This window comes from Cololabis saira, chromosome 13, assembly GCF_033807715.1.
Source record: "Cololabis saira isolate AMF1-May2022 chromosome 13, fColSai1.1, whole genome shotgun sequence".
Lineage (NCBI taxonomy): Eukaryota > Metazoa > Chordata > Actinopteri > Beloniformes > Belonidae > Cololabis > Cololabis saira.
In genome coordinates, this window is record NC_084599.1 from 44,418,719 (window position 1) to 44,479,666 (window position 60,948).

General features: G+C 44.0%; 3 protein-coding genes, 1 long non-coding RNA gene and 1 pseudogene across 4 annotated transcripts; all 5 read left to right on the forward strand.

The window, feature by feature from the left end:
• Positions 1 to 8,460: 8,460 nt before the first annotated feature.
• LOC133458826 (interferon-induced protein with tetratricopeptide repeats 3-like) lies at positions 8,461 to 9,938 on the forward strand. Its single transcript, XM_061739025.1, has one exon. The coding sequence runs from the start codon at positions 8,461 to 8,463 to the stop codon at positions 9,808 to 9,810; it is 1,350 nt and encodes a 449-aa protein (XP_061595009.1). The 3' UTR covers positions 9,811 to 9,938.
• Positions 9,939 to 26,183: 16,245 nt separating this feature from the next.
• LOC133457931 (interferon-induced protein with tetratricopeptide repeats 2-like) lies at positions 26,184 to 30,905 on the forward strand (annotated as a pseudogene).
• A 7,496-nt stretch (positions 30,906 to 38,401) lies between these two features.
• Positions 38,402 to 39,754, forward strand: LOC133458827 (interferon-induced protein with tetratricopeptide repeats 5-like). The gene has a single exon (XM_061739026.1). The coding sequence runs from the start codon at positions 38,402 to 38,404 to the stop codon at positions 39,752 to 39,754; it is 1,353 nt and encodes a 450-aa protein (XP_061595010.1).
• Positions 39,755 to 53,780: 14,026 nt separating this feature from the next.
• Positions 53,781 to 55,139, forward strand: LOC133457934 (uncharacterized). The gene is made up of 3 exons (XR_009783911.1): positions 53,781 to 53,873; positions 53,964 to 54,050; positions 54,829 to 55,139. It is a non-coding gene; the product is annotated as an uncharacterized LOC133457934 (long non-coding RNA).
• A 1,520-nt stretch (positions 55,140 to 56,659) lies between these two features.
• On the forward strand, positions 56,660 to 58,957 carry LOC133458828 (interferon-induced protein with tetratricopeptide repeats 1-like). Its single transcript, XM_061739027.1, has 2 exons — positions 56,660 to 56,751; positions 57,574 to 58,957. The coding sequence occupies exons 1-2, from the start codon at positions 56,660 to 56,662 to the stop codon at positions 58,898 to 58,900; spliced, it is 1,419 nt and encodes a 472-aa protein (XP_061595011.1). The 3' UTR covers positions 58,901 to 58,957.
• The last annotated feature ends 1,991 nt before the right edge of the window (positions 58,958 to 60,948 follow it).

Sequence of the window (60,948 nt, forward strand, 5' to 3'; positions counted from 1 at the left end):
GGCTGCTGATTATCCGTTCCACAGGGACCAGAAGTTTATTGTTCGTTTATTGTTTATTGAGATCCTCATTAGCTGCAGCAGAAACTGAAACTATTCTTCCTGGGGTCTTAACAAAATAATGCAATACAAAGAAAACAAATAGAGAAAAGTACTTAAAAAAAACAAAAAAATACAGAACAAGAGCAAAAAAAAACATATTATATAATAGCCTATCATATCTAATATTCCAAGTAAATTCTATATTATATTCACACACACACACACTATTATGCAATAATACCATTATATCTCACGTACCAAAACAATCATATTACATACACAACTCTATTACATACCGAAACCATTACTTGCTGTTAAAACCGTGAGAAGGGGAGTGGGGGCCACGCGGGACAATGCCCCCCACGACCCGGACCCCCCGCCCCTGCCTATGGGCATATGAATCGTGTAGGGGGGGAAGGAGGGGGAGCGGAGGCCGAAGCCAGGAGGCAGGACCAGCAAAGCCGGCCCTGATAAGACACCCGCGCCCCCCCCCACCGGCGGGGATGCTGTTTAAGTAGTATTCTGAATTGATTATTGTTAACAGAGAGTTTTACATGATTGGGTAAATAATTCCATTATTTCATTCCTCTATACAGGACTGTACGTTTGATGGCATTAGATCTAACCTTAGGTATTGTAAAATTTCCAACAGTTGCATGTCTAGTGTTGTGACAGTGATTTTCTGCACTAAAAGAGAGGTTTTTAAACAAATCATATGGCTTTTTTAAAACAGATATGTTTCTTACCACAATCAACAGTGAGTATATGAGTCTGTCTTTGACCAATAACCAGTTGAGTTTCTTGTGCATTGAGATGATATTTTTCCTATTGTCGCACTTGAGAATAGTGCGGGTAGCTCTGTTTTGTATATAAGCATTCAACATTTCACCATTAGCACTGGACCAAACTGCTGGGCAATAGTCAAGGTTTGATAATATAAGTGATTGAATAGCTGTTTTTAAAATCCTATGATTCATATAGGATTCATGTCTTCTTACAATAAATATACCCCTCCCCATCTTTGCAATGATATTAGAAATATGTTTTTTCCATGAAAGTTTGTTGTCTACTGTTACTCCAGAAGTTTGCTTTCATGCACTTGTTTTATCGTGATGTCATTGACCTTGATATACAAAACCGGATTCTTATCAATATTATGATTTGACCCCATAATCATACAGTTGGACTTTGATAAATTTAGGGCTAGCTTGTTTGCAGATTGCTCAAAGCCATAACAAGCCAGTTTTTCTAGTAATATGTTATGATCTATAATGTCAAAAGCCGCTGAAAAGTCTAGAAATACAGCACCAATCATGTTTTTCATTTCAATTTCCCTAAGCCAATCATCAGACATGACCGTGGAGTGAGCCTTTCTATATGGATGTTGTGAAGTAGTGATTATTTCATTATCTGATAAATAGTTATTGATTTGTTCATACGCAATTGTTTCCATCATCTTTCCAAGTATCGGTAGCAGACTTATTGGACGACTATTTGAGCCAGAAAAAGGTAGTCTCTTGTTTTTTGGTAGTGGAACTATTTTTGCTTGCTTCCAGGCAAGAGGACATGTGCCGCATGTAAAACTTAAGTTTATGCTGTGAACCAACGCTGGAGCAATGTCATCAGCAACCACTCTCAGAAGCCTGCTGTCTAGGCCATCAAAACCAGGTGGTTGTTCTTTGCCCTTTTTCAATAGTTCAATTACCTTGTCCGTGTTAACATTTACCAGTTTGAACTTAGAATTTCTATTTTTCATAATTTTATTTCTTATTAATAGATGAGATATATCATTACCTAGATTAGTCATACTTTCTTTTAGATTCACTACTTTGCTTATAAAATAATCATTCCAATTTGGCAATGTCACTGGGCTTAGTAATGAACTCACCATCCTTTTCCAGAAAAGCTGGATTGTTTTTTTATCTTTCCTACCTGTCAGTTCATTTAATACCTTCCATAGTTTTTTACTATCATTTCCCACTTCCTTTACTCGATTCTCAAAATATAATTTCCTCTTTTTCCTGTTTAGTTTGGTAACACAGTTTCTTTTTTTCTTATATAGATCACAGTCAAATTTGCTACCTGTTATAATTGCAGTTTTTTTCATTAGATCTCTCATTTTCATAGCCTCTTTGAGTTCATTGTCTAACCAATGTGTGATTGTATTCCTGACAGTGAACCTTTTTAATGGTGCATGTTTTTCCACAAGTGGAAAAAATAATTTATTAAACTTAGTCAGGGCCATTTCTGGATTATTGGCTTCAAATACTTCCAACCAGCATACTTCTTTCACCTCTTTAACAAATACCTCTTGATAAAACATACTGTATGATCTTTTCAGCACCGTTTTGGGTCCAGGTTTACCTACTTTAATGTTTCTCACCATTATAACTAGATTATGGTCGCTATGGGCAGAGACAAAATACTACTGCATAGCTCTGGGGAATTTGTAAAGATATGATCTATGCATTTGGCTGTTTTAGAACCATCTTGTTTTACACATATTCTAGTAGGTTTATTCATGACTTGAGTTAGTCCACAAGTTGTAGAGGCAATTTGTAATGTTGAAAAATATTATCAAAACCAGTTCAGAAGTCCGCTGTGGTGTAGTGAGTTTTATTCAGTAAGCCAGTGGTGAGAAGACCTACACAGATCAGGGCAGGAATAAACAAGCCAAGTGAGAGACAAAAACAATTTACAGTCAGATGTGATCTGTGGCCAAATGCCGTAATCAGGCATTTGGCATGACTGTCACTAAGTTGTAAATTACCCCATAGGGTGTTCTTGTGATTCAAGTCTGTGGCCAAATGAGTTGGTATTAACATATCAGTCAGTCAGGAACTTCATCACATGGCATTCCCGTGGTTCAAGTCTGTGTTGAAGCTACTTCCAAGGTGTCGCCCCTGCAGGGGGTAGGAAGCTGGAGTTTCAGGTCAGCCACGGTGTCACAATGCCTCATCAATTCACAATTTGTTTTTTGAGTTACAGTGGAGTACATAATTTTAGTGGTAGTTTGAGTGATACATATTTTGCAAGTGAACCTGAGACATGTGATCAGAAGCCAAATAACAGTTAGGAATCCAAACCCAAGCAAAGCAAATCCTAACTGTTCTTTAAACCAGTCAAACAAACCAGTGGTGACAAGGGTATGTAATGTTTTGGCACACATTTTGATGTTCCTAAGTGAATGGTTAAGTTTATCACAGTATAATTGTCTCGTTTGTGGTATTTGTAGGTTTCTCTGTCTTGTTCCTGTGACAGATGTGTGTCTTGGCGTGTACAATGCGTCTGCTTCTGGGCCTCTGCGGCCTGCGCTACTCCTTTCAATGGCTCAGACGGTGGTGAGGACGAGGATCCACCGGAAGAAGAGGGAATCGGCTGATTTCTGGTGCATGGCGGAGGAGTTGTTTTCTTACAGTGGGATGCGTGGATCCAGGTTTGGCGCCCCTCATACTTGACTGCAGTGTTGGTGGTGAGCAGGACGTGTTGAGGTTTGGACCAGCGAGGTTTCAGGGCGTTTTTCTGTCAGAACTCTCTGACTCAGACCCAGTCCCCGGGTCGGATGTTATGGCATGGTTTGCCACTAGGACGAGACTGGACAGCTTTTACTTTTCTGTGGATTGACTGAACGGCAGAGGTTAGAGCAGAGCAAAATGATATCATGGATTCATCCATGGCATGGAGGTCCATCTTCTTCATACATAGAACTGAATTGCTTGGTATAGTCATAGGTCTACCTGTAATCCTTTCATGAGGTGTGAGTTTGTGCTTCCTAATGGGTGTTGACCTCATTGACATTAGGACCAAAGGCAACAACATTGTCAATTTAAGTCCAGTTTAAAAAAATTATCTACACATACAAGAACATTTTCATATCCCTCACATATTGGCATATGTATAAAGTCTATTTGTAGAGCTTCAAAAGGTCCCCGTGGGGGGGATGTGTTGACAATGTTCGCAATATTTTTTGCATAGGATGTAAATCTTGGAGCATACCAGTCTTTCAACACTATCTGACACATTCCCCCTTTGCTCACATGTGACAAACTATGTGACATGCGTGCTAGTCACGGGAATAAGGATGTGGGTGTCACAATGCAGCCGTCATTGCTGACCCACAAATTATTCACATTTTTACAACCATGGGAAAGCCCCAATCTGTGCTTCTTCACATCAGTAGTCTCTTGTAAGAGGGCTACATCATTAGGAAAAGCCAGGTCGTTAGAAGGTTAGAGCTTTACATGGACAGGTAAGCCAAATTTGGCGGCTTCTGTGAAACAGGATCTTTGGATTTGGTGTGGGCTTCACATTTAAAACAGCAATAGATGAAGGTAGTTGACATGCTTCTAACAGTTCACCAATCAATTTACCACGTTTAACGGGTGTCCCCGAGGATGTGATAAATCCTCGGTTCGCCCACAATATATATATACAAAGTCGTGTACACAACCAAAAGCATATCTGGAATCTGTATCGATTGTAACAGTTTTACCTTTTCCTAGTTGACAGGCTCTCATCAGTGCATACAATTCAGCTACTTGGGCAGAGCTGGAGGAGGGCAAGGCGGCGCTTTCAACAATTAAGAATTATCACAAATTGCATAACCTGCGTATGGTATTCCATTTTCTCTATAAGCAAAGCCGTCAGTGAAAAAACAAGATCAGAGTTAGGGAGAGGAGTTTCAGAAAGGGTTAAGGATTAGTTTGACATGCTTTCAGTAAAGGGCCTATAAACCCTATAGTAGGCTCAGAGACAGGTAAACACATGTTTGTTGGATTTCCATGTGCTTACATGATGGGGTTACCGTAGGCAGGATAAGATTAGGTTGGGATGCTCTGATTTGGCTCACCACAATAGGAGCAGTTCCCATTGTCTTTGATTGAGAAGTGTGACGTGTCGCCTTTGTTGTGGTATGAATGATTCATTGGCCGGCGTCTTTGGTTGGTTCCTCTATCTCTGCGTCCTCCTCTCTCCGCTCAACCTGTGTAGTGAGACACTAATTCTAGTGCGCTATTTTTTCTGTAATTAATTAATCGAAATTAAGGTGCTAAAGTCCCAGCCTTATTATTTATTTAATTTTAGTTGTTAAATTTCTGGAAAAGAAAAAAAGTCAAATCATACATGAGAGAAACTATTCAGTTTGAGGCAAAATATTTGTACTTGTCTGAAACTGAAGATGCATAATGCAAACCTGACATTTACTTTTAGTTCAGTTAGTGGAAAATGGTTGGCCTGGCTTGCTCTTTAAAACTTAAACAGTTATAAAGCATTACAAACTGTAACACTAGGGCAAACGCACAGTATTGTTTTGTACTTAGTGTCTTTCAAATAAAAGACAATTTTTTCCAGTCATATGTTCTTCATTTAAGGTTGTTAAAAAATACTGCTATAATATTGTATCGTATCGTTATCGTGACCTCAAGATCGTGTATCGTATCGTATCGAGGAGAGATTTAAGGATCAGATCTCTGTCACAAAGGCAGAATTGTCATACACTGCAACATAGGGTCTAATAAGAACTTTATCACTCTATATTTTTGAAAATATGAAATCATAACCGTTGATCATATTTCTGTTATACTTTGTCCAATCAACATCAAAAACATCACAAATAGTGTCAACTCTGAGCTTATACAATCCAGGGAGTTTACTTCCGATCAAACAGTGACATTTTAGATTTTTGGACACTAAACATATTTTTCCATCCATCCATCCATTTTCTATACCCACTTTATCCTTGGCAGAGTCATGGGGAGAGGTGGAAAACTGGCGCGATCTCTCACCACTGGTACTTTTATGGTTCCCTTGTTTCCCACTCAGGAGCGAGTGTGAGGAACAAAAGCCACTACACTTGCTTTAAGTTTTTGACGGGGAAACAGGAGCACGAACCACTTCGGTAATGAGTTCGGTAGGCCACAAGCCTTTTACTTTGAGATGCCCTGGAGGTAGTCGGCGGTGTCCTGGTGGTTCCTGAACTCGTGGTCCTGGTCCCGGTCCACAGGTTGCTGATTTTTTACGCTGTGCCGGTTGTTCAGCTGTGAGCGGCTCCCTTGTCCTCTCTCTCTCTCCCTGTGTCTCTCGGAGACGGAGAAAGCAGCGTCACTGGCAGCCGGGCTGTCCCCTTTTTCCTGGTCGTCGTAGCCTAGGCACTTCGTCTCGTTGCGCATGGGTCCCCGTTCCGCTCATCCAAACGTCGGAGCTTTTGCAGGTATATCCATTGTAACGCGGGTGTTGACTGGTTTTTGGTAACCAGTGGGCTTTCACAAGTGCAGGTTGCAGGATGGATCCTCGGCTGATGCTAGTCACACTGATCGGAGATGAAGTGTCATCCTTACAAAACGTAAAGACCATGGACGTTTCTCTTGTAGTGAAGAAAGTCGGAGAGAGTGAGATTTGTTGCAGACCAGCGTTCCTTGGTGAACAGCTGGATAGTTACGCTCCACAGGGGGTCCTGGTGAAAAGCGTCTCTTTTCCCTGTTCTCCTTGTCTCTGTGATGACGAGCATGTAGCATTTGGAGCTCACAGAGAGGTCCGTGGAAGGCCTTGGAAGGTTGGAAGATAAGAGAGCGAGGTTCAGGAAGCCCCTGTTATTTAACCACCAGCAGTTCACGTAGGACTGTGGCCCAACACAGAGGAGCCAATGGCTGCTGAGTATCAGTTTCACATGGACCAGAAATTAGATCTGAACTCATGTGTTTCCATCCATCCATCCATCCATCCATCCATCCATCCATCCATCCATCCATCCATCCATCCATCCATCCATCCATCCATCCATCCATCCATCTTCTTCCGCTTATCCGTTCCCGGGTCGCGGGGGCAGCAGCCTTATTAGGGATGCCCTGACTTCCTTCACCCCAGACACTTCCTCCAGCTCTTCCTCCAGCTCCTCCGGGGGGAGTCAGAGACGTTCCCAGGCCAGCCGAGAGACATAGTCTCTCCAGCGTGTCCTGGGTCTTCCCCGGGGTCTCCTCCCGGTGGGACATGCCTGGAACACCTCCCTTGGGAGGCGTCCAGGAGGATCCGGTACAGATGCCCAAGCCACCTCAGCTGACTCCTCTCAATGTGAAGGAGCAGCGGTTCGACTCTGAGCTCCTCCGGGGTGTTCAAACTCCTCACCCTATCTCTAAGGGAGCGTCCAGCCACCCTGCGGAGGAAACTCATCTCGGCCGCTTGTATCCACCTGAGGCAGGACTTCTCCACCCACCCGGAGAAGGCATGCCACCCTTTTCCGGTGGAGAACCATGGCCTCGGTTTTGGAGGTGCTGATTCTCACCCATGCCGCGTCGCACTCGGCCTCAAACGGCCCCAGCACATGCTGGAGGTTCCGGTCTGATGAAGCCAACAGGACAACATCATCTGCAAAAAGCAGAGATAAAATCCTGTGGTTCCCAAACCGGATCCCCTCCGGCCCCTGGCTGCGCCTAGAAATCCTGTCCATAAAAATGATGAACAGGACCAAAGGGCAGCCCTGCCGGAGTCCAACATGCACCGGGAACAAGTCTGATCTACTGCCGGCAATGCGAACCAAACTCCTGCTCCGATCATACAGAGACCGGACAGCCCTTAATAGAGGGCCCCGGACTCCATACTCATTGAACCCCCACAGAATGGCACGAGGGACACGGTCAAATGCCTTCTCCAGATCCACAAAACACATGTAGACTGGTTGGGCAAATTCCCATGAACCCTCGAGCACTCTGCGGAGGGTATAGAGCTGGTCCAGTGTTCCACGACCGGGACGAAAAAAACGCATTGTTCCTCCTGAATCCGAGGTTCAACTATCGTCCGTATTCTCCTCTCCAGTACCCTGGCGTAGACTTTCCCGGGGAGGCTGAGAAGTGTGATCCCCCTGTAGTTGGAACACACTCTCCGGTCCCCCTTTTTAAACAGAGGGACCACCACCCCGGTTTGCCACTCCAGCGGTACTGTCCCCTTCCTCCATGCAATGTCGCAGAGGCGTGTCAACCAAGACAGCCCTATGACATCCAGAGACTTGAGGTACTCAGGGCGAATCTCATCCACCCCTGGTGCCACTGAGGAGCTTATGAACCACCTCAGTGACCTCGGCTTGTGTTTGCATGTGTGTGCATGTGTTTCCAGATGAAACTAATTAAATTACATGGATGTAATCTTCTCCTTTTGTGCATGAACAGTGTTGATCCTGGATGTTGCTTTCTGTTGTCATGACGACAGTAAGATGCCGCTTCTGTAAACCCTCACCTCCAAACATTCAGTCACCACTGTAAATCTGTACACAACACTGGTGGTGCCCTGGTCAGCACCCACCCGTTCATTCATCCCTCCTTACTTCACTGTTTCCTCCATGCATCCTTATTTCACCCCTGCCTTGCTTCTCTTTTAAGCTCCTTCTTCCATTCTTCTCTCGAGGTTTCAGAACAGATTGTGTGACTCTGCCTGATGTTTGACATTTTTAAATGTCTACCCTTCAGTGCTGCTCAGGACCCGTCCACGTTGGAGTCCAGACTGAAGGATCTGGAGTGCCACTTCACCTGGGACCTGGACTCCAACCGTTCCAGACTGATCACTAAAAGGGACATGCTGGAGGACATCGGCACCGAGGAGGGAAACCTCTGGCTGGGTCATATTTACAACCTGCAGGGTTTCATCTGGTATAAGCTTGGTGATGAAGAAAAGGCCCAGCGTTTCCTCACCAGGGCCACCGGGACCTTCCGACAGCTGAAGAACGTGGATGAAGGTCTCTGGTTGGTGGTGAACTTTGGGAATCTGGCCTGGCTGCACCACCTTCTGGGAGAAGACGAACAGAGTCAGGATTACCTGTCAAAAGTTGATGCTCTGCTGAGGGAACAACCGTCTCCATCCCAGGACGAGCTCCACCCGGAGATCTGTGCAGAGAAGGCCTGGACCCTGATGAAGTTTGACAAGCAGCAGGCTGCAAATTACTTCCAGAGGGCATTGGAGATGCAGCCGAACATGGTGCACTGGAGGACCAGCTGTGTTATTGGGAGGGTGAACGCTCACAAGTACAGCAACATGGACCTGGATCAGGACATCTGGGAGGAGATGAGGGAGGCCAGGGAGCTGGATCCAGATAACACGTACCTCGCTGCCCTAGAGCTTCTCACTAGAGCCAAAAGAGGAGACCAAGTCAACGATGAAGCTCACAAGCTGGAGGAAAAGATCTTACTGAACCCTGTCAGCAGAAACAGCGGCATCAATGTTCTGCTCAAGGTGTACAGACAGCTGGGCGACCTTGACCAGGCCATCGATTTGGCAGAGAGGGTCCTGAGGAATCATCCTGATAATCGACACCTGAAAGTGTGTGCCGCACACTGCTACAGATGGAGAATCCTTTCCTTCATGGAGAGTCGTCCAAACCCATCTAGAAGCATGATGGAAAGAGCTATAAGCCTGCATGAGCAGGCGATCGCTCTTTATCCTGATGGCCGTTCCCTCGAGAAGAAGCTCGACCTTGCAAACATATGTGCAAAAATAAGCGGGGATCCACCGAGAGCATATCAGATTTACCAGGAGCTGCTAACTCTGGACCTGGAACCTGCAGATAAGCAGCTGGTCTACAACCGCTATGCCAGTTACTTACACTTTAACCGGCGGGAGCCGAACAAGTCCATCGACTACCACATGAAGACAGCAGAGATCCCTGTGGAATCCTCCATCAGGCAGAGCAGCATCAGTAAGCTGAAGAGGATCAGCAAGCAAGGCAACAACTGGAGGTGTGGTGAAATACGGAAGTTCCTGGAAACACTGCAGGGGGATCAGCCTGAGTGAGCTTTCAACAACAGCTGGAAAACAATAACGTGTGTTTCTCATAATTGCAAATACTCGTTAAAAGATGAGTTTAATTAATGTTCAGATTAGAGAAGAGATATTTGGCTTTTTAATTCACCTGCTACCAGAAAATGCATTTGTTGCATAAAAGTATGTTTCAGTGATTTAAACATGTTTGAATAAAGTTTTTAAACTCACAAGTAAGAGCTCATTTCTTTGATAATTCGATCGATCGATAAATAGTACATAAATGTTACTGCCATGTCCAAATAATCACCACACAGAATGGTGCATTTGAGCCACAACTAAACACATTAAATAAAAGAAAATATTACTCTTTATTTGTCAGTATATGTCTCACGAAACACACTGAAATTAGTTCTCTGCTTTTAAGCCATCATGAATTATGCTACGCTAGTTACATGAGTTACCCTACACTAGTTACATTAGTTATACAAAGTACACTACACTAGTTACACGAGTTATGCTATGCTAGTTACATTAGTTACACAAGTTATGCTACCACCAGTGGGCTGCACCCGAGGAGCAGTTTAGGGGCCCATGGTGGTTCACCTGTTGTCATGCCGGGGGCTTGAACCTGGTGCCCGCCAGCCCAAGCCCACCTCTGTAACCACTTGGTGACCTCTCCCACCAGATGATCGTCTGGTTACCGTTGGTTACCATTAAATCCATCATTAAGAAATACCACTTCAGAACTCCAGAGGTGGATGGATTTACCATTGTCATTAATTGGAAGAGTCAGTACAATCAAAATGAGCGTACTACCTAAATTAATTTATTTATTTCATTGTATTCCTTTCAAAATCCCCATAGATTTTTTCAAACATATTAACAAAGCTATATCCTCATATCTATGGAAAAAGAAAACCCCAAGGGTTAAACTTCTTACCCTTCAGTCTCCATATGCTAAAGGTGGATTAAATCTTCCAAATTTTAGACTGTACTACCTAGCATCTCAGGCTCGTCCACTGTGGATTTGGCTGCACTCAAACAACAGTGATTTGAGATGGGTCTCAATAGAGAAAAATGAAATGAAAACTATCCCATTAACGTCTATCCCCTACTTGGGCTCCATGAAGAAACTGGCTAAGATCACAACAAATTAAATTATTTCTAGCACATTTGGCGCATGGCAGGACTCTCACACATTATTGAACTTAAATACATGTTTACTTTTGAATACTCCTCTTATCAACAATCCTAACATTTCAAGTCATATTGCTGACAGAACTCTACAAAGTTGGACTGAAAAAGGTATCAAAACAATTGATGATTTATATATTAATGATTTATTCGCCAGCTTTTCTCAACTATCTGAATTATTTGACTTATCAACACATAATTTGTTTAAGTATTTTCAAATAAGAGACTGGATCAAAAATCAATCGCTTGACACATTCCCCAATAAACCTGTAACATCTCCATTGGAAAAGCAATTGCTTGATAACAAAATCACATCTATAAAAGGAATAACATCTGTAATCTATAATATTCTTATCAATAACCTACCACTATATCACAGACCTCCAATGAAACAAAAATGGGAAACAGACCTGGAATGTTCATATGAGGACAAGGATTGGTATACTCTTTTAGAAAAAACACACACTATGTTAATATCCACCAAACACAGACAAATTCAATTCAATATTTTACATCAAATTTACTACACTCCCTACAAATTAAATAAATTTAATAGTGCGGTCTCTGCCATGTGCCAAAGATGCAAAATAAATACTGGAAATCTGCTCCATATGCTCTGGAACTGTCCGATTATAGATGCTTTCTGGAAATACGTCATCAAAACAATTTCTGACATTTTAAAATCCCATATTCTTGATCCTAAAGTTTGGATACTGGGAGATATTAGTTCATTAAATATAACCTATCATAAAAAGTATTTCATTCTGCTTGCAGGCACCGCAGCAAAAAATTGTATTTTAAAAAACTGGAAATCGGAAAACCCCCCAGGACCCAAACAGTGGATCAATGAACTTGGATCATACTGTACTCCAGAGAAAATATTGTATTCTGTTAGAAAAAAAACTAGAGACTTTGACCTTATTTGAGGACCTTTTTTGGATTTTTTGCTTTTAATGGACTAATGATCTGAATCATCTACTATGTTAATGAATTTGTTTACACAGGACTTGATTATTAGGGCCCGAGCACCTTCAGTGCGAAGGCCCTATTGTATCTGTAGGAATTATTTGTATTTTTTTTATTATTAGGGCCCGAGCACCTTCAGTGCGAAGGCCCTATTGTATCTGTAGGAATTCTTCGCGTTATTAGGGCCCGAGCACCTTCAGTGCGAAGGCCCTATTGTATCTGTAGGAATTTTTTTTTTTCTTTTTCTTTTTCTTTTTCTTTTTCTTCTGACGAAAGGAGGGCCTTTTTGTCCCCCTAAACGTGCCCAAAAAGTCACCAAATTTTGCATGCAAGTCAGGCCTGGCGAAAAATTTGATATTTAATGGTTTACATTAATGGGCGTGGCAAAATGGCTCAACAGCGCCCCCCGGAAAACTTTGTGACTCAAGCCCCACAATACGGTTTGATGTACATGCACGAAAATCGATACACACCTGTATCAGTACACAACTTAAAGAAAAGTCTCTTGGCGGCATGGCCGAAACCGAACAGGAAGTCAGCCATTTTGAATTAATCGTGTCACTTTGGCGCAATTTATGCCATTCCTTCGGCAGTTAATACGGCCCGAACCGTAACGTGCCCCCAAGTGTGTTATACATCAAAATGTGCGTCTCCATCCTGCGACAACACGCATTACTTTTCTCTTTCAAAAGCGTTACCGTGGTGACGCTAGACGCCAAAAAGCGCGCCCACCCTTCATCTGGTTGGTTCAGACAGAAGAAACTTTGCGCCTCAAGCCCCACAATACGGTTTGATGTACATGAACGAAAATCGGTACACACCTGTATCATGTCGCAACTTAAAGAAAAGTCTCTTGGCGCCATGGCCGAAACCGAACAGGAAGTTGGCCATTTTAAACATTCTGAATTAATCGCGTAATTTTGGAGAAATATGAGCCATTTCTTTGAGAATTAATACGGCCCGAACCGTAACGTGCACCCAGGTGTGTTATACATCAAAATGTGCGTCTCCATCCTGCGACTACGCGCATTACTTTTCTCTTTCAAAAGTGTTACCGTGGCGACGCTAGACGCCAAAAAGCGCGCCACCCTTCATCTGATTGGTCCATATTTGATAGTTCCCCAAAAGTCACCAAATTTTGCATGCAAGGCAGGCCTGGCGATAAATTTTATATTTCATCGTTTGTATTAATGGTCGTGGCAAAATGGCTCAACAGCGCCCCCCGGAAAACTTTGTGCCTCAAGCCCCATACTACGGTTTGACGTACATGCACAAAAATTGGTACACACCTGTATCATGTCGCAACTTGAAGAAAAGTCTCTTGGCGCCATGGCCGAAACCGAACAGGAAGTCAGCCATTTTGAATTAATTGTGTAATTTTGGCGCAATTTATGCCATTCCTTCGGCAATTAATACGGCCCGAACCGTAACGTGCACCCAGGTGTGTTATACATCAAAATGTGCGTCTCCATCTTGCGACTATGCGCATTACTTTTCTCTTTCAAAAGTGTTACCGTGGCGACGCTAGACACCAAAAAGCACACACCCCTTCATCTGATTGGTCCATATTTGATAGTTCTCCAAAAGTCACCAAATTTTGCATGCAAGCCAGGCCTGGCGATAAATGTGATATTTCATGGTTTGCATTAATGGGCGTGGCCTAACGGCTCAACAGCGCCCCCTAGAATACTTTTCTCTGCCATAACTTTTGAATGGTTTGACATAAAGCGTCGTGAGTGGTGTCATGAGACTCGGTATGGAGTCCTTGACCATAATTGGTGAAAATTAGCTCCGCCCCTTCTTCTGATTGGTTGTCCCGATTTTCTGCTATAACTTTTGAATGGTTTGACATAGAGAGTCGTGGGTGGTGTCATGGGACTCTTTATGAAGTCCTCGACCTTCATTGTCCTGAATTAGCCCCGCCCCTTCTTCTGATTGGTTGTCCCTTTTTTCTGCTATAACTTTTGAATGGTTTGACATAGGAAGTCGTGGGTTGTGTCATAGGACTCGGTATTAAGCTATTAAGCTTCGTTGGCCTTAATTAGCCCCGCCCCTTCTTCTGATTGGTTGTCCCGATTTTCTGCTATAACTTTTGAATGGTTTGACATAGAGAGTCGTGGGTGGTGTCATGGGAATCTGTAATGAGTCCTTGAGCTTCGTTGGCCTTAATTAGTCCCGCCCCTTCTTCTGATTGGTTGTCCCGATTTTCTGCTATAACTTTTGAATGGTTTGACATAGGAAGTCGTGGGTGGTGTCGTTTCTGATATGCTTATGGGGGGCGGTGGCCGTGAGTGCGAGGGCCCGTTCATCGCTGCTTGCAGCTTTAATTATTATTATTATTATTTTTCTGACGAAAGGAGGGCCTTTTTGCCCCCCTAAACGTGCCCAAAAAGTCACCAAATTTTGCACGCAAACCAGGCCTGGCGAAAAATTTGATATTTTATGGTTTGCATTAATGGGCGTGGCAAAATGGCTCAACAGCGCCCCCCGGAAAACTTTGTGCCTCAAGCCCCACGATACGGTTTGACCTACATGCACGAAAATCAGTACACACCTGTATCATTGCACAACTTAAAGAAAAGTCTCTTGGAGTCATGCCCGAAACCGAACAGGATGTCGCCCATTTTGAATTAATCGTGTCATTTTGGCGAAATTTATGCCATTCCTTCGGCAGTTAATACGGCCCGAACCGTAACGAGCCCCCATGTGTGTTATACATCAAAATGTGCGTCTCCATCCTCCGACACCACGCATTACTTTTCTCTCTCAAAAGCGTTACCGTGGCGACGCTAGACGCCAAAAAGCGCGCCGACCCATCATCTGATTGGTTCAGACAGAAAAAACTTTGCGCCTCAAGCCCCAGAATACGGTTTGACGTACATGAACGAAAATCGGTACACATCTTTATCATGTCGCTACTTAAAGAAAAGTCTCTTGGCGCCATGGCCTAAACCGAACAGGAAGTCGGCCATTTTGAACATTCTTAATTAATCACGTAATTTTGGAGCAATATATGCCATTCCTTCGAGAATGAATACGGCCCGAACCGCATCGTGAACCCAGATGTGTTATACATCAAAATGTGCGTCTCCATCCTGCGACTATGCGCATTACTTTTCTCTTTCAAAAGTGTTACCGTGGCGACGCTAGACGCCAAAAAGCGCGCCCCCCCTTCATCTGATTGGTCCATATTTGATAGTTCTCCAAAAGTCACCAAATTTTGCATGCAAGCCAGACTTGGCGATAAATTTGATATTTCATGGTTTGCATTAATGAGCGTGGCCTAACGGCTCAACAGCGCCCCCTAGAAAACTTTTCTCTGCCATAACTTTTGAATGGTTTGACATAGGAAGTCGTGGGTGGTGTCATCAGATTCTTTATGGAGTCCTTGACCTTCATTGGCCTGAATTAGCCCCGCCCCTTCTTCTGATTGGTTGTCCCTTTTTTCTGCTATAACTTTTTAATGGTTTGACATAGGAAGTCGTGGGTGGTGTCATGGGACTCTTTAATGAGTTCTTAAGCTTCGTTGGCCTGAATTAGCCCCGCCCCTTCTTCTGATTGGTTGTCCATATTTTCTGACTATAACTTTTGAATGGTTTGACATATTTGAAATATGCTGGTAATGTGTCAGCCAACCACAAAAATCTCTGGAATTTTGGTGGAATCATTTATTTTTTGTCCTAATGACATAAATAAAGTGCGGGGTTTGGTTGTGAAAAAATAAAAGTAATGTTACGTGAACAATAAATCAAACGCTCCCTTCCATGCAGTGTGTGTGTCTAGGAAGTAAAGACTGGAACATGCTATTCACAAAAGAACAAATAGTGGGGTTTTACTAATATTTATATCTTACAAATATTTTAAAAATTACGAAAAAACAATTCGGGACTCAGATTACATCACTATGTTGGTATCTCCTAAGTCAGTCAGTCAGAAAATGGCCAAGCTGATTCGTGGCTCAGCGGTAATGTCACCGTCTTTCGTGTGGGAGATCGTGGGATCGATCCCAGCTCAATGCAAAGTTTATTGTCAGCAATTTGTGTGTTTTTTTTTTTACATCAACATGTGCGTCTCCTTCCTGCGACGACGCGCATTACTTTTCTCATTCAAAAGCGTTAACGTGGCAACACTCGACGCCAAAAAGTGCGCCCCCTTCATCTGATTGGTCCATATTTGATAGTTCTCCAAAAGTCACCAAATTTTGCACCAAGCCAGGCCTGGCGATAAATTTGATATTTCATGGTTTGCATGAATGGGCGTGGCCTAATGGCTTAACAGCGCCCCCTAGAATACTTTTTTCTGCTATAACTTTTGAATGGTTTGACGTAGAGAGTCGTGGGTGGTGTCATCGGACTCGGTATTGAGTCCTTGATCATAATTGGTGCAAATTAGCCCCGCCCCTTCTTCTGATTGGTTGTCCCGATTTTCTGCTATAACTTTGGAATGGTTTGACATAGAGAGTCGTGGGTGGTGTCATCAGATTCTGTATGGAGTCCTTGACCTTCATTGGCCTGAATTAGCCGCACCCCTTCTTCTGATTGGTTGTCCCTTTTTTCTGCTATAACTTTTGAATGGTTTGACATAGGAAGTCGTGGGTGGTGTCGTTTCTGATATGCTTATGGGGGGCGGTGGCCGTGAGTGCGAGGGCCCGTTCATCGCTGCTTGCAGCTTTAATTATTCTTATTATTTTTCTGACAAAAGGAAGGCCTTTTTGCCCCCCTAAACGTGCCCAAAAAGTCACCAAATTTTGCACCCAAGCCAGGCCTGGCGAAAAATTTGATATTTAATGGTTTGCATTAATGGGCGTGGCAAAATGGCTCAACAGCGCCCCCTTGAAAACTTTGTGCCTCAAGCCCCACGATACGGTTTGACGTACATACACGAAAATCGGTACACGCCTGTATCATGACGTAACTTAAAGAAAAGTCTCTTGGCGTCATGCCTGAAACCGAACAGGATGTCGGCCATTTTGAATTAATTGTGTCATTTTGGCGAAATTTATGCCATTCCTTCGGCAGTTAATACGGCCCGAACCGTAACGAGCACCCAGGTGTGTTATACATCAAAATGTGCGTCTCCCTCCTCCGACACCACGCATTACTTTTCTCTCTCAAAAGCGTTACCGTGGCGACGCTAGACGCCAAAAAGCGCGCCCACCCTTCATCTGATTGGTTCAGACCGAAAAAACTTTGCGCCTCAAGCCCCATAATACGGTTTGACGTACATGAACGAAAGTCGGTACACACCTGTATCATGTTGCAACTTACAGAAAAGTCTCTTGGCACCATGGTCGAAACCGAACAGGAAGTCGGCCATTTTGAACATTCTGAATGAATCACGTAATTTTGGAGCAATATATGCCATTCCTTCGAGAATTAATACGGCCCGAACCGTAACATGAACCCAGATGTGTTATACATCAAAATGTGCGTCTCTATCCTGCGACTACACGCATTACTTTTCTCTTTCAAAAGTGTTACCGTGGCGACGCTAGACGCCAAAAAGCGCGCCACCCTTCATCTGATTGGTCCATATTTGATAGTTCCCCAAAAGTCACCAAATTTTGCATGCATGGCAGGCCTGGCGATACATTTGATATTTCATGGTTTGCATTAATGGGCGTGGCAAAATGGCTCAACAGCGCCCCCTGGAAAACTTTGTGCCTCAAGCCCCACAATACGGTTCGACGTACATGCACGAAAATCGGTACACACCTGTATCATGGCACAACTTAAAGAAAAGTCTCTTGGAGCCATGGCCGAAACCGAACAGGAAGTCGGCCATTTTGAAATCTGATTGGTCCATATTTAATAGTTCTCCAAAAGTCACCAAATTTTGCATGCAAGCCAGACTTGGCGATAAATGTGATATTTCATGGTTTGCATTAATGGGCGTGGCCTAACGGCTCAACAGCGCCCCCTAGAATACTTATCTCTGCCATAACTTTTGAATGGTTTGACATAGGAAGTTGTGGGTGGTGTCATGGGACTCTGTAATAAGTCCTTAAGCTTCGTTGGCCTTAATTAGCCCCGCCCCTTCTTCTGATTGGTTGTCCCGATTTTCTGCTATAACTTTGGAATGGTTTTACATAGAGAGTCGTGGGTGGTGTCATCAGATTCTTTATGGAGTCCTTGATCTTCATTGGCCTAAATTAGCCCCGCCCCTTCTTCTGATTGGTTGTCCCTTTTTTCTGCTATAACTTTTTAATGGTTTGACATAGGAAGTCGTGGGTGGTGTCATTTCTGATATGCTTGTGGGGGGCGGTGGCCGTGAGTGCGAGGGCCCGTTCATCGCTGCTTGCAGCTTTAATTTAATTTATTATTCATTTTTGTTCTAGTATTGATAGACATATGTTAAATAATTTTGAATGATGTAATCTATTGACCATATGAGGGAGGGAAGGGGAGAGGGGTGTGTTGTTGTTTTTTATTTACATTTTTTATTTTTTTTATTTTTTATTTTTTTTATTAGGGCCCGAGCACCTTCAGTGCGAAGGCCCTATTGTATCTGTAGGAATTTTTCTTTCTTTCTTTCTTTCTTTCTTTCTTTCTTTCTTCTGACGAAAGGAGGGCCTTTTTGCCCCCCTAAACGTGCCCAAAAAGTCACCAAATTTTGCATGCAAGTCAGGCCTGGCGAAAAATTTGATATTTAATGGTTTACATTAATGGGCGTGCCAAAATGGCTCAACAGCGCCCCCTTGAAAACTTTGTGCCTCAAGCCCCACAATACGGTTTGACGTACATGCACGAAAATCGCTACACACCTGTATCAGTACACAACTTAAAGAAAAGTCTCTTGGCGACATGGCTGAAACCGAACAGGAAGTCGGACATTTTGAATTAATCGTGTCACTTTGGCGCAATTTATGCCATTCCTTCGGCAGTTAATACGGCCCGAACCGTAACGTGCCCCCAAGTGTGTTATACATCAAAATGTGCATCTCCATCCTGCGACAACACGCATTACTTTTCTCTTTCAAAAGCGTTACCGTGGCGACGCTAGACGCCAAAAAGCGCGCCCACCCTTCATCTGATTCGTTCAGACAGAAAAAACTTTGCGCCTCAAGCCCCATAATACGGTTTGACGTACATGAACGAAAATCGGTACACACCTGTATCATGTCGCAACTTAAAGAAAAGTCTCTTGGCGCTATGGCCGAAACCGAACAGGAAGTCGGCCATTTTGAACATTCTGAATTAATCACGTAATTTTGGAGCAATATATGCCATTCCTTCGAGAATTAATACGGCCCGAACCGTAACGTGCACCCAGGTGTGTTATACATCAAAATATGCGTCTCAATCCTGCGACTACGCGCATTACTTTTCTCTTTCAAAAGTGTTACCGTGGCGACGCTAGACGCCAAAAAGCGCGCCCCCCTTTCATCTGATTGGTCCATATTTGATAGTTCCCCAAAAGGCACCAAATTTGGCATGCAAGCCAGGCCTGGCGATAAATTTGATATTTAATGGTTTGCATTAATGGGCGTGGCAAAATGGCTCAACAGCGCCACCTGGAAAACTTTGTGCCTCAAGCCCCACAATACGGTTTGACGTACATGCACGAAAATCGGTACACACCTGTATCATGTCGCAACTTAAAGAAAAGTCTCTTGGCGCCATGGCCGAAACCGAACAGGATGTCGGCCATTTTGACATAATTGTGTAATTTTGGCGCAATTTATGCCATTCCTTCGGCAATTAATACCGCCCAAACCGTAACGTGCACCCAGGTGTGTTAGACATCAAAATGTGCGTCTCCACCCAGCGACTACACGCATTACTTTTCTCTTTCAAAAGTGTTACCGTGGCGACGCTAGACGCCAAAAAGCGCGCCCCCCCTTCATCTGATTGTTCCATATTTGATAGTTCTCCAAAAGTCATCAAATTTTGCATGCAAGCCAGGCCTGGCGATAAATTTGATATTTCATGGTTTGCATTAATGGGCGTGGCAAAATGGCTCAACAGCGCCACCTGGAAAACTTTTCTCTGCCATAACTTTTGAATGGTATGACATAAAGAGTCTTGGGTGGTGTCATGGGACTCGGTATTGAGTCCTTGACCATAATTAGTGAAAATTAGCCCCACCCCTTCTTTTGATTGGTTGTCCCTATTTCCTGCTATAACTTTTGAATGGTTTGACATAGAGAGTTGTGGGTGGTGTCATCAGACTCTGTATGGAGTCCTTGACCTTCATTGGCTTGAATTAGCCCCGCCCCTTCTTCTGATTGGTTGTCCCTTTTTTCTGCTATAACTTTTGAATGGTTTGACATAGGAAGTCGTGGGTGGTGTCATTTCTGATATGCTTATGGGGGGCGGTGGCTGTGAGTGCGAGGGCCCGTTCATCGCTGCTTGCAGCTTTAATTATTATTATTATTTATTTATTTTGGTTTAATTAATGTTATGAAAAGTAAAAAAAAAGGGAGAGAAATATTGATAATTATATTGTTATTGTAAATATTATTTCTTTTTTTTTATGCCCTCAATAAAGATATCTATACAAAAAAGAAATACCACTTCCGTAGTTCCAGTTTGTTAGTCAGAATCAAACCCGGAAATCAAGAATCATTTCAGTTCCTCTGCCGACCTCCAGTGCTGGTTCAGTTATTACAATAGTTATTAATAATCAATAAAGAAAATGGCTTATAAAAATGAATCAATCAAAATGGGGCACCAACTGACTTTATCAGGAAATAATAACTAAACAGCAAAATCACTTTCAAAGTAGCTGTTCTTCCATACGTGCCAGCCTCTTGCCAGGGGTGGCGTTACAGTGAAGGAAGGAGTCCGAGCACAGACCTTAGCAACCGGCAGCTGTGACAAATATGTATAAAATAAACACAAAAAACTTCTCGCATTCAAATGAATCAGAATTTATTTACACAAGTGTTAAAAGATAATGAAACATAACTTGGGATAAATTCCAGTGCGTAAACTACACATAAACAACAACTAAGTAACATTAAACACAAATTCAGTGTGTGTCAGTGTGTATGTGTGTGTGTGTGTGTGTGTGTGTGTCAAGACAACATCACGTAACATGGACCAAAACGAAAATGGCGGACAACGGCGCATCACCTAAGACCTCAAAGATAGATAGTGGATGCACACTCTTCAAAACTGCGGGGGGGAAGTTTCCTCCAACCATCAGTAAATGAAAGTATTGGAGGCTTGATGGCCGGGATACTAACTTGTCCGTGTGGGTTAGTAAGGAGGGAAGGAAATTGGCATGATCTCTGACCACCGGTACCTTTATTGTTCTGTCTTTGTCTTTATTGTTTCCTACTCAGGAGCCAATGTGAGGAGCAAAATCCACAACACTCGCGCTAAGCTTTTGACGGGGAAACAGGAGCACGAACCGCTTCGGTAGTGAGGAAACATGTTATATTGGTCCACTTACAAGGGCCCGTAACAACATAATAATAAAAACGTAACAACCGTCTGTGCGCTTCAGAGACCTTCGGTGCATTACACAGTAATAAGCAAACAAAACAACAGCAAACACACTCAACGCTAATCACTTAAAACTAACTATGCCCAGACACAAGCCTTTTACGTTGAGATGCCCTGGAGGTAGTCGGCGGCATCCTGGTGGTTGTGGAACTCGTGGTTCTGGCCGCGGCCCACAGGTTGCTGATTTTTACGCTCCACCGGTGGTTCAGCTGTGAGCGGCTCCCTTGTCCTCTCACTGTCACGGCTCAAAAGACAGAGAACCCAAAAGCACAACACCAAACAGAGTATCAGAGTCCAAAAGGCTTTAATCAGGTCAAACGTTGGCAGGAGTCAAAAACCGGGCAGACAGGCAGATCAGGCAGACAAATCCAAAGGGGGCAGGCAAAAATCCAAAAACCGGGAATCAGGCAAAGTAGCAGGCAGGCAGAAACAGACAGACTCAGGTACGCTGGAAAGCTAGGCATGAACACTAGACAATCTGGCAGCCGGCATGTGGAAGTGGGCCGGTATATAAAGGGAACTGATGACCATGGAAACCGTGTGTGGAGATGGGCGGGGTAGCACAGGTGAGGGGAATGAGTAAATTGTCTGGCTTATGAGGGTGGCAGGATCTGGAATGACAGGACAGTCAGTGATCATGTAAAAAACATATCCCCAACTGAGAAACCATGACACTCTCTCTCCCTGTGTCTCACAGAGATGGAGAAAGCAGAGTCGCTGGCAATCGGACTGTGCCCCATTTCCTGGGGTAGTTGCCTGGTCACGTCGTCTCGTTGCGCACAGGTCCCCGTTCCGCTCGTCGAAGCGTTGGAACTTTTGCAGGTCAATCTGTTGTAACGCAGGAAAACGTAAGGACCGTGGATGTTTCCCTTGCGGTGAAGAAAGTCAGAGAGAGTGAGATTTGTTGCAGACCGGCGTTCCTTGGTGAACAGCTGGATGGTTACACTCCGCAGGGGGTCCTGGTGAAGAGCGGCTCTTTTCCCTGCTCTTCTTGTGTACGTGTTGATGAGCATGTAGCATTTGTAGCTCACAGAGAGCTCCGTGGAAGAGCTTGGAAGCTTGGTAGAAATGAGCGTGAGGTTCGGGAGGCCACTGCTATTTAACCACCAGCGGAGCTGACCAATGCACTGTCCTCGCGTCACTTTCATACTACCCCTTTTATTGCCCCGAAGTGCAATAACCCCCAAAGCCCAGCAAGCAAGTCATTCTTTATATTCCTTTGTTTTAAGACCATGCAGTCAACAATTGAGACAATGCGGTCTTAAAATTGAGACTGGTCTCAGAGTTAGGCCTCAAAGTTGAAACTGAGGTCTCCCATGTTCACAGAGGACTGTGGCCCAACACTCTGATGGGGGTTGGCTCTGTAATACAGGTTGATTTTTTGACGAAAACATTTGTGGATACCAACACCACCTTTAGTGCATATTTCTCTCTCCTCCTGTGCCAACTGAATTGGCTTTTCCACAGTGTCAGCACTTGTGACTCCATCATCCACATAAAAGTCCTTTGCAACGAATTGGGTTCCTACTGGATGTGAGTGGTCGTGTTCTCTGGCTAGATATTTTAGTCCATAGTTTGCATACCCAGGGTACGACACAGCACCGAAAAGGTGTACTTTCATACGGTATCAAATAGAAGAGCATTGGGATGTTGTCTGAAGTTTATGAGAATGCCTGTTAGGTTAGTGATCATGTCTGGCTCTGGAAACAGGTGTTCATTTAGGCTTGTGCCGCAGTATTTTGCAGAGCAGTCGAACACGACAAGCAGTTTGTTGGCGTCTGAGGGTGATAGATGCTATGATGTGGAATATACCATTGTTCACCTCTAGCTCCATCTGTAGGCATCTCTTCCACGTCAGCCCTCTTTATGATTTAATTTATGTACTTTGTGTAGTCCCCTTTGTATTTCTCATCCCTGCTGAACTTCCGCCGTAGATGACTGAGCCTGATTTCAGCGAGCCTTTAGTTGTCAGGTAGGGATGGTCTTTTTTTAAATGGGAAGAGGCATCTCATAATTTCCCTGAGCATTTTTCTGTAAAGCATCTCTGAGTTTGTCCAAGAAGATAAGATCCTCCTGTGAGACAGTTTTGCCATCTCCTTTGGTGTCATTAAAGTCTGACTCCAGGATGCTTATCACATTCATTGGTGTTACTGAAAGGGAGTTCCTTTACTGTAACTTTGTGATACTGGCTGGATTGTCTTTCATTAGGACAAGGGGTTGAGTAGCCCACAATGGTCCACCCTAAATCTGTAACAACAGCGTTGGACTTATTGTCTGTTCCATCAATTATTTGTCTGGGTTTTACAGCTCAGGGACAGTTAAACCAAATGAGGAGTCCTACATCACAGTTATATATATCACATAGAAGAGCAATGGGATGTTGTCTGAACCTTATGAGAATGCCTGTTAGGTTATTGATCATGTCTGGCCCTGGAAACAGGTGTTCATTTATGCTTGTGCCTTGTGACTGATTTCAACTAGCCTTTAGTTGTCAGGTAAATCTCTAACCACGTTGTTGGGCCAATTGTCCGTTCCATCAATCACTTTATGGGTTTTATAGCTCTGGGACAATTAAACCCAATTAGGAGTCCTACATCACAGCTCAGAAGAGTTGGCATCTGGTATGCGATTGCTGCTAGGTGAGGCCATTGCTGTGCTGTTTGATGGGTAGGTATGTGATCAGGGTTCGAAGGTATGCAGTTTTTTGTTTATGAGGGAAGAAGGTCAATACAAACACCTGAATTATAGCCTCTGACACGGAGTCCATCTACTCTTTAACTTTTCATTATCACGCTCTCTCCCATCACAGTCGTGAGTTTCAGTTGTACAGGGAAAGTGTTTAGTTGTAATTCATCACTTACTTCTCACTCAATGAAGTGCTGTCACTCTGGGTGATGTCATCTTTTCCATTTTCAATGGTGTCTGCCATTTTAGCCAGTTCCATATCTGATGCGTTTTTCTTCTCAAGTTTCCCTTGATTGATCCAATTTGAACTTTCCATTGTTCATAAACACTAAGCAGTCTCTTTTCCTTTTTACTCTGTTCTTACCTTTGATGGACATGACATTTCTCTCTGGGTACACCTTTGCATTCTGAATGATGTAATGTCTTTAATTCCTCAGTGTCATCCATTTTGTGTTGAAGCTCAACTAGTTCTTTTCTTTTGGTTTCAGTTAGCTCCTTTAATTCCTGACTTGACGAGCCTTCTTCAGCTCCTTGTTTTAGCGAGCCTCTATTTTCTTCAATTTCTGCCTGTAGGTTATTTATTTGATCCCTTAAGGTATCCATTTTGACTGTAGTTGTGTTCTTTACCGTACCTTGACCATCACTTTACCATACATACGATGCTGCAGCGCCGTTGTGTGCCTCGCCGTGCCCTTAGATTGTGGAGTTCACAGGCAGAGTGATGTTCCATGTGGTAAAGTTGTCAATGGTACCTTGCTGGGCGAAATTCTCACTGTAGCATACTGTAGCAGGGTGAGTGCTACGGGGGCCCGACCGACAGGATAGAGGAGGACACGGAGTTTAGTGCAGAAACTGTTTATTCTCACCAAACACTCTCGCACGTGCAAGCACCTTCTCCCAGCAGCAGACCAGCAGTATCAGCAGCAGCTTCCCCTTCGCAGCAGCTGTGCAGCCCTGCCTTATCAAGGCAGGCAGGGTGGAGAGGTTGATGGGACACACCTGTGACCTGTGTGATTGCTGCTCCTCCACCCTGCCACACATACTCCCCGAAAGATGGTGAGAAACTCAACTGATGATTTTAATATTTATTGCTGTTCCAGAAAAATCAGCTCCATAAACCAATGTGAAAACTTGTAAAATAAAGAAAACAAAAACAATCATATTCATGTTTCCATTTTACAAATCAATAAACAGATGGGCAACAGTTAACTCCATAAGCGTACAACACACACCAACCTTGTTTCTCCACGGGGGGATCGCCAAAATATACTACTCTTTGTTGCTGTTACCATTTTATTTCCCTTTTTATGGTAAACCTTTACCGTCTCTACCACTAGCTCATTCATACCATGGCGGCCTTTTCCCCCCGCAATGCAACACAGGAAGGAAGGAACAAATTGTGCCTGTCAAAATAAAATCTCACGATAAATGGAATCACTTGCTCCAAAATGGGCACAAATATACACACAGAAGCAGGTGAAATTACGTTGTCGTATAATAGGGAAATCTTGTCAAATGTGTATAAATTGGACATAAGCTTAACCCGTAAAACAAAACAGCAAGCAAAAAAACAAATGAGTTGGCTACAAAATTAGTCACACTATTTAAAAGGCAAATTTTTATTTTCATTCCAATGTATATACTGTTTATATTTCGTAATTATATATTTTTTACTTTTTTAACCCCTCCCGTGAAATGAGTGTGTTAAGTGAACTGCTGCTGCACAAAGTTTTTTTTTTCCCCATTGAGGGAGAAATAAAGGATAATCTAATATCTAATCTAATCTCTAACAATGGCAATAAATCATTGTTAACTGACAGCCCGAAACAAACCAAAAATTCCAGCAATTGTAGCAGGGTATTACGTAAAGGCTTGGTAAAAGAGAAACTTAGCTCTGACTTGTTATTCATGATTTAAATTTTCATTCCTGTGAACTGGAAGTGGAGTTTGGCTGACACTTCAGTGCGCAAAAATAGAAGCAAGAGATCCAGGCACTCGAGACGAGGTGGATTAAAAAGATAAAAAAGCCTTTATCAGAAGACGGCTGCCAACATGTTTCGGCCTATCTGGCCTTCATCAGGGCAAAAAAGGTGCGCACCTTTAAAAGCCTGTGTGAACGCACGGAGAGGAGAGTTTCCAGCTGTGATCCCAGAGGGGACATCGAATAAAACCTTACAAGAGACTTCTGATTTGAGGAAAACATTCAGATCATGAGGCGAGTATCCGGATTTTCTCCGTTCTCTACCTTTCAACCCTTTTATCATCCTTAGGTCCTTCCTCAGGATTTATTCCCTTCTTGTCTCATTTATTAACTCTCCATCTTCTTTCTTGTTTCTCTTCTCTTTTACTATATTGCTTATTAGGGCCAGAGCACGATGGTGCGAGGACCCTATTGTATCGGTAATGTTTAGTGAGGGTGGCAATGTAAATTGGCACTACTGCATACTACTGACCATAAATAACCCTAAAAACAAAAGGGTTGGCAAGCCCCCCGATTGCTATTACTCAGATTTATGAAGGGGTGCCGATGTAAATACAGTACAGTCTACGGTCTTTGAGATATTTTAGGTTATTGTTTACCTGACTTGTTTTGGTGGAAAACTTGCGCCTAAAAAACACCTAAAAACCTTGTCTGAGATATAAGAAACAGCAAAGTTAATTATAAACCAAGACAAAATTAACTTAAGTGAATTATAATTTATGTTGGTTGAATGGAAGGTGTGGATGATACAGAAATTTGTTTCAGAATGTTAAAGTTTATTGGTCAACCCCAGAACGTCAGAGTGGATGACATCATCGCCTAGAGCGGAGAGGTATGAGAAAAAAAATCATAAAACTTAAGCCGCAATATCTCAAAGACCGTAAACTGTACTGAATTTACATTGGCCACCCTTAACATCATGCTTACATGTACATTTTCTACCATAATTTGGATATTGCTGATAAACCTAAAATGCTAATCTTGCATCACCCTAGCATGAACTTATATAGTTGCATGCTCATTTGCCTGATGCTAACAGGTTAATATAATGATTTTGGGGGATCATTATGCTGGCTGTTACAGTATTTGAGAAATTGAACTATACATTCACGATCATTTTAAAACTAACAACTGAGATGCTGATGAAAAACATGCATACTAGTTTATAATGAGCTGGGATAGGCTCCAGCAGACCCCAGTGACCCTGCAAAAGGATAAAACAGGTATAGAAAATGGATGGATTGACATGCTGATTTCTGAGGCTTGTTTCTCTACAACATGTTATCATAGAGACATCATACAAACGTTCAAAGACTTGGGACGCTTTGGACCACAACATAGGCTATTTAAGCCTCATAATGCTAGTTATTACAGTTTTTGAGCAATCGAAATTCTACTTCATGATATTTATGATGCTAACTAATGGACATCTTTTGTCATAAACTGCAAACTTTATCATAAAGACATCATTCTAACGTTGAAAGATTAAAAGTGCTTTGGACTACAATACATTTAAGCCTCCGTATGCTAGGTAATACTGTCTTCAAGATTTTGAACTTGACTTCACACACACTAACTTTAACTCTACATTAAAATTTTGAGCAAACTTTCAGTCCGACTGCCTTTCTGCTGACGGTCAGCCGCGGGCTTGGTGAGTCCCGGCCTTAAGACCTAGAAAACAGTCTCTTGGATCCATGCTCTTACTCATACAGGAAGTCCGCCATTTTGAGTAGAATACGTTATTTTCATGTATTTTGGTCATTACTAGGCCTGATCGGGTCCAAAACGGATGTGTATGATTGTGGTCTGAGCCTGAACACGTCTACAGTGGAATATTCTGGAACGGTTGTAACACCACCTGTTGGCAACAGGAAATGTCATGTTTTGTACTATGCATACCTGCTCCAAGCAAGATAAGCCAATACATGTCAAACCTGGTCTACCAGTAGTTAAGACACTGAAGATAGCTGACAGTGATACCTGCAACTTTCTATCAGAGTGTGTTGCTGTGAAATTTGTGCATTTAATGAAGCTTACATTTTTGAACAAGTGGATATGAAAATCTTGGATGAATAGCACCACCTTCTGATGAAAATATAATGGTTTTTGCCACATTATGTCCTGTAATTATGCTGTCCTTTATCAGATCAGCCTAAGACGTTTACTGGATATAGACAAAACTGTTGTCACACACCAGATAAGATTTTGTGGATGGACGTCTAACAGGGCCTGTGTCATTGGCCGTGAAACCGGAAGTGGATGGTTTTTGCCACACACATTCATTGAAATAAAATTAATTAAAAATCCCCTGTTTGTCCCAGGGAGGAGAGATTCAAGGATCAGATCTCTGTCACAAATGCAGAATTGTCATACACTGCAACATAGGGTCTAATAAGAACTTCATCACTCTATATTTTTGAAAATATGAAATCATAATCGTTGATCATATGTCGGTCATACTTTTTCCAATCAACATCAAACTAATCACAAATAGTGTCAACTCTGACCTCAATAAATCCAGGGAGTTTACTTCAGATCAGTCAAACAGTGACATTTTAGATTTTTGGACACTAAACATATTTTTTCCATCTCTCCATTCATTTTCTGTACCCACTTTATCCTCGTCAGGGTCACGGGGAGGGGAGGAAGACTCGTGTGATCTAGAGGGCTGCATTGGGATTGGGTTCTGCTGGGTCCCGCGGGACCCAATGCAAATCTCGCGGGAGCGGGCGGTTTGAACTCTCCTGCGGGCGGCTAAAAAAACAGTGCGGGATCGGGATGTAGTAGAGCGACAAGAGGGCAATCAATGACGTGGAAAAGAACCTCAAACAAGGGGGTCCTGGTGAAAAGCGGCTTTTTTCCCTGTTCTCCTCGTGTCCGTGATGACGAGCATGTAGCTTTTGTGGCTCACAGAGTGCTCTGTGGAAGGAAATTTGGAAGATAAGAGAGCGAGGTTCAGGAAGCCACTATTATTTAACCACCAGCAGTTCACGTAGGGCCATAGCCCAAAACAGAGGAGCCAATGGCTGCTGAGTATCAGTTTCCCAGGGACCAGAAGTTAGATCTGAAGTCCTGTCTTTTCATATGAAACTAATCAAAGTAAGTGAATGTAGTCTTCTCCTGAGGTGCATGAACAGTGTTGATCCTGGATGTTGCCATCTGTCATCATGACGACAGTAAGATGCTGCTTCTGTAAACCCTCACCTCCAAACATCCAGTCACCACTGTAAATCTGTAACAACACTGGTGGTGTCCTGGTCAGCACCCACTCGTTCATTCATCTTCCTTCCTTCGTCCCTGCCTTTCTTCTCTTTTAAGCTCCTTCTTCCATTCTTCTCTCGAGGTTTCAGAACAGATTGTGCGACTCTGCCCGATGTTTGACATTTTTAAACATCTACCCTTCAGTGCTGCTCAAGACCCGTCCACGTTGAAGTCCAGACTGAAGGACCTGGAGTGCCACTTCACCTGGGGCCTGGATTTCAGCCATTCCAGTCTGATCCGGAGCAGAGACATGCTGGACGACATCGGCACTGAGGAGGGAAACCTCTGGCTGGGTCATATTTACAACCTGCAAGGTTTCATCTGGTATCAGCTCGGTGATAAAGAAGAGGCCCGGCGTTTCCTCAGAAAGGCCACCCAGACCTTGCGACAGCTGAAGAACATGGATGAAGGTCCCTGGTTGGTGGTGAACTTTGGGAATCTGGCCTGGCTGCACCACCTTCAGGGAGAAGACGAACAGAGTCAGGATTACCTGTCAAAGGTTGACACCCTGCTGAGGGAACACCCGTCTCCCGAGCTCCACCCGGAGATCTGCGCAGAGAAGGCCTGGACCCTGATGAAGTTTGACAAAGACAAGAGGCGGAAGGCTGCACGTTACTTCCAGAGGGCAGTGGAGATGCACCCGGACATGGTGCACTGGAGGACCAGCCGTGTGATTGGGAGGGTGAGCGCTCAAAAGTACAGCAATACGGACCTGCATCAGGGCATCTGGAAGGAGATGAGGGAGGCCAGGGAGCTGGATCCAGATGACACGTACCTCGCTGCCCTGGAGCTGCTCATAAGAGCCAAGAGAGGAGACCAAGTCAAGGATGAAGTTCGCGAGCTGGAGGAAAAGATCGTACTGAAACCTGTCAGCAGTTACAGTGGCATCAATGTTCTGCTCAATTTCTACAGACAGCTGGGCGACATCGACCAGGCCATCGATTTGGTAGAGAGGGTCCTGAAGAATCATCCTGATAATCGATACCTGAAAGAGTGCGCCGCTCTCTGCTACAGCTGGAGAATATTTTCCTTCAGGGACAGTCGTCCAAACCCATCTGATCTGATGGAACGAGCCATCAGCCTGCATGAGCAGGCGATCGCTCTTTACCCTGATCGCCGTTCCGTCCGGAAGAAGCTTGACCTTGCAGACATATGTGCAAAAATAAGCAGGGATCCGCCGAGAGCATATCAGATTTACCAAGCTGCTAACTCTGGACCTGGAACCTGCAGACAAGCAGTTGGTCTACTACCGCTATGCTAATTACTTACACCTTAACCGGCAGGAGCCAAACAAGTCCATTGACTACCACATGAAGACAGCAGAGGTCCCTCTGGAGTCCTCCTCCAGGCAGAACAGCATCAGAGAGCTGAGGAAGATCAGCAAGCGACATGGTTTCTGGAGGTCGGAAGAAATCCAGAAGTTCCTGGAAACACTGCAGGGGGACCAGCCTGAGTGAGATTTCAACAACAGCTGGAAAACAATAAAGTGTGTTCCTCATAAATGCAAATACTCGAGTTTAAGCAATGTTTAGATGATAGAAGAGAGATTTGGCTTTTTAATTCACCTGCTACCAGAAAATGTATGTTCAACACTTTAAATAAAAGAAAATATTACTCTTTATCTGTCAATGTATATCTATTAAATTCAATTCAATTCAATTTTATTTATATAGCGTCTATTACAACAGAAGTTGTCTCTAGGATTTTTCCAGAGAAACATGACCCCCGAGAAATTATTACATAACCATAACATAAACAATGGCAGGTAAAAAATCCCCTAGTGGGAGGAAAACCTTAAGCCAAACAGTAGCAAGAAAAACTCCCCTTTAGGAGGGAAGAAACCTGGACCAGGACCTGGATCATAAGGTGGGACCCTCCTGCTGGAGGCCAGCTGGGCAGAGCAGGAAAAGAGAAAACAGACAGAGGGAATGAAGAACAGAGAAAGGAGAGACACAGACACAATGGCTAGCTAGTGCACTGCAGGGATAACTATATAAACAGATGTAGACAGCAGACACTGAGGGGTCAGAAGGGGAGCGGGGGTTGGTCAGGATGTCAGCAGGCATCCACATAGACAGGTGGAAGCAGCAGTGGGATGATCAGAGGGGGGACTGTAGGTCAACATGCAGCTCCTGAAGCTCTGGCCTGCAAACATGCACAAAAGAGAAAAGGGGAGGGCAGGCCAGCACAACAAACTGCAAGATCGATGCACAAAAATTATGGTTATGAGATACTTATAATTAATAAATGAAAATGGAAGAGAAGAAGAGGAGAGCAGGAGGGGTGATGGGCACCTCTCAGTGGATCATGTTGGTGCTCCCCTGCAGTATAGCTCTATAGCTGCAGCTATGATTACTGACTCTAACACACTAGAGTTTACACCAACTAGAGGTTTACTTAACACTAACTATAGGCTTTACTGAACAGAGACGTTTTAAGTTTGCTTTTAAAGGTGGAGGTGGTGTCAGCCTCCTTAACCTAGATTGGAAATTGGTTCAATAGTAAGGGTTCCCGATAGCAGAACGCTCGCCCTCCAAATCTACATTTAGATACTCTAGGAACTACGAGTAAACCTGCACTCTGAGAGCGGAGAGCTCTGTTAGGAACATAAGTTACTATCAGGTATTGGAGGAACTAAGCCGTTTTGGGCTTTTTAAGCAAGTAATACAATTTTGAATTGGATTCTGAATTTCACAGCGTGCCAAGGAAGTGAGGCTAACACTGGAGAGACGTGATCTCTCTTGCTGATTCGTGTCAGCACTCGTGCTGCTGCAATTTGGATCAGCTCGAGCTCGAGAATAACTTGGACATCCTGCTCAAAACACTTTTTACAATAATCTAGCCTAGTAGATACAAATGTGTGAAATAGTTTTGCCGCATCACTCTAGGAGAGGATTCTCCTAATCTTTGCAATATTACGAAGATGGAAAAACCACAAATCCTGATCTAAAACAACACCAAGGTTTCTCACAGTTGTCACTAGAAGCCATCGCAACACCATCTAATCCCTTCCTAAAATGCTTTGGACCTAAAATGATAACCTCTGTTTTATCTGAATTTTGAAGCAAAACATTTCCAGACATCCAGTCCTTGATGTCCATAAGCCATGCCTGAAGTTTAGCGAACGGTTCTGTTTCAGCTTCATAGACAAATAGAACTGTGTATCATCAGCATAGCAATGAACATTGATGCCATGATTCTGGATTATACTTCCCAAGGGGTGCATGCATAAACTGAACAAGGTTGGCCAACACTGAACCCTGCAGAACACCGTAGCAGACCCTTGACTGTTCTGAAGAAACTTCGTGTACATGAACAAAATGGAATCTGTCAAGGGCAATAATAATAATAATGTCAATAATACAATACACATGAACAAGCACACACTGAAATAAATAAATAAACGATATTCTTCGAAAATAAACATCCATCCATCCATCCATCATCTATACCCGCTTTATCCTCTGCAGGGTCACGGGGGTCTGCTGGAACCTATCCCAGCTCATTTCAGGTGAGAGGCAGGGGTTACACCCTGGACAGGTCACCAGTCCATCACAGGGCCACATATAAACACACAAACCATGCACACTCACCCTCACACCTACGGGCAATTTAGAATCACCAATTAACCTAATATGCATGTTTTTGGACTGTGGGAGGAAACCGGAGTACCCGGAGGGAACCCACGCAAGCACGGGGAGAACATGCAAACTCCACACAGAAAGACCCTGCTGGGCCTGGGAGTCGAACTGGGAACCTTCTTGCTGTGAGGCAACAGTGCTAACCACCAAGCCACCGTGCTGCCCATGAAAATAAACAAATGAATGAAAATTAATAACATTTGTCATTCGGGGAATTTTCGACATCTCGATTAAAAGAGACTTGATCAGCGAAGAGGACACCTCTAAGGGGGCGAATATACTTGCTGTTCAGAACGCATAGGCGACCGCATCATTTCCGACACAACCGTATCCTGCGATTGTTTCACTTGTCCACATGAACGTTCTCCCAAAAAACAAAAACGCGTATGCAACCTGCAGTTCTCGTTTTGCCTGCGAGTGGCACTGGTCCAGGTTAGAGCACCAGCTGACCACAAGTTACTCTACGCGGAAGTCGGACAATTGCGGAATGTTTTGGCATAAGAGAGGCTGGCTGAGCAGGAGCTGTTATCCTCATGTTTATGATGTGACATCACTGCTGCACAGTGCAGATATGGAGACATGCAAAGAGAAGTGGGAACAACTGCATGACCGTTATGTCCATGCTCGTTGGAGGATGCAGGGCAAACACAGCGGTGATGGTGCTGGTGGGGTGTTTTGCCCATCGATGATCAAAGGTCTGAGCTGGATAGAGAGGTTCGTCAGTCATCGCTGGGCCGACACCAACTTTGCTCCAGACATGTCGGTAAATTAATCTCCTGACGACATGCGCGTGCACTGAAGGCCTGGATGCTTCAGAAACTAGTGATCCTCGGAACAAGAGAGCAAAAGGTTTGGGACAAGAAACTCAACAAGATGTGGCAGAAATCGCAGGATCAGGGATTCATCGGCAAGACGCCAAATGGCCCTCTACCAAGTCCCCAAGACATCACCAGTATTGTTATAGTAGCGAAAGGGGAATATAGAGAAGCAAAAACAGTTTGGGACGATGTTGAGTTGGCATTTTTGGGGTCCATTGAAGAAGGCAATGGAGAAAGAAACGGCTAAGGCTGAACTGAACATGTCTATCTGCATCCTCATGACAAAAGTAAAGAAAGCTCCTTCCAAAGCAGCAAGGTCTACCGCCTACAAGAATCTGAAAAACCAAAGGGTGAAGATACCTTTCACATCGAGGCAGAAAAACCACAAACCCCACCTCATGCATCAGGGTCGGAAAAAAGGAACTATGGGAGGCTGAGGCTCCTGGACTGAGAGCCCAATGCCATCTGCTCAAGAAACCCACACCAGCAACTTACAAGGACTAGACACCAGTTTTGGTGAACCCAGGAAGTCCACCATCCACATCTTTTTTGGATTGTGGCCTTCATGGTGTTTTTAAAGGACATTTCCAGCCTTCTCCCAAACAAAATCCTTCAGGTGATGATGGCCCGGCTAGACCACCAAGGCACCACCTTGTGGAACTGACCTGTGAGCTAGAGGCAGATTTCCTCTAAGAACAACTGGAAATGGAGACAAAATGTATGTCCCCTTTGGATATCGAGACATAGGAAGACTGGTAGAGCGTTTACCGCCACTGACTGTACATCTGGAGCCGACTTTTGGACATCTGCATTTGAAGATTCCACTGCAGGGCAGGTAAAGCACTTTGAATTACCTTGTGTTGAATTGTGCTATACAAATGAAATTGCCTTGTCTTGCCTTGCCTTTGTGTCTTGGAGACATTTGAGCATTGCTGTCCAGAGCCAAAGGGCGCAGACTGACGAAAAGGATCCTGAGCAACGTTGGAATTTCTGAGGCTCAATCAGACACTGAAGAGGAAGATAGCCGAGATCTGCTACGAAAACAAGAATCTCACCTGGCTGGATGCCCTACCATTGGCACTGATGGAATGTCAATTAGGAATTCCACTAGTGACAAACCTAACTTGATTGGGACTGGATATGCAGATAAAAATACCTGGTCAAGAGTGTAATAACATCAGCTTTGTCTAAGGGAAAGCAGGGTCCCCCTCCCTATCAACTGCCTTTCTTAGGTGCTGATGGGATAAGAAACGGGGCAGGAATCGAGGAGGGATGAGAAGGAGACGTGTTCAATCTGCGACCATAGCATATCCTTTAAGATTGGTTTTCACACCTTTTAGGGCGTGAAAGGAAGAAGAAATATTAATCGTTCTAATAGTTCTAAATTGGTTTAAATTACGTTAATTACTAACTGATTGATATTGTTTTATTTCCTTGTGGTAGCCGGTTAGTATATAAAGGTTTGGGCAAGGCTGGTTAAAGTGATACTTAGCTCTGAGTTGTTGATGTGGATTACAGCAGTGAAGTTAGTTCTAGGTTGGGTATTTAATGGACGTTCACTACGGAGCCGACGGTCTCTCTGAGGGACTATCAATAAATTACCCACTGAATGAATAAAACACTAGTTACATTAGTTAAGCTAGTTACACTAGTCACAGTAGTTAAACTAGTTACAGTAGTTACATTAGTTACACTATTCAGCTAGGCTAACAATGACAATCAGCCATAGTTAGCAGACAGCCAGAAACCAAACCAGAAATTCCAGCAATTATAGCAGGTTATTACGTAAAGGCTTGGTAAAATTGAAACTTAGCACTGAGTTGTTAATCAGGATTTTAGTTTTCATTCCCGTGAACTGGAAGTGGACCTGGACTGACACTAAGGTGTGCCCCTTTAAAAGCCTGTGTGAACACGCGGAGAGGAGTTTCCAGCTGTGATTCCAGAGGTGATAGAGGAACGAAACAACAAATCATTAGTAACATTAGTTACACTAGTTAAGAGCGACAATAGTTACACTAATTGCACTAGTAAAGTGAGTTACAATAGTTACATTAGTAATGATATTTGCATTAGTTACACTAGTTAAGCAAGTCACAATGGTTACAATAGTTGCAATAGTTACGCTAGTTACATTGGTTACAATAGTTATATTAGTTATACTATTTAGCTAACAATTTAGGCTAACAATGGCTGATTGCCATTGTTAGCTGACAACCCAAAACCAAACCAGAGATGATATGATGGTATATTTTAAGATGTAGCTTTGTTGTTTTAAAGGGACTGTTGTGTTGGGCTGGAAGGAAACACAAAAAAATAAAAAATTCTATCACTGGCATCGCAGCACCTGTATCCAACTGGACTCTCAGCAGTCTGACCAAAACGTATCCAGCTGGACCCTCCTATGTGCTTCTTGCTTGTGTTTGTTCTCTCAGATGTAAGTTGCTTTGAATAAAAGCAACTGCTAAATGACAGTAGTAGTAGTAGTAGTTACACAAGTTCCATTAGTTACAGTAGTTAAGCTAGTTACAGTAGTTAGACTAGTTATATTAGTTACGCTAATTACATGAGTTACAGTAGTTACAGTAGTTACACTATTTAGCAAGGCTAACAATGACAATCAGCCATTGTTAGCCCGAAACCAAAACACAAGTTCCAGCAATTGTTGTGGGTTATTACGTAAAGGCTTGGTAAATTGAAACTTAGCTCTGACTTGTTAATCAGGATTTAAGTTTTCATTCCTGTGAACTGGAAGTGGAGTTGGGCTGACACTACGGTGCGCACCTTTAAAAGCGTGTGTGAACGCGCAAAGAAGAGAGTTTCCAGAGGTGATGGGGGAACCAAACAACAAAGCAAACCTTACAAGAGACTTCTGATTTGCGGAAAACATTCAGATCATGAGGTGAGTAGTCTATCTGGATTTTCTCAGTTCTCTACCTTTCAACCCTTTTATCATCCTTCAGGTCCTTCCTCAGGATTTATTCCCTTTTTGTCTCATTTATTTACTCCCCATCCTCTTTCTTGTGTCTCTTCTCTTTTACTACATTGCTTATTAGGGCCCAAGCACAAGGGTGTGAGGACCATATTGTATCTGTAATGTTTAGTGAGGGTGGCAATGTAAATTGGCACAGCCTTACTGCTATCACTCGGATGTAGGAAGGGGTGGAAGTGTGAAAAACATGGCCCAAGGGGTAAAACATTAACATGACCCTGACCCTAAATAAAACTAAAAAAAGGTTGTCAAGTCCCTTATTGCTATTACTCAGAATTATTAAGGGGTGCCAATTTAAATACAGTACAGTCTATGGTCTTTGAGATATCGGGGCTTCAGTTTTATGATTTTTTTTCTCACCTGTATAATTTGACAGGTGAGTCATGCTTCGCATTGTTCAGCAAACATCAGCTGATAAATGACGAATCACATACCATCATTCTATAGGAAGTAAAAACACTGACTGATGACAGTGTTCAGAACTCTAGACTAGAGCGATCCGTCATTCCGGTTGTTCTTTCCTTTTCTTTCTGGGCGACATCACAGATTAGCCACGGTCATAGGGACATATTACGCCTCACCTACGCGCAGAACGTACGCTCCAACCGACGTTGGGTTGGTGTGTTCAGGAGTATTTTTTTGACCGCCTCGGGGCGACGAGAGCCGACTTTAAGTCCGACTGCCTTTCAGTCCGACTGCCTTTCTGCCAATGGTCAGCCGTCGGGTTGGTGAGTCCCAGCCTTAAGACCTAGAAAACAGTCTCTTGGACCCATGCTCTTACTCATACAGGAAGTGTCACATTTTGAGTAGAATATGTTATTTTCATGTATTTTGGTCATTTCCAGGCCTGATCTGGTCCAAAACTGACGTGTATGATTGTAGTCTGACTCTGAACACATCTACAGTGGAATATTCAGGAACAGTTGTAGAGCCACCTGTGAGTGGGTGTCAAAGTTTGATGCCTCGCCATGAATATAAAAGTTGTTCTAATTTGCATGTGCTTTGTCCAATCTGACCCAAAATGTGTGCATTTAATGAAGCTTCCATTTTTGAACAAGTGGATATGACAATCTTGGATGAACTCCATGGAGTTCCAAAAGATGGTGATTTATTACTCCAAAAACAAACCAAAAGCGCTGCTGAACAGGGTTAACAAAACACAAGAGCAAAAATCCAAAAACCTTGACAGGACTCACGGAGAAAGGAAACAGTACGGACCAGCAGGGAACAGGGAAAGACAGGACCAGATATACGCAGAAGGGTTGACCAGACACAGGTGCGGACAATCAGGGCAGATGGGAACCAGGGAAGTCAATACAAAACTGAAACACAAAGACACAGGTTTCAAAATAACCAGGAACAGGAACCTAAACAAACCATGACACTGTGGTGCATGAACAGTGTTGATCCTGGATGTTGCTTTCTGTTGTCATGATGACAGTAATACAGTAATTCACCACTGTAAATCTGTACGTAGCACTGGTGCCCTGGTCAGCACCCACCCGTTCATTCATCCCTCCTTGCTTCACTGTTTCCTCCATCCTTCCTTCCTTCGCCCCTGCCTTGCTTCTCTTTTAAGCTCCTTCCTCCATTTTTCTCTCGAGGTTTCAGAACAGATTGTGTGATTCTGCCTGATGTTTAACATTTTTAAACATCTACGCTTCAGTGCTGCTCAGGACCCGTCCACGTTGGAGTCCAGGCTGAACCTGGAGTGCCACTTCACCTGGGGCCTGGATTCCAGCCGTGTCAGACTGATCCGCAGCAGGGACATGCTGGAGGACATCGGCACCGAGGAGGGAAACCTCTGGCTGGGTCATATTTACAACCTGCAGGGTTTCATCTGGTATCAGCTCGGTGATGAACAAAAGGCCCTGGATTTCCTCACCAGTGCCACTGGGACCTTCCGACAGCTGAAGAACGTGGATGAAGGTCCCTGGTTGGTGGTGAACTTTGGGAATCTGGCCTGGCTGCACCACCTTCTGGAAGAAGATGAACAGAGTCAGGATTACTTGTCAAAGGTTGACACCCTGCTGAGGGAACACCCGTCTCCATCCCACGACCAGCTCCACCCAGAGATCTGTGCAGAGAAGGCCTGGACCCTGATGATGTTTGACAAAGACAAGAAGCAGGCTGCAGATTACTTCCAGAAGGCAGTGGAGATGCAGCCGGACATGGTGCACTGGAGGACCAGCCGTGTTATTGGGAGGGTGAGCGCTCACAAGTACAGCAACAAAAACCTGGATCAGGACATCTGGAAGGAGATGAGGGAGGCCAGGGAGCTGGATCCAGATAACACGTACCTTGCCGCCCTGGAGCTGCTCATAAGAGCCAAGAGAGGAGACCAAGTCAAGGATGAAGCTCACGAGCTGGAGGAAAAGATTTTACTGAATCCTGTCAGCAGTTACAGCGGCATCAGTGTCCTACTCAAGGTGTACACACAGCTGGGCGACATCGACCAGGCCATCGACTTGGCAGAGAGGGTCCTGAAGAATCATCCTGATAATCGATACCTGAAAGTGTGTGCCGCACACTGCTACAGATGGAGAATCTTTTCTTTCAGACACAGTTGTCCAAACCCATCTAGAAGCATGATGGAACGAGCCATTAGTCTGCATGAGCAGGCGATCGATCTTTACCCCAATCACTGTTCCCTCAGGAAGAAGATCGACCTTGCAGACATATGTGCAGAAACAGGCAGGGATAAAAAGAGAGCATATCAGATTTACCAGGAGCTGCTAACTCTGGACCTGGAAACTGCAGACATGCAGCCGGTCTACTACCGCTACGCCAAATACTTACACTTCCAACGGCAGGAGTCGGACAAGTCCATCGAGTACCACATGAAGACAGCAGAGATCCCTGTGGAGTCCTCCATCAGGCAGAAGAGCATCAGACAGCTGAAGAGGATCCGCAAACGAGGCAGGAGCAGCAGGCGTGGAGAAATCCAGAAGTTCCTGGAAACACTGCAGGGGGACCAGCCTGAGTGAACTTTCAACAACAGCTGGAAAACAATAACGTGTGTTCCTCATAACTGCAAATACTCGTGAACAGATGAGTTAAGTAATGTTTACATAAGAGAAGATAGATTTGGCTTTTTAATTCACTTGCTACCAGAAAATGTATGTTCAACACGTTAAATAAAGAAAATAATCATGTTTATTGATCAGTATATCTCATGAAACACACTGAAATTAGTTCTTTGATTTTAAACCATCAAGAATTATGCTACCCTATTAAAATTTGAAACACTAGTTTCACCAATTACGTCACGCTAGTTACATTAGTCACGCTAGTTACACGAATTATGCTACGCTGGTTACAGTAGTTACACAACTTATGCTATGTTAGTTACATTAGTAATAATAGTGTTAAAATATACTCATGTAAAGGCCTCACTTTATTTATTATACTTTTACTTCATTTTACTATGTCATGTGAACTTTGCCCCAGAGCTACTCCTCAGCCATTGTCCTTTATGTTATCAGACGGCCCGGTACAGTTCTGATACAGGTCCACAGATGTCCTTAGGGGAAGGGGAGGGCTAGTGGGAGCAGAGCGTCTTGTTTTTATTCCTCCAGGGAGATTGTGACTGGAGCGGCCTGCCAGGCCGCTCTGTCAAGCTCAGATTATAAAATCAACAATTGCATTTAGGAAAGGCAGACACCAGTAGATTTCAATCTGCCTTAACATTTATTAAGCAACTATGTGCTTGTAATATGATACTGAATGATGCTGTGGTCCACACCACACCCACACCACACCTACTTCCTGATTGTACAAACTATAATCCTACACCCACTTTCTACTGTAATTCTACAGCCACTTTCTGTGTCTTTAAATAAATTCTGCTGGGTGCAGACAGGTTGTAGTTCACAACTAGTGTGCTACCCTTGCAAGAAATAAGTTAAGTCTCAGCCTCTTTATTCAGATCACTGAGTGTTTTTTCTCTCTAACAACTAGTTACATGAGTTACATTAGTTACCTTATGCTAGTTACACAGGTTACGCTAGTTCCATGAGTGACGCTATGCTAGTTACACTAGTTACATTAGTTACACGAGTTATGCTACCACCAGTGGGCTGCACCCAGGGAGCAGTAGGAATACCACTTCTGTATGGGCAAAAAACACATTTGGCACATTTTGGCACAGTATAGGTATCCAAGTGCCCAAATGGAGAGTCCGACTGGTAATATCCACACTAACACCTTTATAAAATCTATGTGCTTGAAGCTATTCTCATGTAACTTGGTACACTTGTAGTCAAGGAGTTTCTGAATCCAAGCCGTGGTGTCACACTCACTCACTCATCTTCCGCTTCATCCATTCCCGGGTCGCGGGGGCAGCAGCCTCAGCAGGGATGCCCAGACTTCCTTCACCCCAGACACTTCCTCCAGCTCTTCCTCCAGCTCTTCCGAGGGAAGTCTGAGGCGTTCCCAGGCCAGCCGAGAGACATAGTCTCTCCAGCGTGTCCTGGGTCTGCCCCGGGGTCTCCTCCCAGTGGGACATGCCTGGAACACCTCCCTAGGGAGGCGTCCAGGAGGCATCCGGTACAGATGCCCAAGCCACCTCAGCTGACTCCTCTCAATGTGAAGGAGCAGCGGCTCGACTCCGAGCTCCTCCCGGGTGAACAAACTCCCTATCTCTAAGGGAGCGTCCAGCCACCCTGCGGGGGAAACTCATCTCGGCCGCTTGTATCCGCGATCTTGTCCTTTCGGTCATCGGCCGCATAACTGCGGACGCTGCACCGATCCGTCTGTCAATCTCACGCTCCATTGTTCCCTCACTCGTGAACAAGATCCCGAGATACTCTAACTCCTCCACCTGAGGCAGGACTTCTCCACCCACCCGGAGAAGGCATGCCACCCTTTCCCGATGGAGAACCATGGCCTCGGTTTTGGAGGTGCTGATTCTCATCCCTGCCGCATCGCACTCGGCCGCAAACTGCCCCAGCACATGCTGATGGTCCCGTTCCGATGAAGCCAACAGGACAACATCATCTGCAAAAAGCAGAGATGAAATCCTGAGGTTCCCAAACCGGATCCCCTCCGGCCCCTGGCTGCGCCTAGAAATCCTGTCCATAAAAATTATGAACAGGACCGGTGACAAAGGGCAGCCCTGCCGGAGTCCAACATGCACTGGGAACAAGTCTGACTTACTGCCGGCAATGCGAACCAGACTCCTACTCCGATCATACAGAGACCGGACAGCCCTTAATAGAGGGCCCCGGACTCCATACTCACTGACCCCCCCACAGAATGGCACAAGGGACACGGTCAACTGCCTTCTCCAGATCCACAAAACACATGTAGAGTGGTTGGGCAAAGTCCATGAACCCTCGAGCACCCTGCGGAGGGTATAGAGCTGGTCCAGTGTTCCACGACCGGGACGAAAACCGCATTGTTCCTCCTGAATCCGAGGTTCAACTACCGGCCGTAATCTCCTCTCCAGTACCCTGGCGTAGACTTTCCCAGGGAGGCTGAGAAGTGTGATCCCCCTGTAGTTGGAACACACTCTCCGGTCCCCCTTTTTAAACAGAGGGACCACCACCTCGGTTTGCCACCCCAGCGGTACTGTCCCCTTCCTCCATGCAATGTCGCAGAGGCGTGTCAACCAAGACAGCCCTACGACATCCAGAGACTTGAGGTACTCAGGGCGAATCTCATCCACCCCCGGTGCCCTGCCACCGAGGAGCTTACGAACCACCTCGGTGACCTCGGCTTGGTCGATGGATGAGAAAAATACATTTAACGAGAATAAAAATGTCATTTTTTTTCTTTGGTATATCACAATTTGCTCAGGCATGTGAACATTCACAATTTTTCTGACACTGCAAATCTATGCTGTGATGTCTTGACTATCCAGTGAGACCAAGATTATGCATATTGTCATACCCGTCGCTATGTGCGGGCCATAGGGGGCCGGGCTCGCCCATAGCGACAGGTGTGCCCCCCCACTGGGGGCACGTAAAAAACAAACAAACATTTTTTTAATCTTTATTTTATAATTTTTTTGTTAAAAATACTAATGTTGCTTTCTTTATCACTAAAATATTAAAAATATAATAGAAGAATGGTGTGTTTATGTTTGATTGGGAAATTTACACTGCAACAGCCAAAACGTCAGATTACGTACTTTACGTAGCTTACGTCAATAACCGTTACCGCACAATTCGAATGAATGAATGAATGAATGAATCAATCTGCGGTCTAGTTTTCACTGGCTTTCTATTTAGTTGCCATTATGGATATACGAAAGTGGTTTAAGAATACACCGACGATCACCTATACAAAATCAGATAAACCAACACCTCCTGATGTTGCCAGCGGAGGACAACAGTCTGAGCCAGACCCGGAGCCCGTTGCTAGCAGCTCCACAGAGCCCGACCCCGGCAGCGGCCACAGAGCGGAGGCTACCGGCAGCAGGTCAAGTGCACCCGTGACTGGGGCAGTATTGGGGCCACAGCTGCCTATTGCCTCTGTGAGTGACCTCGGCACAGACAACCTCAAACAGGTTGTCTTAAAAAATACCCTGTAACAATGTTTGGCTCAAAAAAACTATAATTTTCCTCCAGCTGGTATTTAGACAGGGACTGGCTGGAGTACTCCGAAGAAAAGGACGCAGAATTTTTTTTTGTTAGCAGAAAATTCAGATCATCATCAGACGCAACCTTCTCCATAAAGGGATATAATGACTGGAAGCATGCCATTGAAACAGGCAAGGGCTTAAATAAGCATGTGGCTTCAAAAGAACACTTAGCGTATGAAGCAATGTGGAGGGACTCTGAAAAACGTAGGGAGACAGGAAAGGAGATTTACACTCTCTTAAATTCAGAGAAACTGGCTCGCAACAGATATTACATGTCAGCAGTGATTGATATGATCGAGTTGTTAGTGGTCAATCAACTGCCGTTACGTGGAGATAATGCTGGTTTTGCCAGTGTGCCAGATGACAATAGCTTCATGGGGCTGTTATTGTCTCTTTTCGAGTACTCCATGCGCAAAGACGCAGAACTAACGAGGATTACAAAATCAATCCCACAAAATGCACGCTATACCAGCCCACAGATATGATGAGCAAACTTGTGACAGAGGAAATAGTGAGACAAGTCGGGGATGGCTGGTATTCAATTAAAGTGGATGGCATACGGGATCCTTTAGGCCAAGAAAATATCTCCATCATGGTGCGTTTTGTTGGCGAAAACTGTGGTGCATGTGAGCGCCTCTTGGTGATGGCCACGTCTGAGAAATGTGATGCAGAGACTCTGACAGGTGTGATCATTGATGAACTCACTAGCGCCGGACTCAGCACAGACAAAATCTTGAGCCAGGTTTATGATGGCGCATCACTCATGTCTGGCAGGCATGGTGGTGTGCAGAAATTGCTCCAAAACAAGCTGGGTCGCAACATACCATATATTCACTGCTTTAATCACCAACTTTATCTGGTTGTGATTCATGCTATGTCCAGTGAAGTAGCTATGGAGGATTTTTTTTGGAGTATGCAACATGCTGTACAACTTCATCAGGAAGCCAACCGTCGCTATGTTGTACAAAGGCGAGACCCTGAAACGTCTCTTGGACCAGAGATGGACTGGCCACTTGGCAACGGTCAAAGTTGTGGTGTTTTCAGAGTTTTCAGGACATATTCACATTACTGACCGAGGTGGAGAACACACGAGGCCTTGGAGCGGAGGTACGCGTCAAGGCAACAGGGCTGCTTCGTGCCATTACGCAGCAAAGTTTTCTGTTCATTGCGCACCTCGTCATGAAACTGTTGTCACTTTTCGAGCCGCCAAACAAACTACTACAAGCCGAAGATATGGACTTGTTCACTGCAGTGACACTTGTGAATAGCTGTCTGACTGTGTGAAGACACTGCCCACGGAAAATGAATTTGCTGCGCTATGGGATCTCTGCGCTCCTCTGGGCACGGCCAGCGAGGCTGTGCCAGTGACCGTCCCGGTCTAAGCAAGAGAAGACGCACAGTTAACAAGAACCTCTGTGAATTTGCAGTTGAAGAAACCATTGGGCAAGCACAGAGTGACATAGACGAAAAGACAGAGTTCGAGAGGTTATTTTACAGAATCATCGATGCTGTGCAAGGAGAGATGGATGTGCGTTTTGGAGAGCGCAGCAGCGAGCTCATAGGTGCACTGGCTGCTCTGGATCCAGAGGCCGAGAATAATTTCCTGGACGTAATTACATTACATTACGTCTTATGTTCGTATTTGTTTTATGTAAAGCACTTTGTGCTGCATTCTATGCATGAAAGGTGCTTTATAAATAAAGTTTGATTTGATTTGATTTGATAATGGTGCTTGGTTCAACTATAATGGTCCTTGGCTCATCCATGGTGGTGATCGGCTCATCAATGATGGTGATCCACTCATCCATGATGGTGATCGGCTTATTGATAATGGTGATCGAGAGTTTTGTAACGTAACGTATCGCGTCACGCATCGCGTCGCGCATCGCGTCACTTCCTGGTGTTGCGGTTGTTTGTATTGTTTTATGGTAAAATAGTACTATATCTGTGTTGTGCAACAGGTAGCTAAGCTGATCAGTTATCGAAGGCTATTAATAATTTTATTAATAATTATTGAACGCATCGTGGTTGGGAAGCTACAGGGTGAGGTTGAACACCTTTTAGATCCCTGCCAATTTGCTTACAAGCACGGCTTAGGCACTGGTGATGCTTTAAACACCATATTACATTTAATTTATTAAATTTAATTATTAAACATCTCGAAAATTCCAGAGCCTATGCAAGACTTCTGTTCATGGATTTTACATCTGCTTTTAATACCATAATTCCTCACATCCTTTTAAACAAGCTGGAACAGATGAACGTGAATCCTTACATAATTAAATGGTATTTTTCTTTTCTTACAGGCAGGCAGCAGCAGGTTAAAATCAATTCAACCCTCTCCGAAGTTCAGGTGATCAACACGGGCGCTCCACAGGGTTGCGTCAGTTCGCCGATTCTATTCACACTATATACTAATGATTGTAGGAACCATCACCTGGATAATTATGTTTTTAAATTCTCTGACGACACGGCCATACTGAGTCTACTGACAGTGGACTCAGATATCGCTGTGTACAAGTCAGAGGTAGAAAGATGTGTGCAGTGGTGCGAGAAGCATAATTTGATTTTAAATGCTAAGAAAACAAAAGAAATGCTGTTTGATCCCAGGTCTGTTGGTGATCACAGCCTCGTCTTTCTGAATGAGGAGAGGGTTGAACAGGTTACAGTACACAAATACTTGGGCATTTATTTTGATTCTAAGTTACAGTGGGCTCATCATGTAGATTATGTTTGTTCAAGGATCAGCCAGCGCAGGCTCAGGGTTCATGGAGTGGATAAAGATGTTATGTTGTTGTTCTACAGAGCAGCCATAGAAACCATCATCCGCTATGGCATTACAACTTGGTTTGGCAACCTGACCATTCAATATAAAGTACAACTCCAAAATCTGATTAAAAGGGCAGGGAAAATAATTGGTATGCTGCCTCCATCATCCCTGCAAGAGATATTTGAACAAACCCTTATGAAGGAAGGTCAAAAAATCATCTCAGACCCAAATCACATCCTGCACAGGGTATATGAGTTGATGCCTTCAGGCAGAAGGTATAGGTTGCCAAGCTGTAAACTCAACAGATTTAAATTCTCTTTTATTCCATTATCAATCAAGTTACTCAATAACAGGAAATGAGGTGTGTGTGTGTGAGTGTGTGTGTGTGTGTGTGTGTGTGTGTGTGTGTGTGTGTGTGTGTGTGTGTGTGTGTGTGTGTGTGTGTGTGTGTGTGTGTGTGTGTGTGTGTGTGTGTGTGTGTGTGGGAAGGGCGGAATGTGCAATAACGGGTGCTGCTGTATGAATAGAGGGATGTGCAATAATGAGTATGCTGCTGTATGTGTAGAGGGAAGTGCAATAATGTTGCTGTAGCAAGGTATTTTTTTTTTTGTGTAGAGGTGTTTTTTCAGGACATTGCGAGGGGGCATGCAAAGAGCGGGGGGGTATGACGATGTGTTTTTGCTTATTGTGATTTTATATGTTTTTTGTTACATATGTGGTGCCGGGAGTCTCTAGTTTGTCCAAGACAAATTTCTCTCAAGAGAGACAATAAAGATTATCCTTATCCTTATCCTTATTAATAATTAATAAAGTCGACTATTTATCAAATTGAATTATCAAAATGATAATAATTCTCGTATGGGGCACCACCCCGGGGCCTTAATCCAGGGAAAAATAATAACTTAACAGCAGAAAATCAGTCTCAGATCATTAAGGTTTAAGTATAGTATAATATAATTGAAGGGTGAGATTCGAGCACTGAGCTCTGTCAAACAAATCAATTGTGACCAAAATTGTATGAAACAACACAGACAAACAACTAATTAAAAATCAACCAGAATTTATTTAAATATAGGTGTCAAAAGATGATAAACGCAACACCCCAAATAAGTCCTGATGGCACACTACGTAAACAGGGACAGAAATTATACAATGCAAAAATTTCCAGTCATCCGTGTGGGGTGTGACTAGTGTGTGTGTGTGTGTGTGTGTGTGTGTGTTGTGTGTGTGTGTGTGTGTGTGTGTGTGTGTGTGTGTGTGTGTGCGTGTTTGTGTGTGTGTGTGTGTGCGTGTTTGTGTGTGTGTGTGTTTGTGTGTGTGTGCGCGTGTGTGTGTGTGTGTGTGTGTGTGTGTGTGTGTGTGTGTGTGTGTGCGCGTGTGTGTGTGTGTGTGTGTGTGTGTGTGTGTGTCTCCGTGTGTGTGTGTGTGTGTGTGTGTGCGTGTCTGCGTGTGTGTGTCTCCGTGTGTGTGTGTGTGTGTGTGTGTGTGTGTGTGTGTGTGTGGGATCTCAGAATGGCTCGGGAATTTATGACCGAGGGGAGCGTCTGGGTGTGTGGGTGGGTGTGTGTGTGTGTGTGTGTGTGTGTGTGTGTGTGTGTGTGTGTGTGTGTGTGTGTGTGTGTGTGTGTGTGTGGGGGGGGGGGGGGGGGTTAGTATGAGAGGAAGAGAGAGAGATACAGAAGAAAAGTAAAATAATAGACACTCTTAAATAATTTCTCACTACCAGAAACCCAAGACCTTCTGCTCTTTCCCACCCAGAAATGCCCCACGGTGAAACTAAACACGTGCGCTCTGGTCCTTCAACCGGGAAATTTAGAAGGGCCTTGTTTCCGGTTGTCGAGAAGCATGTCATAACGATCCAGCAATGTGGATGCAGCAGTAGACAAATAAGAAGATAAACAAAAACACTTAAGTTAATAAACACAACTATGACGGGATCAGCAGTCCAGCTCACAGCGTAAACTAACTTTTAAAGTGTATCACTAAGTTTTCTCTGCCCAGACACCACAAACAGCCTCTTACGTGAATCTTTGCAGTTGAAGGAAAAAAAGGGTGGTCAGTCAGCGTTCCTCGGGGAACAGCTGGGTGTTTACGCTCAGCAGGCGATCCTGATAAGCGGCTATCACTCCCTCCTGTTGTCCTTACTGCAGATGAGGGGACAGCAGCTGGATGATGGGATAGTAGCTGGGCACAGCACTTGGCTTCCTTCAACTTCGGATCGGCGTCGCGTTCACGTCGAGGCAATGCAGGGTCCCTAGTTCGGCTTTCTGGGCTTGGAACTGCGTGGGTCACTCGTGCAGCGCTGCAAAACGGACGCTCCTTCGTTCACGAAGGAGAAAGCCGGCCCTTGGCTGGCTCCCTGGTGCTACAGCAGAGACCTGTGGGTGAGAAGGAAGAAGCAGAAAAAGAGAGAAGAGAGCAAGAGAGGGGGGACCTTGCTCTTTATAGCTGCGCACAGGAAGTCCACGCTCCTTCCTGCAGCTTGAATTCCTTGTCCAATCAAAGTGTGGTGCCTTATCACCAAGAGGGTCACATATGCAAATCCTGGTGTCCATGGGGTTTTTCCGTTGTTCTCCAGACCACGCTGGAGGTGTCATAAACTGACCAGTGATCATGAAACTTTAGCTTGGCTTCGGCCCTTTACTGGTCCAAGAGCCGGAAATGTTCACCCAATCACATATGTCATGAATTCATAATCATATGGACGGTGGTCCAACATCTGGTAAATTTCTGTCCTTATTTCAACTCTCGCACATTTTTCTCTTCTATAACTTTCATTGTCACCAATCACCGATACATTTTCTGTCCGTTAGCTTCTGTTAGCATCTTAGCATGGCCTCTCCTTCTCCCACCATTTCACCTCTTTGCTGCTCAGTGTGTGAAATGTTTAGCTATTCCTCTTCCTCCTTTAGTGAAGACGGTAAGTGCTTGAAGTGTAGTTTATTTACAGGGCTGGAGGCGAGGCTCAGTCAGTTAGAGGTCCGGTTCCGCCAATTTGACCATAGTCTGATAGACTCGTCAGCTAACCAGGCTAAGCTAGCGGCGGACCGGCCTGTAGCAGCTGAGGGTAGCCGCTCCCCTGCAGCTCCCAAGCAGCCGGCCAGGCAGGGCGGCTGGGTGATGGTTCGGAGGAAGCGTAGTCCTAAAGGGCAAAGTGCTGGCAAAGAGTAATTGTACATTTGGTAAAGTTATCATCAATGTCGGAGCTAATGACTCCCGTCTTCGCCAGTCGGAAGTGACCAAAATGAATATTGTCTTGGTGTGTAACTACGCCAAAACCCTGTCGGACCCTGTAGGTTTTTCTGGTCCCCTCCCCAATCTGACTAGCGATAACATGTTTAGCCGCATGCTCTCGTTGAATGAATCGACTCCGCCCGGCTACTTTAATCATCATATTCCTAGAAGCACGGGCTGAGGCGGCGGAGTCGCAGAAATTTATAACTCCAGTCTCCAAACAAAAATTGAACCTAAGTGCAATTATAATACATTTGAAAGCCTCACGCTTAGTCTGAAATTTCCGAGCTGGAAATCAGAGAAGCCAGTTGTGTTAGTGGTAGTGTACCGGCCCCCTGCTGGTGCGTATCTAGAGTTTCTGGTCTGAATTTTCAAATTTCCTATCTGGATTTTTGATCAGTACCTATAAATTCATCATAGTGGGTGATTTTAATATTCATATGGATGTTGAAAGCGATAATCTTAAATTAGCTTTCAATTCTCTTCTAGAATCAATGGGTATCTCACAAAAAGTGGATAAACCGACGCACTGTTTTAATCATACTCTCGATCTCGTTCTCACCTACGGTGTTGAAACTGATGATCTATTGGTGTCACCTGTAAACTCCCTTTTATCCGACCATTACTTAATAACGTTTTAATTTAATATTGTTGAGGTTGAAGTGCAAAATAGGAGGTATTATTTTAGCAGATGGTTGTCCGATGAAGCTATTGCTAAATTTAGGGAGGCCATTGCTCATCTTACGACAGTGCGAAATAGTGAGAGTGAGAGTTTCCAACCATAAGAGCTTAACTCCCCGTATAATTCAGATATCCGCATGTTGAAACAAAACGTGGGTAAAATGGAAAGGAAGTGGTACTCTTGTAAGTCTGTAGACTCTTATCGTGAATGGAAAGATATTCTAATAGTATATAAAAAAGCTATTCGCAAAGCCAGAACAGCTTATTATTCAACGTTGATAGAGGATAACAAAAGTAACCCACGTTTTCTGTTCAGCACTGTAGCCAGGCTGACAAAGAGTCACAACTCTGTTGAGCCGTGCATTCCTGCAGCTCTCAGTAGTGAAGACTTTATGAGCTTCTTTAACAGTAAAATCACGATAATTAGAGAAGAAATCAACCAGCCGGTTGTGGGTGTTTCTTCAGCTTTAGCGACTTCCCTTGGCTCTGACTTGTCTCTAGACTGTTATGATCCTATAGACCTCCCTGAGCTGACCTCACTCGTCAATAGACCTAAGTCTACCACATGTATGTTAGACCCCATCCCGACCCGACTATTCAAAAATATTTTTTCTCTTATTGGTGCGACAATACTGGACCAAATTAACCTATCCCTAAGTTTAGGATATGCACCACAGGTTTTCAAAGTTGCAGTAATTAAAGCTTTACTTAAAAAACCTTCTCTTGACTCAGACACCTTAGCTAATTATAGACCAATTTCCAACCTTCCATTTGTATCTAAAATTCTGGAATAGGCAGTTTCAAGCCAGTTATGTGACTATTTGTATAGAAATGACCTGTTTGAAGTCTTTCAGTCAGGGTTCAGAATGCATCATAGCACAGAGACAGCACTGGTCGAGTAACGAATGACCTTCTTATGGCCTCAGATAAGGGATTAGTGTCCATACTGGTTCTACTGGACCTCAGATAAGGGATTAGTGTCCATACTGGTTCTACTGCACCTGAGATAAGGGATTAGTGTCCATACTGGTTCTACTGGACCTCAGATAAGGGATTAGTGTCCATACTGGTTCTACTGGACCTCAGTGCTGCTTTTGACACTATAGATCATGGCATTTTACTGCACAGGTTAGAACATGTTGTTGGGATTAAAGGGACAGCTCTACGTTGGTTTAAATCATATCTATCTGACAGGTTCCAGTTTGTTCATGTACATGAGGTTTCTTCAGAACAGTCAAGGGTCTGTTATGGTGTTCCGCAGGGTTCAGTGCTAGGGCCAATCTTGTTTAGTTTATACATGCAGTCCTTGGGAAGTATAATCCAGAATCACGGCATACACTTTCATTGTTATGCTGATGATACGCAGCTCTATTTGTCTATGAAGCCGGATGAAACAGAACCGTTAGTTAAACTTCAGGCATGTCTTATTGTCACGGCTCAGACAGGACAGAGAACCCAAAAGCACAACACCAGGCAGAACCAGAGTCCGTGAGGCTTTAATACTGTTCAAAGACAGGCAGGGGTCAAACCGGGCAGACAGGCAGATCAGGCAAACAAGTCCAAGGGGGCAGGCAAAAATTAAAAAACCGGGAATCCTGCAGGGTTACAGGCAGGCAGGCAGGAACAGGACAGAAATCAGGAAGGCTGGAAAGCGGGGCAGAAGCACACGACAATCTGGCAAACAAGAAGGTGGAAATGGGCCGGTATATGAGGGGAACTGCTGATGAGGGAAACCAGGTGTGGAGCTGGGTGGGGAAGCACAGGTGAAGGGAATGAGTGGATTTCTGGCTGATTAGGGTGGCAGGATCTGGAAAGACAGGGGAGTGAGTTAAAATAAAAAACTACACTGGGAAACCATGACACTTAAGGACATCAAGGACTGGATGTCCGGAAATTTCTTGCTTCTAAATTTAGATAAAACAGAGGTTATCATTCTTGGTCCAGAGCATTTTAGGAAGGGATTAGATGGTGTTGCGATGGCTTCCAGTGCAACTGTGAGAAACCTTGGTGTTGTTTTCGATCAGGATTTGTCGTTTAAACCATATGTCAATCGGGTTTGTAAAATAGTATTTTTCCATCTCCGTAATATTGCAAAGATTAGGAAAATCCTCTCGCAGAGTGATGCAGAAAAACTAGTTCATGTGTTTGTATCTTTTAGACTAGATTACTGTAATGTGTTGTTAGCAGGATGTCCAAGTAATTTGCTGAATAGGCTCCAGCTGATCCAGAATGCAGCAGCACGAGTACTGACAGGAATCAGCAGGAGAGACCACGTCTCTCCAGTGTTAGCGTCGCTTCATTGGCTACCCGTAAAATTCAGAATCCAATTTAAAATGTTATTACTTGCATATAAAGCCCAAAATGGCTTAGGTCCGCATTATTTGCAAGACCTGATAATACCTTATGTTCCTGGCAGAGCTCTCCGTTCTCGGAGTGCAGGTTTACTCGTAGTTCCTAGAGTATCCAAATGTAGATTTGGAGGGCAGGCGTTCTGCTATCAGGCACCATTACTATGGAACCAACTTCCAATCTGGGTTAAGGAGGCTGACACCACCTCCACCTTTAAAACTAAACTTAAAACCTTTCTGTTTAGTAAAGCCTATAGTTAGTGTTTAATAAACCTCTAGCTGGTGTTGGTAAATCTCTAGGTAGTGTAAACTCTAGTGTGTTAGGGTGCGTCCCAATACTCCCCCTCGCCCTCCTTTTCTTCCCTAACCCTAACTTTTGCGCGTTCCCGTGAAGGTAGTGGTGTCCCAATTCCTCTTTTCACCAAGGGGGAGGGGGCATAACGAGGGCTAGGGGCTGAGAATAGCCCCTTCAAATCGAGGGATTTCAGATGCTGACTTGGCGAGCGAGGGGGTATGAAGATTTCCCAGAATGCTTTTCGTCGTCATTTGCGGACTGAATCAAAAAAAAAAACAAGGAGGACATTTCTGTTTTTTTTGGGAGTAAAATCAATATTTTGAGTTAGTTTCTGCATAAAAATGCATTTTGATTACATTTCTCGGCGCAAACCGATATTTTACTTTCATAATATTCACTCAGTGAATGTACATCATCCCTTTTTTGTCCGTTGTTCGCTAAGATCGCGCCGGAATATGGTTACGTAAGCTACGTAAGCTACGCCGTAGGTTCCGTAAGCTACGCCGTAGGCTGCTCGCCGACCGAGGAAAACATGCTTTGCAGACTCGTCTCGATTTTGAGCAAGCAAGCATTTTTTCATTTTTTTTGAGTCAAATGGCGAACCGCAAAGAGCAGGAGGATATTGAACCCACAAATGTAAGTATAATGTCCCATGGAATTAAAAAAATCACAGTGCTTTTGTATGTTTTAACAGTTTGAACAGTACATAGAAATACCACATTGTTTATTGTTTATTTTTAATACCAAAGAGTAAAATTACCGGAGTCAAATTACTTGTTGGACAATGTTAGAACCTGGCCAATAAAGCTGATTCTGATTCTGAGTTAACGTAAGATAATATGTGGCTGTTCATGATGAGTCGGGTAGATAACATTGCCGTGTCCTGTTAACTACTCGTTAACTCTCATATTTTCTACAAATTTGTTGTATATTTCACATTACTATAAGGCAGCAACGTTATTTGGGGGGGGGTTACGAAGTAATAACGTCGCTTGCTGCCTTGTTATCATAGTTCAAACGGTTTTTTTTTGTTTTTTGTTTTTTTTTTTGTTTTTTTCGAGGACGTTTGTGCATTGCAGTAATCACATTTCATTCCAGGGACTCCGGATCAGGTCCGACACCTAATAAGCTTTAGGACTACCAGCGAGGAGAATTTTACTAAGAAGAAATATGCTGCTAAACCACTGTGGGAGTGAGTGATCTAGCTATCTGCTTGCAGAATATCTGTGATGGGGTCCTTAACCATGGTATAACTACTATTCATCACTGTTTTCTGTTACAGGAAACTCATCAAAGAGCTGGAACTGGAGGGAAAGGTGACCACAGCACAAATTGGCAAAAAATGGGAAAATCTTAAAAAAAATATAAGGTAAGCAATGTAATGAAATGTATCTGTAAATGTATTATCTGCTGAAGAGATGATGCTTAACAAAAAAAAATCCATGTAAAGTATTTATTAATAATCTTCTGTAAATTGTGTGTGTGTGTGTGTGTGTGTGTGTGTGTGTGTGTGTGTGTGTGTGTGTGTGTGTGTGTGTGTGTGTGTGTGTGTGTGTGTGTGTGCGTGCTCCGGGACAGACAGTGGGGAGGCCACAGCAGCCTCATGGCCTTTCTACGAAGATATGCATGAGGTTTTGGGGTCCAGACCTTCAATCCAGCCTCCATGTTTGTTGGCGTCTTATGAAGATCCCACGCAAATACTCATGGTAAGTTTAGCAGTAAAAAAGCACAATCTTATTCCCCAGTCCTTCTTCCTATAGCTAGCTTGTCTACTCAGCTCCTCTGGGCCTGTGATGTCAGAGAAACCTACAAATCTGAGCAGTCACTCAATAACAAGTTTTCAGACTGACTTGATTTTAGGGGGCGGAGTCAGACTCTGGATTCCAGCTTGTGCTACGACCGGTGGTTCCTCCTGATTGTGAGTGATAAGACACTACAGTACCTGAAGATCTAACTGTTATTTTCTTTTCAGAACATAATCGACCCTCCATCGTCACCGGTGTCCTCTCTGACAAATTCAGAGGAAAGCACAGAGGTAATTTTTATTTATACAGTGATAATGAACCTGGTATGATGTTGTGGGTGTGTATGATAGTCCAGTCATGTGTGTAATCAACATGTGTATCCATCTTTTTTTTTAATCTCAGAACACTTTGGAAGACGCCAGCACATCGGCCTCAAGCTCTGCCTCACCAGCTGGAAGAGGAAGCTGGAAGCTTCAGGCATCAGGTCCACTTTCCCCCCGATCCCCCCAAAAAAAGAAATTCTCTATGCAGGACTTCCTTCAAGCTGAGGCCGCCAAAGAAGACAGAAGATGTCAAAAGAATGAAGAACACATGGACAGGTTCCTGAACCTTTTAGAGAAAATGGTGGACCAGACACCTCATCAGCAGTAGCAGCACATACACTGCAAATTTTTTTTTTTGTACATATTTCTGTGCAAATTTTTTTATATGGAACAGCACCTTTCTTTGTTCTGCGTGCAATGTTTACTTTTTTTATTTTTAAAAATGTTATTTGAATATAGCAAATAAAGCCTTTTTTACTGCGGATTCTCTCACTATCCTTATTTTACTATTGATCTCGTTGTACAGTTTATAATTTGAGACATTACCTTACTTTGAGAAACCCCAGAAGAGAAAACTGTTGTGAAACAAGTTTTATTAGACAATTTAAAAGTATTTCCAAGTGAGTAAAACCACACAAGTACAAAACTATATGAAGAACACATGGACAGGTTCCTGAACCTTTTAGAGAAAATGGTGGACAGGACACCTCATCAGCAGTAGCAGCACATACACTGCAAACTTTTTTTTTTGTAAATATTTCTGTGCACATTTTTTTATATGGAATATAAGTGCCATATTAACAGCGCTACAGCTGAAATTAAAACAGTTTTTGGCTCTCAGCTTCCTGATCAGGGTAGGGATGGAAACGAGGGGTAGGGGGAGAATTGGGACAGGCACCTGGGCCAAGTGCCCTAGATTTCAAGTGCCCTAAAATCTCCCCCTTCTTTTTTAGGGCTTAGGGAAGAAAAGAAGTGCGAGTGGAGAAAAGAAGGGCGAGTGTAGGAGAATTGGGATTGGCCCTTAGAGTCGCTCCTGTAGTTTCTTGTGCTGGCCCCCCCTTTTCTTCTCTTTTTTTCTCTTTTGTACATGGTGCAGCATCCTCTGCCGGTGGCGAAGAGCATCTCTGAATGCAAAACACCGGATCCTGCAGCGTGGGAGTGAGGGGGGCAGGGTAACGGCCCCTTTTGGGCGGGGGAGAAGGTTCCTCCGTCAAGACTCCTCTCCCTGGCCCTGCCCCTTTTCAACCTTTCCCCGACCCTGCACCCCAACCTGGGACTTGCTGATTGGGCCGGAGCTTCGCGAGCTGCATGCTGGCCTGCGGTCCCCACCCTTGGTCATCCCGTTGCTGCTTCCACCTGTCTGTTGACGTCCCTGACCCATTTCATTCACAATTTATGAACATTTGTATTTGTATTTGTATTTAATTGTTTTATTGTTTTTTAATGAAATAAAAAATAACATGAAAAATGACCCCCAGTCTGGCCCTCGGCAGGAGGGTCCCCCCTTATGAGCCTAGTCCTGGTCCAGGTTTCTTCCCTCCTAAAGGGGAGTTTTTCTTGCCACTGTTTGGCTTAAGGTTTTTCTCCCACTAGGGGAGTTTTTACCTGCCATTGTTTATGTAATAATTGATCAGGGGTTTATGTTCATGTTCTGGGTCTCTGGAAAGCGTCTAGAGACACATTTTTTTGTATTAGACGCTATACAAATAAAATTGAATTGAATTGAATTGATCGGCTCATCCATGATGGTGATCGGTTCATCAATGATGGTGATCGATTCATTAATGATGGTGATCGGTTCATTAATGATGGTATTTCGGCTCATCAACGATGGTGATCGGCTCATCCATGATGGTGATTGGCTTATTGATAATGGTGATCGTTCCATCCATGTTGGTATCAGTTCGTCCATGATGGTGATCCACTCATCCATGATGGTGATCGGCTTATCGATAATGGTGATCGGTCCATCAATGATGGTGATCAGCAGCTGGGCAGCAGTGTAACGGTACACGGTGGTTCCCACATGAACTTTATCTTTTCCGTTTCATTTTTGAATAAATAACGAGTGCGTGTTGTTGCTCGTGTATTTGCCAACAATCAGATGAGTTTTTTTTCACACACAAAACTCAGGTTCACATGAACCCGCCGTTTAAAATCTAATTATGGAACTGATATTTATCTGTGATCTATGTTTAATATTGTTTTATTTCCTTGTGGTAGCAGCTTGTTACATAAAGGTTTGGGCGTGTTTGGGCTGGTTAAAGTGAAACTTATCTTTGAGCTGTTGATGTGGATTACTGCAGTGAAGTTAGTGTTAGGTTGGATATCCGACGATCAGCTCCTGGTGAACGTCAGCCGGATATCCAACTTAGAACTAACTTCAACGCAGTATCAGAATTTAAGTTTTCATTCCTGGGAAGTGGAAATTAAGTGGGGCTGACGCGACGGTGCGCTCCTTTAAAAGCGGGTGTGAGCTCGCAAAGGAGACTTTCCAGGTGTGATCCAGAGGTGACAGAGGAACGAAACGACAAATCAAACCTTACAAGAGACTTTTGATTTGCAGAAAACATTCAGATCATGAGGCGAGTATCCAGATTTTCTGCGTTCTCTACCTCTCAACCCTTTTATCATCCTTCAGGTGCTTCCTCAGGATTTATTCACTTCTTGTCTCTTTTATTTACTACCTATTGTTCATTTCATCTTCACCTCTTCCCTCCCTCATCATCTCCTTGTTGTCTCTGCCAGTAAATTACAAATGATCCGATATATATTATAATCATCTCTGCCTGATATTTGACATCTTTAAACGTCTACCCTTCAGTACTGCTCAGGACCCGCCCACGTTGGAGTCCAGACTGAAGGACCTGGAGTGCCACTTCACCTGGGACCTGGATTCCAACCGTTCCAGACTGATCTCTAAAAGGGACATGCTGGAGGACATCGGCACCGAGGAGGGAAACCTCTGGCTGGGTCATATTTACAACCTGCAGGGTTTCATCTGGTATCAGCTCGGTGATAAAGAAAAGGCCCAGCATTTCCTCAGAAAGGCCACCAGGGCCTTCCAACAGCTGAAGAACATGGATGAAGGTCCCTGGTTGGTGGTGAACTTTGGGAATCTGGCCTGGCTGCACCACCTTCTGGGAGAAGATGAACAGAGTCAGGATTACCTGTCAAAGGTTGACGCCCTGCTGAGGGAACACCCGTCTCCATCCCAGGAGGAGCTCCACCCAGAGATCTGTGCAGAGAAGGCCTGGACCCTGATGAAGTTTGACAAAGACAAGAAGCAGCAGGCTGCAGATTACTTCCAGAAGGCATTGGAGATGCAGCCGGACATGGTGCACTGGAGGACCAGCCGTGTTATTGGGAGGGTGAGCCTTCACCAGCACAGCGGCACGGACCTGGATCAGGACATCTGGGAGGAGATGAGGGAGGCCAGGGAACTGGATCCAGATAACACGTACCTCGCTGCCCTGGAGCTGCTCATAAAAGCCAAGAGAGGAGAACAAGTCAAGGATGAAGCTCACGAGCTGGAGGAAAAGATTTTACTGAATCCTGTCAGCAGTTACAGTGGCATCAATCTCCTGCTTAAGGTGTACAGACAGCTGGGCGACATCGACCAGGCCATCGATTTGGCAGAGAGGGTCCTGAGGAATCATCCTGATAATCGATACCTGAAGGTGTGTGCCGCACACTGCTACAGATGGAGAATCTTTTCCTTAAGGGACAGTCCTCCAAACCCATCTAGAGGCATGATGGAACGAGCCATCGACCTGCATGAGCAGGCGATTGCTCTTTACCCCGATCGCCGTTCCCTCATGAAGAAGCTCGACCTTGCAAACATATGTGCAAAAACAAGCGGGGATCCACCGAGAGCATATCAGATTTACCAGGAGCTGCTAAGCCTGGACCTGGAACCTGCAGACGAGCAGCTGGTCTACAACAGCTACGCCAAATACTTAAACTTCGTCCGGCGGGAATGGGAAAAGTCCATCACCTACCACATGAAGACAGCAGAGATCCCTGTGGAGTCCTCCTTCAGGCAGAACAGCATCAGACAGCTGAAGAGGATCTGCGAGCGAGGAAACAACTGGAGGTGTGGAGAAATCCAGAGGTTCCTGGAAACACTGCAGGAGGACCAGCCTGAGTGAGCTTTCAACAACAGCTGGAAAACAATAAAGTGTGTTCCTCATAACTGCAAATACTCATTAACAGATGAGTTTAAGTAATGTTTATATGAGAGAAGATAGATTTGGCTTTTTAATTCACCTGCTACCAGAAAATCTATGTTCAACACGTTAAATAAAGAAAATAATAATCTTTATTGATCAGTATATATCTCATGAAACACACTGAAATTAGTTCTTTGCTTTTAAACCATCAAGAATTATGCTACCCTATTAAAATTAGTTACACTAGTTACACCAATTACACTATGCTAGTTACATCAGTTACGCTACGCTAGTTATATTAGTTGCACGGGTTACGCTAGTTACATTAGTCACGCTAGTTACACAAATTATGCTACACTGGTTACAGTAGTTACACAACTTACGCTATGTTAGTTACATTAGTAATAATAGTGTTAAAATATACTCATGTAAAGGCCTCACTTTATTCATTATACTTTTACTTCATTTTACTATGTCATGTGAACTTTGCCCCAGAGCTACTCTTCAGCCATTGTCCTTGATGTTATCAGACGGCCCGGTACAGTTCTGGTACAGGTCCACAGATGTCCTGAGGGGAAGGGGAGGGCTAGTGGGAGCAGAACGTCTTGTTTTTATTCCTCCAAGGAGATTGTGACTGGAGCGGCCTGCCAGGCCGCTCCGTCAAGGTCAGATTATAGAATCAACAATTGCATTTATGACAGGCAGACTACAGTAGTTTTCCATCTGCCTTAACATTTATTAATCAACTATGTGCTTGTAATATGATACTGAATGATGCTGTGGTCCACACCACACCCACACCACACCTACTTCCTGATTGTACAAACTATAATCCTACACCCACTTTCTGTGTCTTTAAATAAACTCTGCTGGGTGCAGACAGGTTGTAGTTCACAACTAGTGTGCTACCCTTGCAAGAAATAAATTAAGTCTCAGCCTCTTTATTCAGATAACTGAGTGTTTTTTCTCTCTAACAACTAGTTACATGACTTACATTAGTTACGTTATGCTAGTTATACGAGTTACGCAGGTACTAGAATTACGCTATGCTAGTTACACTAGCTATGCTAGTTATCCAACACTAGTTATACGAGTTACCCTACACTAGTTCCATGAGTTATGCTATGCTAGTTACACTAGTTACATTAGTTACACAAAGTACGCTACACTAGTTACATTAGTTACACGAGTTATGCTACCACTAGTGGGCTGCATCCGAGGAGAAGTAGGGGGTTTAGGGGCCCATGGTGGTTCACCTGTTTTCATGCCGGGGGTCATGCTCCTTGGCCCAAGCCCACCTCTGTAAACACTTGGCGCACACTCCCACCGGATGATCCTCTGGTTACCGTTGGTTAAAATTAAATCCACCATTAAGAAATACCACTTCTGTATGGGTAAAAAACACATTTGGCACATTTTGGCACAGTATAGGTATCCAAGTGCCCAAATGGAGAGTCTGCCTGGTAATATCCACACTAAAACCTTTATAAAATCTATGTGTTTGAACCTATTCTCATGTAATTTGGTGCAGTTGTTGTCAAGGAGTTTTTGAATCCAGGCAGTGGTGTCTTTATAATTATATGCATGGTATCACGGTGTTTTCCACTGTGCAAACTAAAAAAAAATTTGACAAGAATAAAAATGTCCCAGCAGCAGCGAACGCACCACGAGATGTGGTAGTATCGCGAGAACGAGGCAGCAGAATCCAACATGGCGAGGTAATACTTTCGTTTTCAATAAATGCTTTAAAAACGATTATATTCTCAGTTTAAAATAACGAAAGGGTAGTTTATAGTTAGATTATATAATTCCGAACCCAACCTGGAGCAAAGCGAATCTTTAGACGCATCTATAGACGAGTATTTTGAGAGATTTGTCATGGTGAAGAAGTCTGGGGGCGCGTCCTCCGGCGCGTCCTCCACGCCGAAGCGTTCCCGTCCTGAGGATTCCCCTGGAGCAATTTCTCCTCCAGGAAATAACACCGAGGACATTCTGAGGTCCATTGACACCCGCTTGGCCTCCCATGA

Bases quoted from the DNA above. Each gene is read 5' to 3' on its own strand.
- LOC133458826 (XM_061739025.1), top strand. From the start codon at position 8,461: ATGTTTGACATTTTTAAATGTCTACCCTTCAGTGCTGCTCAGGACCCG.
- LOC133458827 (XM_061739026.1), top strand. From the start codon at position 38,402: ATGTTTAACATTTTTAAACATCTACGCTTCAGTGCTGCTCAGGACCCG.
- LOC133458828 (XM_061739027.1), top strand. From the start codon at position 56,660: ATGATGGTGATCCACTCATCCATGATGGTGATCGGCTTATCGATAATG. The intron at 56,752-57,573 runs GTAACGGTACAC...TCTACCCTTCAG, and splicing joins ATCAGCAGCTGGGCAGCAGT to TACTGCTCAGGACCCGCCCA.